Raw genomic sequence first — 72,089 nt, forward strand, 5'->3', positions numbered from 1 at the left:
TTCACAGTTATTCTAATTTACGATTCTTTAATAAATCTGTGCTAAATAGAGAATAGTGTACTCAAACGCCTCAAGCAAACTCTCTAGCTTGGTCAATAAAGATTTCGCAGTTATTCTAATTTACGATTCTTTAATAAAACTGTGCTAAATAGAGAATAGTGTACTCAAACGCCTCAAGCAAACTCTCTAGCTTGGTCAATAAAGATTTCGCAGTTATTCTAATTTACGATTCTTTAATAAAACTGTGCTAAATAGAGAATAGTGTACTCAAACGCCTCAAGCAAACTCTCTAGCTTGGTCAATAAAGATTTCACAGATATTCTAATTTACGATTCTCTAATAAAACTCTGCTAAATAGAGAATAGTGTATTCAAACGCCTTAAGCAAACTCTCTAGCTTGGTCAATAAAGATTTCACAGTTATTCTAATTTACGATTCTTTAATAAAACTGTTCTAAATAGAGAATAGTGTACTCAAACGCCTCAAGCAAACTCTCTAGCTTGGTCAATAAAAATTTCACAGTTATTCTAATTTATGATTCTTCAATCAATCTGTGCTAAATAGAGAATAGTGTTCTCAAACGCCTTAAGCAATCTCTCTAGCTTGTTAAATAAAGATTTCGCAGTTATTCTAATTTACGATTCTTTAATAAAACTGTGCTAAATAGAGAATAGTGTACTCAAACTCTCAAGCAAACTCTCTAGCTTGGTCAATAAAGATTTCACAGTTATTCTAATTTGATTCTTCAATCAAACTGTGCTAAATAGAGAATAGTGTAATCTAACGCCTCAAGCAAACTCTCTAGCTTGGTCAATAAAGATTTCGCAGTTATTCTAATTTACGATTCTTTAATAAAACTGTGCTAAATAGAGAATAGTGTTCTCAAACGCCTTAAGCAATCTCTCTAGCTTGTTAAATAAAGATTTCGCAGTTATTCTAATTTACGATTCTTTAATAAAACTGTGCTAAATAGAGAATAGTGTACTCAAACTCTCAAGCAAACTCTCTAGCTTGGTCAATAAAGATTTCACAGTTATTCTAATTTGATTCTTCAATCAAACTGTGCTAAATAGAGAATAGTGTAATCTAACGCCTCAAGCAAACTCTCTAGCTTGGTCAATAAAGATTTCGCAGTTATTCTAATTTACGATTCTTTAATAAAACTGTGCTAAATAGAGAATAGTGTACTCAAACGCCTCAAGCAAACTCTCTAGCTTGGTCAATAAAGATTTCGCAGTTATTCTAATTTACGATTCTCTAATAAAACTGTGCTAAATAGAGAATAGTGTACTCAAACGCCTCAAGCAAACTCTCTAGCTTGGTCAATAAAGATTTCGCAGTTATTCTAATTTACGATTCTTTAATAAAACTGTGCTAAATAGAGAATAGTGTACTCAAACGCCTCAAGCAAACTCTCTAGCTTGGTCAATAAAGATTTCACAGTTATTCTAATTTACGATTCTTTAATAAAACTGTGCTAAATAGAGAATAGTGTACTCAAACGCCTCAAGCAAACTCTCTAGCTTGGTCAATAAAGATTTCACAGTTATTCTAATTTACGATTCTTTAATAAAACTGTGCTAAATAGAGAATAGTGTAATCTAACGCCTTAAGCAAACTCTCTAGCTTGTTAAAGATTTCACAGTTATTCTAATTTACGATTCTTTTATAAAACTGTGCTAAATAGAGAATAGTGTACTCAAACGCCTCAAGCAAACTCTCTAGCTTGGTCAATAAAGATTTCACAGTTATTCTAATTTACGATTCTTTAATAAATCTGTGCTAAATAGAGAATAGTGTACTCAAACGCCTCAAGCAAACTCTCTAGCTTGGTCAATAAAGATTTCGCAGTTATTCTAATTTACGATTCTTTAATAAAACTGTGCTAAATAGAGAATAGTGTACTCAAACGCCTCAAGCAAACTCTCTAGCTTGGTCAATAAAGATTTCGCAGTTATTCTAATTTACGATTCTTTAATAAAACTGTGCTAAATAGAGAATAGTGTACTCAAACGCCTCAAGCAAACTCTCTAGCTTGGTCAATAAAGATTTCACAGATATTCTAATTTACGATTCTCTAATAAAACTCTGCTAAATAGAGAATAGTGTATTCAAACGCCTTAAGCAAACTCTCTAGCTTGGTCAATAAAGATTTCACAGTTACTCTAATTTACGATTCTTTAATAAAACTGTTCTAAATAGAGAATAGTGTACTCAAACGCCTCAAGCAAACTCTCTAGCTTGGTCAATAAAAATTTCACAGTTATTCTAATTTATGATTCTTCAATCAATCTGTGCTAAATAGAGAATAGTGTTCTCAAACGCCTTAAGCAATCTCTCTAGCTTGTTAAATAAAGATTTCGCAGTTATTCTAATTTACGATTCTTTAATAAAACTGTGCTAAATAGAGAATAGTGTACTCAAACTCTCAAGCAAACTCTCTAGCTTGGTCAATAAAGATTTCACAGTTATTCTAATTTGATTCTTCAATCAAACTGTGCTAAATAGAGAATAGTGTAATCTAACGCCTCAAGCAAACTCTCTAGCTTGGTCAATAAAGATTTCGCAGTTATTCTAATTTACGATTCTTTAATAAAACTGTGCTAAATAGAGAATAGTGTACTCAAACGCCTCAAGCAAACTCTCTAGCTTGGTCAATAAAGATTTCGCAGTTATTCTAATTTACGATTCTTTAATAAAACTGTGCTAAATAGAGAATAGTGTACTCAAACGCCTCAAGCAAACTCTCTAGCTTGGTCAATAAAGATTTCGCAGTTATTCTAATTTACGATTCTTTATTAAACTGTGCTAAATAGAGAATAGTGTACTCAAACGCCTCAAGCAAACTCTCTAGCTTGGTCAATAAAGATTTCGCAGTTATTCTAATTTACGACTCTTTAATAAAACTGTGCTAAATAGAGAATAGTGTACTCAAACGCCTCAAGCAAACTCTCTAGCTTGTTAAAGATTTCACAGTTATTCTAATTTACGATTCTTTAATAAAACTCTGCTAAATAGAGAATAGTGTATTCAACCGCCTTAAGCAAACTCTCTAGCTTGTTAAAGATTTCACAGTTATTCTAATTTATGATTCTTTAATAAAACTGTGCTAAATAGAGAATAGTGTACTCAAACGCCTCAAGCAAACTCTCTAGCTTGGTCAATAAAGATTTCACAGTTATTCTAATTTACGATTCTTTAATAAAACTGTGCTAAATAGAGAATAGTGTAATCTAACGCCTTAAGCAAACTCTCTAGCTTGTTAAAGATTTCACAGTTATTCTAATTTACGATTCTTTTATAAAACTGTGCTAAATAGAGAATAGTGTACTCAAACGCCTCAAGCAAACTCTCTAGCTTGGTCAATAAAGATTTCACAGTTATTCTAATTTACGATTCTTTAATAAATCTGTGCTAAATAGAGAATAGTGTACTCAAACGCCTCAAGCAAACTCTCTAGCTTGGTCAATAAAGATTTCGCAGTTATTCTAATTTACGATTCTTTAATAAAACTGTGCTAAATAGAGAATAGTGTACTCAAACGCCTCAAGCAAACTCTCTAGCTTGGTCAATAAAGATTTCGCAGTTATTCTAATTTACGATTCTTTAATAAAACTGTGCTAAATAGAGAATAGTGTACTCAAACGCCTCAAGCAAACTCTCTAGCTTGGTCAATAAAGATTTCGCAGTTATTCTAATTTACGATTCTTTAATAAAACTGTGCTAAATAGAGAATAGTGTACTCAAACGCCTCAAGCAAACTCTCTAGCTTGGTCAATAAAGATTTCACAGTTATTCTAATTTACGATTCTTTAATAAAACTGTGCTAAATAGAGAATAGTGTACTCAAACGCCTCAAGCAAACTCTCTAGCTTGGTCAATAAAGATTTCACAGTTATTCTAATTTACGATTCTTTAATAAAACTGTGCTAAATAGAGAATAGTGTACTCAAACGCCTCAAGCAAACTCTCTAGCTTGGTCAATAAAGATTTCGCAGTTATTCTAATTTACGATTCTTTAATAAAACTGTGCTAAATAGAGAATAGTGTACTCAAACGCCTCAAGCAAACTCTCTAGCTTGGTCAATAAAGATTTCGCAGTTATTCTAATTTACGATTCTTTAATAAAACTGTGCTAAATAGAGAATAGTGTACTCAAACGCCTCAAGCAAACTCTCTAGCTTGGTCAATAAAGATTTCGCAGTTATTCTAATTTACGATTCTCTAATAAAACTGTGCTAAATAGAGAATAGTGTACTCAAACGCCTCAAGCAAACTCTCTAGCTTGGTCAATAAAGATTTCGCAGTTATTCTAATTTACGATTCTTTAATAAAACTGTGCTAAATAGAGAATAGTGTACTCAAACGCCTCAAGCAAACTCTCTAGCTTGGTCAATAATGATTTCACAGTTATTCTAATTTACGATTCTTTAATAAAACTGTGCTAAATAGAGAATAGTGTACTCAAACGCCTCAAGCAAACTCTCTAGCTTGGTCAATAAAGATTTCACAGTTATTCTAATTTACGATTCTTTAATAAAACTGTGCTAAATAGAGAATAGTGTAATCTAACGCCTTAAGCAAACTCTCTAGCTTGTTAAAGATTTCACAGTTATTCTAATTTACGATTCTTTTATAAAACTGTGCTAAATAGAGAATAGTGTACTCAAACGCCTCAAGCAAACTCTCTAGCTTGGTCAATAAAGATTTCGCATTTATTCTAATTTACGATTCTTTAATAAATCTGTGCTAAATAGAGAATAGTGTACTCAAACGCCTCAAGCAAACTCTCTAGCTTGGTCAATAAAGATTTCGCAGTTATTCTAATTTACGATTCTTTAATAAAACTGTGCTAAATAGAGAATAGTGTACTCAAACGCCTCAAGCAAACTCTCTAGCTTGGTCAATAAAGATTTCGCAGTTATTCTAATTTACGATTCTTTAATAAAACTGTGCTAAATAGAGAATAGTGTACTCAAACGCCTCAAGCAAACTCTCTAGCTTGGTCAATAAAGATTTCACAGTTATTCTAATTTACGATTCTCTAATAAAACTCTGCTAAATAGAGAATAGTGTATTCAAACGCCTTAAGCAAACTCTCTAGCTTGGTCAATAAAGATTTCACAGTTATTCTAATTTACGATTCTTTAATAAAACTGTGCTAAATAGAGAATAGTGTACTCAAACGCCTCAAGCAAACTCTCTAGCTTGGTCAATAAAGATTTCACAGTTATTCTAATTTACGATTCTCTAATAAAACTGTGCTAAATAGAGAATAGTGTACTCAAACGCCTCAAGCAAACTCTCTAGCTTGGTCAATAAAGATTTCGCAGTTATTCTAATTTACGATTCTTTAATAAAACTGTGCTAAATAGAGAATAGTGTACTCAAACGCCTCAAGCAAACTCTCTAGCTTGGTCAATAAAGATATCACAGTTATTCTAATTTACGATTCTTTAATAAAACTCTGCTAAATAGAGAATAGTGTATTCAACCGCCTTAAGCAAACTCTCTAGCTTGTTAAAGATTTCACAGTTATTCTAATTTATGATTCTTTAATAAAACTGTGCTAAATAGAGAATAGTGTACTCAAACGCCTCAAGCAAACTCTCTAGCTTGGTCAATAAAGATTTCACAGTTATTCTAATTTACGATTCTTTAATAAAACTGTGCTAAATAGAGAATAGTGTAATCTAACGCCTTAAGCAAACTCTCTAGCTTGTTAAAGATTTCACAGTTATTCTAATTTACGATTCTTTTATAAAACTGTGCTAAATAGAGAATAGTGTACTCAAACGCCTCAAGCAAACTCTCTAGCTTGGTCAATAAAGATTTCACAGTTATTCTAATTTACGATTCTTTAATAAATCTGTGCTAAATAGAGAATAGTGTACTCAAACGCCTCAAGCAAACTCTCTAGCTTGGTCAATAAAGATTTCGCAGTTATTCTAATTTACGATTCTTTAATAAAACTGTGCTAAATAGAGAATAGTGTACTCAAACGCCTCAAGCAAACTCTCTAGCTTGGTCAATAAAGATTTCGCAGTTATTCTAATTTACGATTCTTTAATAAAACTGTGCTAAATAGAGAATAGTGTACTCAAACGCCTCAAGCAAACTCTCTAGCTTGGTCAATAAAGATTTCGCAGTTATTCTAATTTACGATTCTTTAATAAAACTGTGCTAAATAGAGAATAGTGTACTCAAACGCCTCAAGCAAACTCTCTAGCTTGGTCAATAAAGATTTCACAGTTATTCTAATTTACGATTCTTTAATAAAACTGTGCTAAATAGAGAATAGTGTACTCAAACGCCTCAAGCAAACTCTCTAGCTTGGTCAATAAAGATTTCACAGTTATTCTAATTTACGATTCTTTAATAAAACTGTGCTAAATAGAGAATAGTGTACTCAAACGCCTCAAGCAAACTCTCTAGCTTGGTCAATAAAGATTTCGCAGTTATTCTAATTTACGATTCTTTAATAAAACTGTGCTAAATAGAGAATAGTGTACTCAAACGCCTCAAGCAAACTCTCTAGCTTGGTCAATAAAGATTTCGCAGTTATTCTAATTTACGATTCTTTAATAAAACTGTGCTAAATAGAGAATAGTGTACTCAAACGCCTCAAGCAAACTCTCTAGCTTGGTCAATAAAGATTTCGCAGTTATTCTAATTTACGATTCTCTAATAAAACTGTGCTAAATAGAGAATAGTGTACTCAAACGCCTCAAGCAAACTCTCTAGCTTGGTCAATAAAGATTTCGCAGTTATTCTAATTTACGATTCTTTAATAAAACTGTGCTAAATAGAGAATAGTGTACTCAAACGCCTCAAGCAAACTCTCTAGCTTGGTCAATAATGATTTCACAGTTATTCTAATTTACGATTCTTTAATAAAACTGTGCTAAATAGAGAATAGTGTACTCAAACGCCTCAAGCAAACTCTCTAGCTTGGTCAATAAAGATTTCACAGTTATTCTAATTTACGATTCTTTAATAAAACTGTGCTAAATAGAGAATAGTGTAATCTAACGCCTTAAGCAAACTCTCTAGCTTGTTAAAGATTTCACAGTTATTCTAATTTACGATTCTTTTATAAAACTGTGCTAAATAGAGAATAGTGTACTCAAACGCCTCAAGCAAACTCTCTAGCTTGGTCAATAAAGATTTCGCAGTTATTCTAATTTACGATTCTTTAATAAATCTGTGCTAAATAGAGAATAGTGTACTCAAACGCCTCAAGCAAACTCTCTAGCTTGGTCAATAAAGATTTCGCAGTTATTCTAATTTACGATTCTTTAATAAAACTGTGCTAAATAGAGAATAGTGTACTCAAACGCCTCAAGCAAACTCTCTAGCTTGGTCAATAAAGATTTCGCAGTTATTCTAATTTACGATTCTTTAATAAAACTGTGCTAAATAGAGAATAGTGTACTCAAACGCCTCAAGCAAACTCTCTAGCTTGGTCAATAAAGATTTCACAGTTATTCTAATTTACGATTCTCTAATAAAACTCTGCTAAATAGAGAATAGTGTATTGAAACGCCTTAAGCAAACTCTCTAGCTTGGTCAATAAAGATTTCACAGTTATTCTAATTTACGATTCTTTAATAAAACTGTGCTAAATAGAGAATAGTGTACTCAAACGCCTCAAGCAAACTCTCTAGCTTGGTCAATAAAGATTTCACAGTTATTCTAATTTACGATTCTCTAATAAAACTGTGCTAAATAGAGAATAGTGTACTCAAACGCCTCAAGCAAACTCTCTAGCTTGGTCAATAAAGATTTCGCAGTTATTCTAATTTACGATTCTTTAATAAAACTGTGCTAAATAGAGAATAGTGTACTCAAACGCCTCAAGCAAACTCTCTAGCTTGGTCAATAAAGATTTCACAGTTATTCTAATTTACGATTCTTTAATAAAACTGTGCTAAATAGAGAATAGTGTACTCAAACGCCTCAAGCGAACTCTCTAGCTTGGTCAATAAAGATTTCACAGTTATTCTAATTTACGATTCTTTAATAAAACTGTGCTAAATAGAGAATAGTGTAATCTAACGCCTTAAGCAAACTCTCTAGCTTGTTAAAGATTTCACAGTTATTCTAATTTACGATTCTTTTATAAAACTGTGCTAAATAGAGAATAGTGTACTCAAACGCCTCAAGCAAACTCTCTAGCTTGGTCAATAAAGATTTCACAGTTATTCTAATTTACGATAATTTAATAAATCTGTGCTAAATAGAGAATAGTGTACTCAAACGCCTCAAGCAAACTCTCTAGCTTGGTCAATAAAGATTTCGCAGTTATTCTAATTTACGATTCTTTAATAAAACTGTGCTAAATAGAGAATAGTGTACTCAAACGCCTCAAGCAAACTCTCTAGCTTGGTCAATAAAGATTTCGCAGTTATTCTAATTTACGATTCTTTAATAAAACTGTGCTAAATAGAGAATAGTGTACTCAAACGCCTCAAGCAAACTCTCTAGCTTGGTCAATAAAGATTTCACAGATATTCTAATTTACGATTCTCTAATAAAACTCTGCTAAATAGAGAATAGTGTATTCAAACGCCTTAAGCAAACTCTCTAGCTTGGTCAATAAAGATTTCACAGTTATTCTAATTTACGATTCTTTAATAAAACTGTTCTAAATAGAGAATAGTGTACTCAAACGCCTCAAGCAAACTCTCTAGCTTGGTCAATAAAAATTTCACAGTTATTCTAATTTATGATTCTTCAATCAATCTGTGCTAAATAGAGAATAGTGTTCTCAAACGCCTTAAGCAATCTCTCTAGCTTGTTAAATAAAGATTTCGCAGTTATTCTAATTTACGATTCTTTAATAAAACTGTGCTAAATAGAGAATAGTGTACTCAAACTCTCAAGCAAACTCTCTAGCTTGGTCAATAAAGATTTCACAGTTATTCTAATTTGATTCTTCAATCAAACTGTGCTAAATAGAGAATAGTGTAATCTAACGCCTCAAGCAAACTCTCTAGCTTGGTCAATAAAGATTTCGCAGTTATTCTAATTTACGATTCTTTAATAAAACTGTGCTAAATAGAGAATAGTGTACTCAAACGCCTCAAGCAAACTCTCTAGCTTGGTCAATAAAGATTTCGCAGTTATTCTAATTTACGATTCTTTAATAAAACTGTGCTAAATAGAGAATAGTGTACTCAAACGCCTCAAGCAAACTCTCTAGCTTGGTCAATAAAGATTTCGCAGTTATTCTAATTTACGATTCTTTAATAAAACTGTGCTAAATAGAGAATAGTGTACTCAAACGCCTCAAGCAAACTCTCTAGCTTGGTCAATAAAGATTTCGCAGTTATTCTAATTTACGATTCTTTAATAAAACTGTGCTAAATAGAGAATAGTGTACTCAAACGCCTCAAGCAAACTCTCTAGCTTGTTAAAGATTTCACAGTTATTCTAATTTACGATTCTTTAATAAAACTCTGCTAAATAGAGAATAGTGTATTCAACCGCCTTAAGCAAACTCTCTAGCTTGTTAAAGATTTCACAGTTATTCTAATTTATGATTCTTTAATAAAACTGTGCTAAATAGAGAATAGTGTACTCAAACGCCTCAAGCAAACTCTCTAGCTTGGTCAATAAAGATTTCACAGTTATTCTAATTTACGATTCTTTAATAAAACTGTGCTAAATAGAGAATAGTGTAATCTAACGCCTTAAGCAAACTCTCTAGCTTGTTAAAGATTTCACAGTTATTCTAATTTACGATTCTTTTATAAAACTGTGCTAAATAGAGAATAGTGTACTCAAACGCCTCAAGCAAACTCTCTAGCTTGGTCAATAAAGATTTCACAGTTATTCTAATTTACGATTCTTTAATAAATCTGTGCTAAATAGAGAATAGTGTACTCAAACGCCTCAAGCAAACTCTCTAGCTTGGTCAATAAAGATTTCGCAGTTATTCTAATTTACGATTCTTTAATAAAACTGTGCTAAATAGAGAATAGTGTACTCAAACGCCTCAAGCAAACTCTCTAGCTTGGTCAATAAAGATTTCGCAGTTATTCTAATTTACGATTCTTTAATAAAACTGTGCTAAATAGAGAATAGTGTACTCAAACGCCTCAAGCAAACTCTCTAGCTTGGTCAATAAAGATTTCGCAGTTATTCTAATTTACGATTCTTTAATAAAACTGTGCTAAATAGAGAATAGTGTACTCAAACGCCTCAAGCAAACTCTCTAGCTTGGTCAATAAAGATTTCACAGTTATTCTAATTTACGATTCTTTAATAAAACTGTGCTAAATAGAGAATAGTGTACTCAAACGCCTCAAGCAAACTCTCTAGCTTGGTCAATAAAGATTTCACAGTTATTCTAATTTACGATTCTTTAATAAAACTGTGCTAAATAGAGAATAGTGTACTCAAACGCCTCAAGCAAACTCTCTAGCTTGGTCAATAAAGATTTCGCAGTTATTCTAATTTACGATTCTTTAATAAAACTGTGCTAAATAGAGAATAGTGTACTCAAACGCCTCAAGCAAACTCTCTAGCTTGGTCAATAAAGATTTCGCAGTTATTCTAATTTACGATTCTTTAATAAAACTGTGCTAAATAGAGAATAGTGTACTCAAACGCCTCAAGCAAACTCTCTAGCTTGGTCAATAAAGATTTCGCAGTTATTCTAATTTACGATTCTCTAATAAAACTGTGCTAAATAGAGAATAGTGTACTCAAACGCCTCAAGCAAACTCTCTAGCTTGGTCAATAAAGATTTCGCAGTTATTCTAATTTACGATTCTTTAATAAAACTGTGCTAAATAGAGAATAGTGTACTCAAACGCCTCAAGCAAACTCTCTAGCTTGGTCAATAATGATTTCACAGTTATTCTAATTTACGATTCTTTAATAAAACTGTGCTAAATAGAGAATAGTGTACTCAAACGCCTCAAGCAAACTCTCTAGCTTGGTCAATAAAGATTTCACAGTTATTCTAATTTACGATTCTTTAATAAAACTGTGCTAAATAGAGAATAGTGTACTCAAACGCCTCAAGCAAACTCTCTAGCTTGGTCAATAAAGATTTCGCAGTTATTCTAATTTACGATTCTTTAATAAAACTGTGCTAAATAGAGAATAGTGTACTCAAACGCCTCAAGCAAACTCTCTAGCTTGGTCAATAAAGATTTCGCAGTTATTCTAATTTACGATTCTTTAATAAAACTGTGCTAAATAGAGAATAGTGTACTCAAACGCCTCAAGCAAACTCTCTAGCTTGGTCAATAAAGATTTCACAGTTATTCTAATTTACGATTCTTTAATAAAACTGTGCTAAATAGAGAATAGTGTACTCAAACGCCTCAAGCAAACTCTCTAGCTTGGTCAATAAAGATTTCACAGTTATTCTAATTTACGATTCTTTAATAAAACTGTGCTAAATAGAGAATAGTGTACTCAAACGCCTCAAGCAAACTCTCTAGCTTGGTCAATAAAGATTTCGCAGTTATTCTAATTTACGATTCTTTAATAAAACTGTGCTAAATAGAGAATAGTGTACTCAAACGCCTCAAGCAAACTCTCTAGCTTGGTCAATAAAGATTTCGCAGTTATTCTAATTTACGATTCTTTAATAAAACTGTGCTAAATAGAGAATAGTGTACTCAAACGCCTCAAGCAAACTCTCTAGCTTGGTCAATAAAGATTTCGCAGTTATTCTAATTTACGATTCTCTAATAAAACTCTGCTAAATAGAGAATAGTGTATTCAAACGCCTTAAGCAAACTCTCTAGCTTGGTCAATAAAGATTTCACAGTTATTCTAATTTACGATTCTTTAATAAAACTGTTCTAAATAGAGAATAGTGTACTCAAACGCCTTAAGCAAACTCTCTAGCTTGGTCAATAAAAATTTCACAGTTATTCTAATTTATGATTCTTCAATCAAACTGTGCTAAATAGAGAATAGTGTTCTCAAACGCCTTAAGCAATCTCTCTAGCTTGTTAAATAAAGATTTCGCAGTTATTCTAATTTACGATTCTTTAATAAAACTGTGCTAAATAGAGAATAGTGTACTCAAACGCCTCAAGCAAACTCTCTAGCTTGGTCAATAAAGATTTCGCAGTTATTCTAATTTACGATTCTTTAATAAAACTGTGCTAAATAGAGAATAGTGTACTCAAACGCCTCAAGCAAACTCTCTGGCTTGGTCAATAAAGATTTCGCAGTTATTCTAATTTACGATTCTCTAATAAAACTGTGCTAAATAGAGAATAGTGTACTCAAACGCCTCAAGCAAACTCTCTAGCTTGGTCAATAAAGATTTCGCAGTTATTCTAATTTACGATTCTTTAATAAAACTGTGCTAAATAGAGAATAGTGTACTCAAACGCCTCAAGCAAACTCTCTAGCTTGGTCAATAAAGATTTCACAGTTATTCTAATTTACGATTCTTTAATAAAACTGTGCTAAATAGAGAATAGTGTACTCAAACGCCTCAAGCAAACTCTCTAGCTTGGTCAATAAAGATTTCACAGTTATTCTAATTTACGATTCTTTAATAAAACTGTGCTAAATAGAGAATAGTGTAATCTAACGCCTTAAGCAAACTCTCTAGCTTGTTAAAGATTTCACAGTTATTCTAATTTACGATTCTTTTATAAAACTGTGCTAAATAGAGAATAGTGTACTCAAACGCCTCAAGCAAACTCTCTAGCTTGGTCAATAAAGATTTCGCAGTTATTCTAATTTACGATTCTTTAATAAAACTGTGCTAAATAGAGAATAGTGTACTCAAACGCCTCAAGCAAACTCTCTAGCTTGGTCAATAAAGATTTCGCAGTTATTCTAATTTACGATTCTTTAATAAAACTGTGCTAAATAGAGAATAGTGTACTCAAACGCCTCAAGCAAACTCTCTAGCTTGGTCAATAAAGATTTCGCAGTTATTCTAATTTACGATTCTCTAATAAAACTGTGCTAAATAGAGAATAGTGTACTCAAACGCCTCAAGCAAACTCTCTAGCTTGGTCAATAAAGATTTCGCAGTTATTCTAATTTACGATTCTTTTATAAAACTGTGCTAAATAGAGAATAGTGTACTCAAACGCCTCAAGCAAACTCTCTAGCTTGGTCAATAAAGATTTCGCAGTTATTCTAATTTACGATTCTTTAATAAAACTGTGCTAAATAGAGAATAGTGTACTCAAACGCCTCAAGCAAACTCTCTAGCTTGGTCAATAAAGATTTCACAGTTATTCTAATTTACGATTCTCTAATAAAACTCTGCTAAATAGAGAATAGTGTATTCAAACGCCTTAAGCAAACTCTCTAGCTTGGTCAATAAAGATTTCACAGTTATTCTAATTTACGATTCTTTAATAAAACTGTTCTAAATAGAGAATAGTGTACTCAAACGCCTTAAGCAAACTCTCTAGCTTGGTCAATAAAAATTTCACAGTTATTCTAATTTATGATTCTTCAATCAAACTGTGCTAAATAGAGAATAGTGTTCTCAAACGCCTTAAGCAATCTCTCTAGCTTGTTAAATAAAGATTTCGCAGTTATTCTAATTTACGATTCTTTAATAAAACTGTGCTAAATAGAGAATAGTGTACTCAAACGCCTCAAGCAAACTCTCTAGCTTGGTCAATAAAGATTTCGCAGTTATTCTAATTTACGATTCTTTAATAAAACTGTGCTAAATAGAGAATAGTGTACTCAAACGCCTCAAGCAAACTCTCTGGCTTGGTCAATAAAGATTTCGCAGTTATTCTAATTTACGATTCTCTAATAAAACTGTGCTAAATAGAGAATAGTGTACTCAAACGCCTCAAGCAAACTCTCTAGCTTGGTCAATAAAGATTTCGCAGTTATTCTAATTTACGATTCTTTAATAAAACTGTGCTAAATAGAGAATAGTGTACTCAAACGCCTCAAGCAAACTCTCTAGCTTGGTCAATAAAGATTTCACAGTTATTCTAATTTACGATTCTTTAATAAAACTGTGCTAAATAGAGAATAGTGTACTCAAACGCCTCAAGCAAACTCTCTAGCTTGGTCAATAAAGATTTCACAGTTATTCTAATTTACGATTCTTTAATAAAACTGTGCTAAATAGAGAATAGTGTAATCTAACGCCTTAAGCAAACTCTCTAGCTTGTTAAAGATTTCACAGTTATTCTAATTTACGATTCTTTTATAAAACTGTGCTAAATAGAGAATAGTGTACTCAAACGCCTCAAGCAAACTCTCTAGCTTGGTCAATAAAGATTTCACAGTTATTCTAATTTACGATTCTTTAATAAATCTGTGCTAAATAGAGAATAGTGTACTCAAACGCCTCAAGCAAACTCTCTAGCTTGGTCAATAAAGATTTCGCAGTTATTCTAATTTACGATTCTTTAATAAAACTGTGCTAAATAGAGAATAGTGTACTCAAACGCCTCAAGCAAACTCTCTAGCTTGGTCAATAAAGATTTCGCAGTTATTCTAATTTACGATTCTTTAATAAAACTGTGCTAAATAGAGAATAGTGTACTCAAACGCCTCAAGCAAACTCTCTAGCTTGATCAATAAAGATTTCACAGTTATTCTAATTTACGATTCTCTAATAAAACTCTGCTAAATAGAGAATAGTGTATTCAAACGCCTTAAGCAAACTCTCTAGCTTGGTCAATAAAGATTTCACAGTTATTCTAATTTACGATTCTTTAATAAAACTGTTCTAAATAGAGAATAGTGTACTCAAACGCCTCAAGCAAACTCTCTAGCTTGGTCAATAAAAATTTCACAGTTATTCTAATTTATGATTCTTCAATCAAACTGTGCTAAATAGAGAATAGTGTTCTCAAACGCCTTAAGCAATCTCTCTAGCTTGTTAAATAAAGATTTCGCAGTTATTCTAATTTACGATTCTTTAATAAAACTGTGCTAAATAGAGAATAGTGTACTCAAACTCTCAAGCAAACTCTCTAGCTTGGTCAATAAAGATTTCACAGTTATTCTAATTTGATTCTTCAATCAAACTGTGCTAAATAGAGAATAGTGTAATCTAACGCCTGAAGCAAACTCTCTAGCTTGTTAAAGATTTCACAGTTATTCTAATTTACGATTCTTTAAAAAAACTCTGCTAAATAGAGAATAGTGTATTCAACCGCCTTAAGCAAACTCTCTAGCTTGTTAAAGATTTCACAGTTATTCTAATTTATGATTCTTTAATAAAACTGTGCTAAATAGAGAATAGTGTACTCAAACGCCTCAAGCAAACTCTCTAGCTTGGTCAATAAAGATTTCACAGTTATTCTAATTTATGATTCTTTAATAAAACTGTGCTAAATAGAGAATAGTGTACTCAAACGCCTCAAGCAAACTCTCTAGCTTGGTCAATATAGATTTCACAGTTATTCTAATTTATGATTCTTTAATCAAACTGTGCTAAATAGAGAATAGTGTAATCTAACGCCTTAAGCAAACTCTCTAGCTTGTTAAAGATTTCACAGTTATTCTAATTTATGATTCTTTAATCAAACTGTGCTAAATAGAGAATAGTGTACTCAAACGCCTCAAGCAAACTCTCTAGCTTGGTCAATAAAGATTTCACAGTTATTCTAATTTACGATTCTTCAATCAAACTGTGCTAAATAGAGAATAGTGTTCTCAAACGCCTCAAGCAATCTCTCTAGCTTGTTAAATAAAGATTTCGCAGTTATTCTAATTTACGATTCTTTAATAAAACTGTGCTAAATAGAGAATAGTGTACTCAAACGCCTCAAGCAAACTCTCTAGCTTGGCCAATAAAGATTTCACAGTTATTCTAATTTGATTCTTCAATCAAACTGTGCTAAATAGAGAATAGTGTAATCTAACGCCTTAAGCAAACTCTCTAGCTTGTTAAAGATTTCACAGTTATTCTAATTTACGATTCTTTAATAAAACTCTGCTAAATAGAGAATAGTGTATTCAACCGCCTTAAGCAAACTCTCTAGCTTGTTAAAGATTTCACAGTTATTCTAATTTACGATTCTTTAATAAAACTGTGCTAAATTGAGAATAGTGTACTCAAACGCCTCAAGCAAACTCTCTAGCTTGGTCAATAAAGATTTCACAGTTATTCTAATTTACGATTCTTTAATAAAACTGTGCTAAATAGAGAATAGTGTACTCAAACGCCTCAAGCAAACTCTCTAGCTTGGTCAATAAAGATTTCACAGTTATTCTAATTTACGATTCTTTAATAAAACTGTGCTAAATAGAGAATAGTGTACTCAAACGCCTCAAGCAAACTCTCTAGCTTGGTCAATAAAGATTTCGCAGTTATTCTAATTTACGATTCTTTAATAAAACTGTGCTAAATAGAGAATAGTGTACTCAAACGCCTCAAGCAAACTCTCTAGCTTGGTCAATAAAGATTTCACAGTTATTCTAATTTACGATTCTTTAATAAAACTGTGCTAAATAGAGAATAGTGTACTCAAACGCCTCAAGCAAACTCTCTAGCTTGGTCAATAAAGATTTCGCAGTTATTCTAATTTACGATTCTTTAATAAAACTGTGCTAAATAGAGAATAGTGTACTCAAACGCCTCAAGCAAACTCTCTAGCTTGGTCAATAAAGATTTCACAGTTATTCTAATTTACGATTCTTTAATAAAACTGTGCTAAATAGAGAATAGTGTACTCAAACGCCTCAAGCAAACTCTCTAGCTTGGTCAATAAAGATTTCGCAGTTATTCTAATTTACGATTCTTTAATAAATCTGTGCTAAATAGAGAATAGTGTACTCAAACGCCTCAAGCAAACTCTCTAGCTTGGTCAATAAAGATTTCGCAGTTATTCTAATTTACGATTCTTTAATAAAACTGTGCTAAATAGAGAATAGTGTACTCAAACGCCTCAAGCAAACTCTCTAGCTTGGTCAATAAAGATTTCGCAGTTATTCTAATTTACGATTCTTTAATAAAACTGTGCTAAATAGAGAATAGTGTACTCAAACGCCTCAAGCAAACTCTCTAGCTTGGTCAATAAAGATTTCACAGTTATTCTAATTTACGATTCTCTAATAAAACTCTGCTAAATAGAGAATAGTGTATTCAAACGCCTTAAGCAAACTCTCTAGCTTGGTCAATAAAGATTTCACAGTTATTCTAATTTACGATTCTTTAATAAAACTGTGCTAAATAGAGAATAGTGTACTCAAACGCCTCAAGCAAACTCTCTAGCTTGGTCAATAAAGATTTCACAGTTATTCTAATTTACGATTCTTTAATAAAACTGTGCTAAATAGAGAATAGTGTACTCAAACGCCTCAAGCAAACTCTCTAGCTTGGTCAATAAAGATTTCGCAGTTATTCTAATTTACGATTCTTTAATAAAACTGTGCTAAATAGAGAATAGTGTACTCAAACGCCTCAAGCAAACTCTCTAGCTTGGTCAATAAAGATTTCGCAGTTATTCTAATTTACGATTCTTTAATAAAACTGTGCTAAATAGAGAATAGTGTACTCAAACGCCTCAAGCAAACTCTCTAGCTTGGTCAATAAAGATTTCGCAGTTATTCTAATTTACGATTCTCTAATAAAACTGTGCTAAATAGAGAATAGTGTACTCAAACGCCTCAAGCAAACTCTCTAGCTTGGTCAATAAAGATTTCGCAGTTATTCTAATTTACGATTCTTTAATAAAACTGTGCTAAATAGAGAATAGTGTACTCAAACGCCTCAAGCAAACTCTCTAGCTTGGTCAATAAAGATTTCACAGTTATTCTAATTTACGATTCTTTAATAAAACTGTGCTAAATAGAGAATAGTGTACTCAAACGCCTCAAGCAAACTCTCTAGCTTGGTCAATAAAGATTTCACAGTTATTCTAATTTACGATTCTTTAATAAATCTGTGCTAAATAGAGAATAGTGTACTCAAACGCCTCAAGCAAACTCTCTAGCTTGGTCAATAAAGATTTCGCAGTTATTCTAATTTACGATTCTTTAATAAAACTGTGCTAAATAGAGAATAGTGTACTCAAACGCCTCAAGCAAACTCTCTAGCTTGGTCAATAAAGATTTCGCAGTTATTCTAATTTACGATTCTTTAATAAAACTGTGCTAAATAGAGAATAGTGTACTCAAACGCCTCAAGCAAACTCTCTAGCTTGGTCAATAAAGATTTCACAGTTATTCTAATTTACGATTCTCTAATAAAACTCTGCTAAATAGAGAATAGTGTATTCAAACGCCTTAAGCAAACTCTCTAGCTTGGTCAATAAAGATTTCACAGTTATTCTAATTTACGATTCTTTAATAAAACTGTTCTAAATAGAGAATAGTGTACTCAAACGCCTTAAGCAAACTCTCTAGCTTGGTCAATAAAAATTTCACAGTTATTCTAATTTATGATTCTTCAATCAAACTGTGCTAAATAGAGAATAGTGTTCTCAAACGCCTTAAGCAATCTCTCTAGCTTGTTAAATAAAGATTTCGCAGTTATTCTAATTTACGATTCTTTAATAAAACTGTGCTAAATAGAGAATAGTGTACTCAAACGCCTCAAGCAAACTCTCTAGCTTGGTCAATAAAGATTTCGCAGTTATTCTAATTTACGATTCTTTAATAAAACTGTGCTAAATAGAGAATAGTGTACTCAAACGCCTCAAGCAAACTCTCTAGCTTGGTCAATAAAGATTTCGCAGTTATTCTAATTTACGATTCTCTAATAAAACTGTGCTAAATAGAGAATAGTGTACTCAAACGCCTCAAGCAAACTCTCTAGCTTGGTCAATAAAGATTTCGCAGTTATTCTAATTTACGATTCTTTAATAAAACTGTGCTAAATAGAGAATAGTGTACTCAAACGCCTCAAGCAAACTCTCTAGCTTGGTCAATAAAGATTTCACAGTTATTCTAATTTACGATTCTTTAATAAAACTGTGCTAAATAGAGAATAGTGTACTCAAACGCCTCAAGCAAACTCTCTAGCTTGGTCAATAAAGATTTCACAGTGATTCTAATTTACGATTCTTTAATAAAACTGTGCTAAATAGAGAATAGTGTAATCTAACGCCTTAAGCAAACTCTCTAGCTTGTTAAAGATTTCACAGTTATTCTAATTTACGATTCTTTTATAAAACTGTGCTAAATAGAGAATAGTGTACTCAAACGCCTCAAGCAAACTCTCTAGCTTGGTCAATAAAGATTTCACAGTTATTCTAATTTACGATTCTTTAATAAATCTGTGCTAAATAGAGAATAGTGTACTCAAACGCCTCAAGCAAACTCTCTAGCTTGGTCAATAAAGATTTCGCAGTTATTCTAATTTACGATTCTTTAATAAAACTGTGCTAAATAGAGAATAGTGTACTCAAACGCCTCAAGCAAACTCTCTAGCTTGGTCAATAATGATTTCGCAGTTATTCTAATTTACGATTCTTTAATAAAACTGTGCTAAATAGAGAATAGTGTACTCAAACGCCTCAAGCAAACTCTCTAGCTTGGTCAATAAAGATTTCACAGTTATTCTAATTTACGATTCTCTAATAAAACTCTGCTAAATAGAGAATAGTGTATTCAAACGCCTTAAGCAAACTCTCTAGCTTGGTCAATAAAGATTTCACAGTTATTCTAATTTACGATTCTTTAATAAAACTGTTCTAAATAGAGAATAGTGTACTCAAACGCCTCAAGCAAACTCTCTAGCTTGGTCAATAAAAATTTCACAGTTATTCTAATTTATGATTCTTCAATCAAACTGTGCTAAATAGAGAATAGTGTTCTCAAACGCCTTAAGCAATCTCTCTAGCTTGTTAAATAAAGATTTCGCAGTTATTCTAATTTACGATTCTTTAATAAAACTGTGCTAAATAGAGAATAGTGTACTCAAACTCTCAAGCAAACTCTCTAGCTTGGTCAATAAAGATTTCACAGTTATTCTAATTTGATTCTTCAATCAAACTGTGCTAAATAGAGAATAGTGTAAACTAACGCCTGAAGCAAACTCTCTAGCTTGTTAAAGATTTCACAGTTATTCTAATTTACGATTCTTTAAAAAAACTCTGCTAAATAGAGAATAGTGTATTCAACCGCCTTAAGCAAACTCTCTAGCTTGTTAAAGATTTCACAGTTATTCTAATTTATGATTCTTTAATAAAACTGTGCTAAATAGAGAATAGTGTACTCAAACGCCTCAAGCAAACTCTCTAGCTTGGTCAATAAAGATTTCACAGTTATTCTAATTTATGATTCTTTAATAAAACTGTGCTAAATAGAGAATAGTGTACTCAAACGCCTCAAGCAAACTCTCTAGCTTGGTCAATATAGATTTCACAGTTATTCTAATTTATGATTCTTTAATCAAACTGTGCTAAATAGAGAATAGTGTAATCTAACGCCTTAAGCAAACTCTCTAGCTTGTTAAAGATTTCACAGTTATTCTAATTTATGATTCTTTAATCAAACTGTGCTAAATAGAGAATAGTGTACTCAAACGCCTCAAGCAAACTCTCTAGCTTGGTCAATAAAGATTTCACAGTTATTCTAATTTACGATTCTTCAATCAAACTGTGCTAAATAGAGAATAGTGTTCTCAAACGCCTCAAGCAATCTCTCTAGCTTGTTAAATAAAGATTTCGCAGTTATTCTAATTTACGATTCTTTAATAAAACTGTGCTAAATAGAGAATAGTGTACTCAAACGCCTCAAGCAAACTCTCTAGCTTGGCCAATAAAGATTTCACAGTTATTCTAATTTGATTCTTCAATCAAACTGTGCTAAATAGAGAATAGTGTAATCTAACGCCTTAAGCAAACTCTCTAGCTTGTTAAAGATTTCACAGTTATTCTAATTTACGATTCTTTAATAAAACTCTGCTAAATAGAGAATAGTGTATTCAACCGCCTTAAGCAAACTCTCTAGCTTGTTAAAGATTTCACAGTTATTCTAATTTACGATTCTTTAATAAAACTCTGCTAAATTGAGAATAGTGTACTCAAACGCCTCAAGCAAACTCTCTAGCTTGGTCAATAAAGATTTCACAGTTATTCTAATTTACGATTCTTTAATAAAACTGTGCTAAATAGAGAATAGTGTACTCAAACGCCTCAAGCAAACTCTCTAGCTTGGTCAATAAAGATTTCACAGTTATTCTAATTTACGATTCTTTAATAAAACTGTGCTAAATAGAGAATAGTGTACTCAAACGCCTCAAGCAAACTATCTAGCTTGGTCAATAAAGATTTCGCAGTTATTCTAATTTACGATTCTTTAATAAAACTGTGCTAAATAGAGAATAGTGTACTCAAACGCCTCAAGCAAACTCTCTAGCTTGGTCAATAAAGATTTCGCAGTTATTCTAATTTACGATTCTTTAATAAAACTGTCCTAAATAGAGAATAGTGTACTCAAACGCCTCAAGCAAACTCTCTAGCTTGGTCAATAAAGATTTCACAGTTATTCTAATTTACGATTCTTTAATAAAACTGTGCTAAATAGAGAATAGTGTAATCTAACGCCTTAAGCAAACTCTCTAGCTTGTTAAAGATTTCACCGTTATTCTAATTTACGATTCTTTAATAAAACTGTGCTAAATAGAGAATAGTGTACTCAAACGCCTCAAGCAAACTCTCTAGCTTGGTCAATAAAGATTTCACAGTTATTCTAATTTACGATTCTTTAATAAAACTGTGCTAAATAGAGAATAGTGTACTCAAACGCCTCAAGCAAACTCTCTAGCTTGGTCAATAAAGATATCGCAGTTATTCTAATTAACGATTCTTTAATAAAACTGTGCTAAATAGAGAATAGTGTACTCAAACGCCTCAAGCAAACTCTCTAGCTTGGCCAATAAAGATTTCACAGTTATTCTAATTTACGATTCTTTAATAAAACTGTGCTAAATAGAGAATAGTGTACTCAAACACCTCAAGCAAACTCTCTAGCTTGGTCAATAAAGATTTCGCAGTTATTCTAATTTACGATTCTTTAATAAAACTGTGCTAAATAGAGAATAGTGTACTCAAACGCCTCAAGCAAACTCTCTAGCTTGGTCAATAAAGATTTCACAGTTATTCTAATTTACGATTCTTTAATAAAACTGTGCTAAATAGAGAATAGTGTACTCAAACGCCTCAAGCAAACTCTCTAGCTTGGTCAATAAAGATTTCGCAGTTATTCTAATTTACGATTCTTTAATAAAACTGTGCTAAATAGAGAATAGTGTACTCAAACGCCTCAAGCAAACTCTCTAGCTTGGTCAATAAAGATTTCGCAGTTATTCTAATTTACGATTCTTTAATAAAACTGTGCTAAATAGAGAATAGTGTACTCAAACGCCTCAAGCAAACTCTCTAGCTTGGTCAATAAAGATTTCGCAGTTATTCTAATTTACGATTCTTTAATAAAACTGTGCTAAATAGAGAATAGTGTACTCAAACGCCTCAAGCAAACTCTCTAGCTTGGTCAATAAAGATTTCGCAGTTATTCTAATTTACGATTCTTTAATAAAACTGTCCTAAATAGAGAATAGTGTACTCAAACGCCTCAAGCAAACTCTCTAGCTTGGTCAATAAAGATTTCACAGTTATTCTAATTTACGATTCTTTAATAATACTGTGCTAAATAGAGAATAGTGTAATCTAACGCCTTAAGCAAACTCTCTAGCTTGTTAAAGATTTCACCGTTATTCTAATTTACGATTCTTTAATAAAACTGTGCTAAATAGAGAATAGTGTACTCAAACGCCTCAAGCAAACTCTCTAGCTTGGTCAATAAAGATTTCACAGTTATTCTAATTTACGATTCTTTAATAAAACTGTGCTAAATAGAGAATAGTGTACTCAAACGCCTCAAGCAAACTCTCTAGCTTGGTCAATAAAGATTTCGCAGTTATTCTAATTTACGATTCTTTAATAAAACTGTGCTAAATAGAGAATAGTGTACTCAAACGCCTCAAGCAAACTCTCTAGCTTGGTCAATAAAAATTTCGCAGTTATTCTAATTTACGATTCTTTAATAAAACTGTGCTAAATAGAGAATAGTGTACTCAAACGCCTCAAGCAAACTCTCTAGCTTGGTCAATAAAGATTTCGCAGTTATTCTAATTTACGATTCTTTAATAAAACTGTGCTAAATAGAGAATAGTGTACTCAAACGCCTCAAGCAAACTCTCTAGCTTGGTCAATAAAGATTTCGCAGTTATTCTAATTTACGATTCTTTAATAAAACTGTGCTAAATAGAGAATAGTGTACTCAAACGCCTCAAGCAAACTCTCTAGCTTGGTCAATAAAGATTTCGCAGTTATTCTAATTTACGATTCTTTAATAAAACTGTGCTAAATAGAGAATAGTGTACTCAAACGCATCAAGCAAACTCTCTAGCTTGGTCAATAAAGATTTCGCAGTTATTCTAATTTACGATTCTTTAATAAAACTGTGCTAAATAGAGAATAGTGTACTCAAACGCCTCAAGCAAACTCTCTAGCTTGGTCAATAAAGATTTCGCAGTTATTCTAATTTACGATTCTTTAATAAAACTGTGCTAAATAGAGAATAGTGTACTCAAACGCCTCAAGCAAACTCTCTAGCTTGGTCAATAAAGATTTCGCAGTTATTCTAATTTACGATTCTTTAATAAAACTGTGCTAAATAGAGAATAGTGTACTCAAACGCCTCAAGCAAACTCTCTAGCTTGTTAAAGATTTCACAGTTATTCTAATTTACGATTCTTTAATAAAACTCTGCTAAATAGAGAATAGTGTATTCAACCGCCTTAAGCAAACTCTCTAGCTTGTTAAAGATTTCGCAGTTATTCTAATTTATGATTCTTTAATAAAACTGTGCTAAATAGAGAATAGTGTACTCAAACGCCTCAAGCAAACTCTCTAGCTTGGTCAATAAAGATTTCACAGTTATTCTAATTTACGATTCTTTAATAAAACTGTGCTAAATAGAGAATAGTGTAATCTAACGCCTTAAGCAAACTCTCTAGCTTGTTAAAGATTTCACAGTTATTCTAATTTACGATTCTTTTATAAAACTGTGCTAAATAGAGAATAGTGTACTCAAACGCCTCAAGCAAACTCTCTAGCTTGGTCAATAAAGATTTCACAGTTATTCTAATTTACGATTCTTTAATAAATCTGTGCTAAATAGAGAATAGTGTACTCAAACGCCTCAAGCAAACTCTCTAGCTTGGTCAATAAAGATTTCGCAGTTTTTCTAATTTACGATTCTTTAATAAAACTGTGCTAAATAGAGAATAGTGTACTCAAACGCCTCAAGCAAACTCTCTAGCTTGGTCAATAAAGATTTCGCAGTTATTCTAATTTAAGATTCTTTAATAAAACTGTGCTAAATAGAGAATAGTGTACTCAAACGCCTCAAGCAAACTCTCTAGCTTGGTCAATAAAGATTTCACAGTTATTCTAATTTACGATTCTCTAATAAAACTCTGCTAAATAGAGAATAGTGTATTCAAACGCCTTAAGCAAACTCTCTAGCTTGGTCAATAAAGATTTCACAGTTATTCTAATTTACGATTCTTTAATAAAACTGTGCTAAATAGAGAATAGTGTACTCAAACGCCTCAAGCAAACTCTCTAGCTTGGTCAATAAAGATTTCACAGTTATTCTAATTTACGATTCTTTAATAAAACTGTGCTAAATAGAGAATAGTGTACTCAAACGCCTCAAGCAAACTCTCTAGCTTGGTCAGTAAAGATTTCGCAGTTATTCTAATTTACGATTCTTTAATAAAACTGTGCTAAATAGAGAATAGTGTACTCAAACGCCTCAAGCAAACTCTCTAGCTTGGTCAATAAAGGTTTCGCAGTTATTCTAATTTACGATTCTTTAATAAAACTGTGCTAAATAGAGAATAGTGTACTCAAACGCCTCAAGCAAACTCTCTAGCTTGGTCAATAAAGATTTCGCAGTTATTCTAATTTACGATTCTCTAATAAAACTGTGCTAAATAGAGAATAGTGTACTCAAACGCCTCAAGCAAACTCTCTAGCTTGGTCAATAAAGATTTCGCAGTTATTCTAATTTACGATTCTTTAATAAAACTGTGCTAAATAGAGAATAGTGTACTCAAACGCCTCAAGCAAACTCTCTAGCTTGGTCAATAAAGATTTCACAGTTATTCTAATTTACGATTCTTTAATAAAACTGTGCTAAATAGAGAATAGTGTACTCAAACGCCTCAAGCAAATTCTCTAGCTTGGTCAATAAAGATTTCACAGTTATTCTAATTTACGATTCTTTAATAAAACTGTGCTAAATAGAGAATAGTGTAATCTAACGCCTTAAGCAAACTCTCTAGCTTGTTAAAGATTTCACAGTTATTCTAATTTACGATTCTTTTATAAAACTGTGCTAAATAGAGAATAGTGTACTCAAACGCCTCAAGCAAACTCTCTAGCTTGGTCAATAAAGATTTCACAGTTATTCTAATTTACGATTCTTTAATAAATCTGTGCTAAATAGAGAATAGTGTACTCAAACGCCTCAAGCAAACTCTCTAGCTTGGTCAATAAAGATTTCGCAGTTATTCTAATTTACGATTCTTTAATAAAACTGTGCTAAATAGAGAATAGTGTACTCAAACGCCTCAAGCAAACTCTCTAGCTTGGTCAATAAAGATTTCGCAGTTATTCTAATTTACGATTCTTTAATAAAACTGTGCTAAATAGAGAATAGTGTACTCAAACGCCTCAAGCAAACTCTCTAGCTTGGTCAATAAATATTTCGCAGTTATTCTAATTTACGATTCTCTAATAAAACTGTGCTAAATAGAGAATAGTGTACTCAAACGCCTCAAGCAAACTCTCTAGCTTGGTCAATAAAGATTTCACAGTTATTCTAATTTACGATTCTTTAATAAAACTGTGCTAAATAGAGAATAGTGTAATCTAACGCCTTAAGCAAACTCTCTAGCTTGTTAAAGATTTCACAGTTATTCTAATTTACGATTCTTTTATAAAACTGTGCTAAATAGAGAATAGTGTACTCAAACGCCTCAAGCAAACTCTCTAGCTTGGTCAATAAATATTTCGCAGTTATTCTAATTTACGATTCTTTAATAAAACTGTGCTAAATAGAGAATAGTGTACTCAAACGCCTCAAGCAAACTCTCTAGCTTGGTCAATAAAGATTTCGCAGTTATTCTAATTTACGATTCTTTAATAAAACTGTGCTAAATAGAGAATAGTGTACTCAAACGCCTCAAGCAAACTCTCTAGCTTGGTCAATAAAGATTTCACAGTTATTCTAATTTACGATTCTCTAATAAAACTCTGCTAAATAGAGAATAGTGTATTCAAACGCCTTAAGCAAACTCTCTAGCTTGGTCAATAAAGATTTCACAGTTATTCTAATTTACGATTCTTTAATAAAACTGTTCTAAATAGAGAATAGTGTACTCAAACGCCTCAAGCAAACTCTCTAGCTTGGTCAATAAAAATTTCACAGTTATTCTAATTTATGATTCTTCAATCAAACTGTGCTAAATAGAGAATAGTGTTCTCAAACGCCTTAAGCAATCTCTCTAGCTTGTTAAATAAAGATTTCGCAGTTATTCTAATTTACGATTCTTTAATAAAACTGTGCTAAATAGAGAATAGTGTACTCAAACGCCTCAAGCAAACTCTCTAGCTTGGTCAATAAAGATTTCGCAGTTATTCTAATTTACGATTCTTTAATAAAACTGTGCTAAATAGAGAATAGTGTACTCAAACGCCTCAAGCAAACTCTCTAGCTTGGTCAATAAATATTTCGCAGTTATTCTAATTTACGATTCTCTAATAAAACTGTGCTAAATAGAGAATAGTGTACTCAAACGCCTCAAGCAAACTCTCTAGCTTGGTCAATAAAGATTTCGCAGTTATTCTAATTTACGATTCTTTAATAAAACTGTGCTAAATAGAGAATAGTGTACTCAAACGCCTCAAGCAAACTCTCTAGCTTGGTCAATAAAGATTTCACAGTTATTCTAATTTACGATTCTTTAATAAAACTGTGCTAAATAGAGAATAGTGTACTCAAACGCCTCAAGCAAACTCTCTAGCTTGGTCAATAAAGATTTCACAGTTATTCTAATTTACGATTCTTTAATAAAACTGTGCTAAATAGAGAATAGTGTAATCTAACGCCTTAAGCAAACTCTCTAGCTTGTTAAAGATTTCACAGTTATTCTAATTTACGATTCTTTTATAAAACTGTGCTAAATAGAGAATAGTGTACTCAAACGCCTCAAGCAAACTCTCTAGCTTGGTCAATAAAGATTTCACAGTTATTCTAATTTACGATTCTTTAATAAATCTGTGCTAAATAGAGAATAGTGTACTCAAACGCCTCAAGCAAACTCTCTAGCTTGGTCAATAAAGATTTCGCAGTTATTCTAATTTACGATTCTTTAATAAAACTGTGCTAAATAGAGAATAGTGTACTCAAACGCCTCAAGCAAACTCTCTAGCTTGGTCAATAAAGATTTCACAGTTATTCTAATTTACGATTCTTTAATAAAACTGTTCTAAATAGAGAATAGTGTACTCAAACGCCTCAAGCAAACTCTCTAGCTTGGTCAATAAAAATTTCACAGTTATTCTAATTTATGATTCTTCAATCAAACTGTGCTAAATAGAGAATAGTGTTCTCAAACGCCTTAAGCAATCTCTCTAGCTTGTTAAATAAAGATTTCGCAGTTATTCTAATTTACGATTCTTTAATAAAACTGTGCTAAATAGAGAATAGTGTACTCAAACTCTCAAGCAAACTCTCTAGCTTGGTCAATAAAGATTTCACAGTTATTCTAATTTGATTCTTCAATCAAACTGTGCTAAATAGAGAATAGTGTAATCTAACGCCTGAAGCAAACTCTCTAGCTTGTTAAAGATTTCACAGTTATTCTAATTTACGATTCTTTAAAAAAACTCTGCTAAATAGAGAATAGTGTATTCAACCGCCTTAAGCAAACTCTCTAGCTTGTTAAAGATTTCACAGTTATTCTAATTTATGATTCTTTAATAAAACTGTGCTAAATAGAGAATAGTGTACTCAAACGCCTCAAGCAAACTCTCTAGCTTGGTCAATAAAGATTTCACAGTTATTCTAATTTATGATTCTTTAATAAAACTGTGCTAAATAGAGAATAGTGTACTCAAACGCATCAAGCAAACTCTCTAGCTTGGTCAATAAAGATTTCGCAGTTATTCTAATTTACGATTCTTTAATAAAACTGTGCTAAATAGAGAATAGTGTACTCAAACGCCTCAAGCAAACTCTCTAGCTTGGTCAATAAAGATTTCGCAGTTATTCTAATTTACGATTCTTTAATAAAACTGTGCTAAATAGAGAATAGTGTACTCAAACGCCTCAAGCAAACTCTCTAGCTTGGTCAATAAAGATTTCGCAGTTATTCTAATTTACGATTCTTTAATAAAACTGTGCTAAATAGAGAATAGTGTACTCAAACGCCTCAAGCAAACTCTCTAGCTTGTTAAAGATTTCACAGTTATTCTAATTTACGATTCTTTAATAAAACTCTGCTAAATAGAGAATAGTGTATTCAACCGCCTTAAGCAAACTCTCTAGCTTGTTAAAGATTTCGCAGTTATTCTAATTTATGATTCTTTAATAAAACTGTGCTAAATAGAGAATAGTGTACTCAAACGCCTCAAGCAAACTCTCTAGCTTGGTCAATAAAGATTTCACAGTTATTCTAATTTACGATTCTTTAATAAAACTGTGCTAAATAGAGAATAGTGTAATCTAACGCCTTAAGCAAACTCTCTAGCTTGTTAAAGATTTCACAGTTATTCTAATTTACGATTCTTTTATAAAACTGTGCTAAATAGAGAATAGTGTACTCAAACGCCTCAAGCAAACTCTCTAGCTTGGTCAATAAAGATTTCACAGTTATTCTAATTTACGATTCTTTAATAAATCTGTGCTAAATAGAGAATAGTGTACTCAAACGCCTCAAGCAAACTCTCTAGCTTGGTCAATAAAGATTTCGCAGTTTTTCTAATTTACGATTCTTTAATAAAACTGTGCTAAATAGAGAATAGTGTACTCAAACGCCTCAAGCAAACTCTCTAGCTTGGTCAATAAAGATTTCGCAGTTATTCTAATTTAAGATTCTTTAATAAAACTGTGCTAAATAGAGAATAGTGTACTCAAACGCCTCAAGCAAACTCTCTAGCTTGGTCAATAAAGATTTCACAGTTATTCTAATTTACGATTCTCTAATAAAACTCTGCTAAATAGAGAATAGTGTATTCAAACGCCTTAAGCAAACTCTCTAGCTTGGTCAATAAAGATTTCACAGTTATTCTAATTTACGATTCTTTAATAAAACTGTGCTAAATAGAGAATAGTGTACTCAAACGCCTCAAGCAAACTCTCTAGCTTGGTCAATAAAGATTTCACAGTTATTCTAATTTACGATTCTTTAATAAAACTGTGCTAAATAGAGAATAGTGTACTCAAACGCCTCAAGCAAACTCTCTAGCTTGGTCAGTAAAGATTTCGCAGTTATTCTAATTTACGATTCTTTAATAAAACTGTGCTAAATAGAGAATAGTGTACTCAAACGCCTCAAGCAAACTCTCTAGCTTGGTCAATAAAGGTTTCGCAGTTATTCTAATTTACGATTCTTTAATAAAACTGTGCTAAATAGAGAATAGTGTACTCAAACGCCTCAAGCAAACTCTCTAGCTTGGTCAATAAAGATTTCGCAGTTATTCTAATTTACGATTCTCTAATAAAACTGTGCTAAATAGAGAATAGTGTACTCAAACGCCTCAAGCAAACTCTCTAGCTTGGTCAATAAAGATTTCGCAGTTATTCTAATTTACGATTCTTTAATAAAACTGTGCTAAATAGAGAATAGTGTACTCAAACGCCTCAAGCAAACTCTCTAGCTTGGTCAATAAAGATTTCACAGTTATTCTAATTTACGATTCTTTAATAAAACTGTGCTAAATAGAGAATAGTGTACTCAAACGCCTCAAGCAAACTCTCTAGCTTGGTCAATAAAGATTTCACAGTTATTCTAATTTACGATTCTTTAATAAAACTGTGCTAAATAGAGAATAGTGTAATCTAACGCCTTAAGCAAACTCTCTAGCTTGTTAAAGATTTCACAGTTATTCTAATTTACGATTCTTTTATAAAACTGTGCTAAATAGAGAATAGTGTACTCAAACGCCTCAAGCAAACTCTCTAGCTTGGTCAATAAAGATTTCACAGTTATTCTAATTTACGATTCTTTAATAAATCTGTGCTAAATAGAGAATAGTGTACTCAAACGCCTCAAGCAAACTCTCTAGCTTGGTCAATAAAGATTTCGCAGTTATTCTAATTTACGATTCTTTAATAAAACTGTGCTAAATAGAGAATAGTGTACTCAAACGCCTCAAGCAAACTCTCTAGCTTGGTCAATAAAGATTTCGCAGTTATTCTAATTTACGATTCTTTAATAAAACTGTGCTAAATAGAGAATAGTGTACTCAAACGCCTCAAGCAAACTCTCTAGCTTGGTCAATAAAGATTTCACAGTTATTCTAATTTACGATTCTCTAATAAAACTCTGCTAAATAGAGAATAGTGTATTCAAACGCCTTAAGCAAACTCTCTAGCTTGGTCAATAAAGATTTCACAGTTATTCTAATTTACGATTCTTTAATAAAACTGTTCTAAATAGAGAATAGTGTACTCAAACGCCTCAAGCAAACTCTCTAGCTTGGTCAATAAAAATTTCACAGTTATTCTAATTTATGATTCTTCAATCAAACTGTGCTAAATAGAGAATAGTGTTCTCAAACGCCTTAAGCAATCTCTCTAGCTTGTTAAATAAAGATTTCGCAGTTATTCTAATTTACGATTCTTTAATAAAACTGTGCTAAATAGAGAATAGTGTACTCAAACGCCTCAAGCAAACTCTCTAGCTTGGTCAATAAAGATTTCGCAGTTATTCTAATTTACGATTCTTTAATAAAACTGTGCTAAATAGAGAATAGTGTACTCAAACGCCTCAAGCAAACTCTCTAGCTTGGTCAATAAATATTTCGCAGTTATTCTAATTTACGATTCTCTAATAAAACTGTGCTAAATAGAGAATAGTGTACTCAAACGCCTCAAGCAAACTCTCTAGCTTGGTCAATAAAGATTTCGCAGTTATTCTAATTTACGATTCTTTAATAAAACTGTGCTAAATAGAGAATAGTGTACTCAAACGCCTCAAGCAAACTCTCTAGCTTGGTCAATAAAGATTTCACAGTTATTCTAATTTACGATTCTTTAATAAAACTGTGCTAAATAGAGAATAGTGTACTCAAACGCCTCAAGCAAACTCTCTAGCTTGGTCAATAAAGATTTCACAGTTATTCTAATTTACGATTCTTTAATAAAACTGTGCTAAATAGAGAATAGTGTAATCTAACGCCTTAAGCAAACTCTCTAGCTTGTTAAAGATTTCACAGTTATTCTAATTTACGATTCTTTTAGAAAACTGTGCTAAATAGAGAATAGTGTACTCAAACGCCTCAAGCAAACTCTCTAGCTTGGTCAATAAAGATTTCACAGTTATTCTAATTTACGATTCTTTAATAAATCTGTGCTAAATAGAGAATAGTGTACTCAAACGCCTCAAGCAAACTCTCTAGCTTGGTCAATAAAGATTTCGCAGTTATTCTAATTTACGATTCTTTAATAAAACTGTGCTAAATAGAGAATAGTGTACTCAAACGCCTCAAGCAAACTCTCTAGCTTGGTCAATAAAGATTTCGCAGTTATTCTAATTTACGATTCTTTAATAAAACTGTGCTAAATAGAGAATAGTGTACTCAAACGCCTCAAGCAAACTCTCTAGCTTGGTCAATAAAGATTTCACAGTTATTCTAATTTACGATTCTCTAATAAAACTCTGCTAAATAGAGAATAGTGTATTCAAACGCCTTAAGCAAACTCTCTAGCTTGGTCAATAAAGATTTCACAGTTATTCTAATTTACGATTCTTTAATAAAACTGTTCTAAATAGAGAATAGTGTACTCAAACGCCTCAAGCAAACTCTCTAGCTTGGTCAATAAAAATTTCACAGTTATTCTAATTTATGATTCTTCAATCAAACTGTGCTAAATAGAGAATAGTGTTCTCAAACGCCTTAAGCAATCTCTCTAGCTTGTTAAATAAAGATTTCGCAGTTATTCTAATTTACGATTCTTTAATAAAACTGTGCTAAATAGAGAATAGTGTACTCAAACTCTCAAGCAAACTCTCTAGCTTGGTCAATAAAGATTTCACAGTTATTCTAATTTGATTCTTCAATCAAACTGTGCTAAATAGAGAATAGTGTAATCTAACGCCTGAAGCAAACTCTCTAGCTTGTTAAAGATTTCACAGTTATTCTAATTTACGATTCTTTAAAAAAACTCTGCTAAATAGAGAATAGTGTATTCAACCGCCTTAAGCAAACTCTCTAGCTTGTTAAAGATTTCACAGTTATTCTAATTTATGATTCTTTAATAAAACTGTGCTAAATAGAGAATAGTGTACTCAAACGCCTCAAGCAAACTCTCTAGCTTGGTCAATAAAGATTTCACAGTTATTCTAATTTATGATTCTTTAATAAAACTGTGCTAAATAGAGAATAGTGTACTCAAACGCCTCAAGCAAACTCTCTAGCTTGGTCAATATAGATTTCACAGTTATTCTAATTTATGATTCTTTAATCAAACTGTGCTAAATAGAGAATAGTGTAATCTAACGCCTTAAGCAAACTCTCTAGCTTGTTAAAGATTTCACAGTTATTCTAATTTATGATTCTTTAATCAAACTGTGCTAAATAGAGAATAGTGTACTCAAACGCCTCAAGCAAACTCTCTAGCTTGGTCAATAAAGATTTCACAGTTATTCTAATTTACGATTCTTCAATCAAACTGTGCTAAATAGAGAATAGTGTTCTCAAACGCCTCAAGCAATCTCTCTAGCTTGTTAAATAAAGATTTCGCAGTTATTCTAATTTACGATTCTTTAATAAAACTGTGCTAAATAGAGAATAGTGTACTCAAACGCCTCAAGCAAACTCTCTAGCTTGGCCAATAAAGATTTCACAGTTATTCTAATTTGATTCTTCAATCAAACTGTGCTAAATAGAGAATAGTGTAATCTAACGCCTTAAGCAAACTCTCTAGCTTGTTAAAGATTTCACAGTTATTCTAATTTACAATTCTTTAATAAAACTCTGCTAAATAGAGAATAGTGTATTCAACCGCCTTAAGCAAACTCTCTAGCTTGTTAAAGATTTCACAGTTATTCTAATTTACGATTCTTTAATAAAACTGTGCTAAATTGAGAATAGTGTACTCAAACGCCTCAAGCAAACTCTCTAGCTTGGTCAATAAAGATTTCACAGTTATTCTAATTTACGATTCTTTAATAAAACTGTGCTAAATAGAGAATAGTGTACTCAAACGCCTCAAGCAAACTCTCTAGCTTGGTCAATAAAGATTTCACAGTTATTCTAATTTACGATTCTTTAATAAAACTGTGCTAAATAGAGAATAGTGTACTCAAACGCCTCAAGCAAACTCTCTAGCTTGGTCAATAAAGATTTCGCAGTTATTCTAATTTACGATTCTTTAATAAAACTGTGCTAAATAGAGAATAGTGTACTCAAACGCCTCAAGCAAACTCTCTAGCTTGGTCAATAAAGATTTCGCAGTTATTCTAATTTACGATTCTTTAATAAAACTGTGCTAAATAGAGAATAGTGTACTCAAACGCCTCAAGCAAACTCTCTAGCTTGGTCAATAAAGATTTCACAGTTATTCTAATTTACGATTCTCTAATAAAACTCTGCTAAATAGAGAATAGTGTATTCAAACGCCTTAAGCAAACTCTCTAGCTTGGTCAATAAAGATTTCACAGTTATTCTAATTTACGATTCTTTAATAAAACTGTGCTAAATAGAGAATAGTGTACTCAAACGCCTCAATCAAACTCTCTAGCTTGGTCAATAAAGATTTCACAGTTATTCTAATTTACGATTCTTTAATAAAACTGTGCTAAATAGAGAATAGTGTACTCAAACGCCTCAAGCAAACTCTCTAGCTTGGTCAGTAAAGATTTCGCAGTTATTCTAATTTACGATTCTTTAATAAAACTGTGCTAAATAGAGAATAGTGTACTCAAACGCCTCAAGCAAACTCTCTAGCTTGGTCAATAAAGGTTTCGCAGTTATTCTAATTTACGATTCTTTAATAAAACTGTGCTAAATAGAGAATAGTGTACTCAAACGCCTCAAGCAAACTCTCTAGCTTGGTCAATAAAGATTTCGCAGTTATTCTAATTTACGATTCTCTAATAAAACTGTGCTAAATAGAGAATAGTGTACTCAAACGCCTCAAGCAAACTCTCTAGCTTGGTCAATAAATATTTCGCAGTTATTCTAATTTACGATTCTTTAATAAAACTGTGCTAAATAGAGAATAGTGTACTCAAACGCCTCAAGCAAACTCTCTAGCTTGGTCAATAAAGATTTCACAGTTATTCTAATTTACGATTCTTTAATAAAACTGTGCTAAATAGAGAATAGTGTACTCAAACGCCTCAAGCAAACTCTCTAGCTTGGTCAATAAAGATTTCACAGTTATTCTAATTTACGATTCTTTAATAAAACTGTGCTAAATAGAGAATAGTGTAATCTAACGCCTTAAGCAAACTCTCTAGCTTGTTAAAGATTTCACAGTTATTCTAATTTACGATTCTTTTATAAAACTGTGCTAAATAGAGAATAGTGTACTCAAACTCCTCAAGCAAACTCTCTAGCTTGGTCAATAAAGATTTCACAGTTATTCTAATTTACGATTCTTTAATAAATCTGTGCTAAATAGAGAATAGTGTACTCAAACGCCTCAAGCAAACTCTCTAGCTTGGTCAATAAAGATTTCGCAGTTATTCTAATTTACGATTCTTTAATAAAACTGTGCTAAATAGAGAATAGTGTACTCAAACGCCTCAAGCAAACTCTCTAGCTTGGTCAATAAAGATTTCGCAGTTATTCTAATTTACGATTCTTTAATAAAACTGTGCTAAATAGAGAATAGTGTACTCAAACGCCTCAAGCAAACTCTCTAGCTTGGTCAATAAAGATTTCACAGTTATTCTAATTTACGATTCTCTAATAAAACTCTGCTAAATAGAGAATAGTGTATTCAAACGCCTTAAGCAAACTCTCTAGCTTGGTCAATAAAGATTTCACAGTTATTCTAATTTACGATTCTTTAATAAAACTGTTCTAAATAGAGAATAGTGTACTCAAACGCCTCAAGCAAACTCTCTAGCTTGGTCAATAAAAATTTCACAGTTATTCTAATTTATGATTCTTCAATCAAACTGTGCTAAATAGAGAATAGTGTTCTCAAACGCCTTAAGCAATCTCTCTAGCTTGTTAAATAAAGATTTCGCAGTTATTCTAATTTACGATTCTTTAATAAAACTGTGCTAAATAGAGAATAGTGTACTCAAACGCCTCAAGCAAACTCTCTAGCTTGGTCAATAAAGATTTCGCAGTTATTCTAATTTACGATTCTTTAATAAAACTGTGCTAAATAGAGAATAGTGTACTCAAACGCCTCAAGCAAACTCTCTAGCTTGGTCAATAAATATTTCGCAGTTATTCTAATTTACGATTCTCTAATAAAACTGTGCTAAATAGAGAATAGTGTACTCAAACGCCTCAAGCAAACTCTCTAGCTTGGTCAATAAAGATTTCGCAGTTATTCTAATTTACGATTCTTTAATAAAACTGTGCTAAATAGAGAATAGTGTACTCAAACGCCTCAAGCAAACTCTCTAGCTTGGTCAATAAAGATTTCACAGTTATTCTAATTTACGATTCTTTAATAAAACTGTGCTAAATTGAGAATAGTGTACTCAAACGCCTCAAGCAAACTCTCTAGCTTGGTCAATAAAGATTTCACAGTTATTCTAATTTACGATTCTTTAATAAAACTGTGCTAAATAGAGAATAGTGTACTCAAACGCCTCAAGCAAACTCTCTAGCTTGGTCAATAAAGATTTCACAGTTATTCTAATTTACGATTCTTTAATAAAACTGTGCTAAATAGAGAATAGTGTACTCAAACGCCTCAAGCAAACTCTCTAGCTTGGTCAATAAAGATTTCGCAGTTATTCTAATTTACGATTCTTTAATAAAACTGTGCTAAATAGAGAATAGTGTACTCAAACGCCTCAAGCAAACTCTCTAGCTTGGTCAATAAAGATTTCGCAGTTATTCTAATTTACGATTCTTTAATAAAACTGTGCTAAATAGAGAATAGTGTACTCAAACGCCTCAAGCAAACTCTCTAGCTTGGTCAATAAAGATTTCACAGTTATTCTAATTTACGATTCTCTAATAAAACTCTGCTAAATAGAGAATAGTGTATTCAAACGCCTTAAGCAAACTCTCTAGCTTGGTCAATAAAGATTTCACAGTTATTCTAATTTACGATTCTTTAATAAAACTGTGCTAAATAGAGAATAGTGTACTCAAACGCCTCAATCAAACTCTCTAGCTTGGTCAATAAAGATTTCACAGTTATTCTAATTTACGATTCTTTAATAAAACTGTGCTAAATAGAGAATAGTGTACTCAAACGCCTCAAGCAAACTCTCTAGCTTGGTCAGTAAAGATTTCGCAGTTATTCTAATTTACGATTCTTTAATAAAACTGTGCTAAATAGAGAATAGTGTACTCAAACGCCTCAAGCAAACTCTCTAGCTTGGTCAATAAAGGTTTCGCAGTTATTCTAATTTACGATTCTTTAATAAAACTGTGCTAAATAGAGAATAGTGTACTCAAACGCCTCAAGCAAACTCTCTAGCTTGGTCAATAAAGATTTCGCAGTTATTCTAATTTACGATTCTCTAATAAAACTGTGCTAAATAGAGAATAGTGTACTCAAACGCCTCAAGCAAACTCTCTAGCTTGGTCAATAAATATTTCGCAGTTATTCTAATTTACGATTCTTTAATAAAACTGTGCTAAATAGAGAATAGTGTACTCAAACGCCTCAAGCAAACTCTCTAGCTTGGTCAATAAAGATTTCACAGTTATTCTAATTTACGATTCTTTAATAAAACTGTGCTAAATAGAGAATAGTGTACTCAAACGCCTCAAGCAAACTCTCTAGCTTGGTCAATAAAGATTTCACAGTTATTCTAATTTACGATTCTTTAATAAAACTGTGCTAAATAGAGAATAGTGTAATCTAACGCCTTAAGCAAACTCTCTAGCTTGTTAAAGATTTCACAGTTATTCTAATTTACGATTCTTTTATAAAACTGTGCTAAATAGAGAATAGTGTACTCAAACTCCTCAAGCAAACTCTCTAGCTTGGTCAATAAAGATTTCACAGTTATTCTAATTTACGATTCTTTAATAAATCTGTGCTAAATAGAGAATAGTGTACTCAAACGCCTCAAGCAAACTCTCTAGCTTGGTCAATAAAGATTTCGCAGTTATTCTAATTTACGATTCTTTAATAAAACTGTGCTAAATAGAGAATAGTGTACTCAAACGCCTCAAGCAAACTCTCTAGCTTGGTCAATAAAGATTTCGCAGTTATTCTAATTTACGATTCTTTAATAAAACTGTGCTAAATAGAGAATAGTGTACTCAAACGCCTCAAGCAAACTCTCTAGCTTGGTCAATAAAGATTTCACAGTTATTCTAATTTACGATTCTCTAATAAAACTCTGCTAAATAGAGAATAGTGTATTCAAACGCCTTAAGCAAACTCTCTAGCTTGGTCAATAAAGATTTCACAGTTATTCTAATTTACGATTCTTTAATAAAACTGTTCTAAATAGAGAATAGTGTACTCAAACGCCTCAAGCAAACTCTCTAGCTTGGTCAATAAAAATTTCACAGTTATTCTAATTTATGATTCTTCAATCAAACTGTGCTAAATAGAGAATAGTGTTCTCAAACGCCTTAAGCAATCTCTCTAGCTTGTTAAATAAAGATTTCGCAGTTATTCTAATTTACGATTCTTTAATAAAACTGTGCTAAATAGAGAATAGTGTACTCAAACGCCTCAAGCAAACTCTCTAGCTTGGTCAATAAAGATTTCGCAGTTATTCTAATTTACGATTCTTTAATAAAACTGTGCTAAATAGAGAATAGTGTACTCAAACGCCTCAAGCAAACTCTCTAGCTTGGTCAATAAATATTTCGCAGTTATTCTAATTTACGATTCTCTAATAAAACTGTGCTAAATAGAGAATAGTGTACTCAAACGCCTCAAGCAAACTCTCTAGCTTGGTCAATAAAGATTTCGCAGTTATTCTAATTTACGATTCTTTAATAAAACTGTGCTAAATAGAGAATAGTGTACTCAAACGCCTCAAGCAAACTCTCTAGCTTGGTCAATAAAGATTTCACAGTTATTCTAATTTACGATTCTTTAATAAAACTGTGCTAAATAGAGAATAGTGTACTCAAACGCCTCAAGCAAACTCTCTAGCTTGGTCAATAAAGATTTCACAGTTATTCTAATTTACGATTCTTTAATAAAACTGTGCTAAATAGAGAATAGTGTAATCTAACGCCTTAAGCAAACTCTCTAGCTTGTTAAAGATTTCACAGTTATTCTAATTTACGATTCTTTTATAAAACTGTGCTAAATAGAGAATAGTGTACTCAAACGCCTCAAGCAAACTCTCTAGCTTGGTCAATAAAGATTTCGCAGTTATTCTAATTTACGATTCTTTAATAAAACTGTGCTAAATAGAGAATAGTGTACTCAAACGCCTCAAGCAAACTCTCTAGCTTGGTCAATAAAGATTTCACAGTTATTCTAATTTACGATTCTCTAATAAAACTCTGCTAAATAGAGAATAGTGTATTCAAACGCCTTAAGCAAACTCTCTAGCTTGGTCAATAAAGATTTCACAGTTATTCTAATTTACGATTCTTTAATAAAACTGTTCTAAATAGAGAATAGTGTACTCAAACGCCTCAAGCAAACTCTCTAGCTTGGTCAATAAAAATTTCACAGCTATTCTAATTTATGATTCTTCAATCAAACTGTGCTAAATAGAGAATAGTGTTCTCAAACGCCTTAAGCAATCTCTCTAGCTTGTTAAATAAAGATTTCGCAGTTATTCTAATTTACGATTCTTTAATAAAACTGTGCTAAATAGAGAATAGTGTACTCAAACTCTCAAGCAAACTCTCTAGCTTGGTCAATAAAGATTTCACAGTTATTCTAATTTGATTCTTCAATCAAACTGTGCTAAATAGAGAATAGTGTAATCTAACGCCTGAAGCAAACTCTCTAGCTTGTTAAAGATTTCACAGTTATTCTAATTTACGATTCTTTAAAAAAACTCTGCTAAATAGAGAATAGTGTATTCAACCGCCTTAAGCAAACTCTCTAGCTTGTTAAAGATTTCACAGTTATTCTAATTTATGATTCTTTAATAAAACTGTGCTAAATAGAGAATAGTGTACTCAAACGCCTCAAGCAAACTCTCTAGCTTGGTCAATAAAGATTTCACAGTTATTCTAATTTATGATTCTTTAATAAAACTGTGCTAAATAGAGAATAGTGTACTCAAACGCCTCAAGCAAACTCTCTAGCTTGGTCAATATAGATTTCACAGTTATTCTAATTTATGATTCTTTAATCAAACTGTGCTAAATAGAGAATAGTGTAATCTAACGCCTTAAGCAAACTCTCTAGCTTGTTAAAGATTTCACAGTTATTCTAATTTATGATTCTTTAATCAAACTGTGCTAAATAGAGAATAGTGTACTCAAACGCCTCAAGCAAACTCTCTAGCTTGGTCAATAAAGATTTCACAGTTATTCTAATTTACGATTCTTTAATAAAAGTGTGCTAAATAGAGAATAGTGTACTCAAACGCCTCAAGCAAACTCTCTAGCTTGGTCAGTAAAGATTTCGCAGTTATTCTAATTTACGATTCTTTAATAAAACTGTGCTAAATAGAGAATAGTGTACTCAAACGCCTCAAGCAAACTCTCTAGCTTGGTCAATAAAGGTTTCGCAGTTATTCTAATTTACGATTCTTTAATAAAACTGTGCTAAATAGAGAATAGTGTACTCAAACGCCTCAAGCAAACTCTCTAGCTTGGTCAATAAAGATTTCGCAGTTATTCTAATTTACGATTCTCTAATAAAACTGTGCTAAATAGAGAATAGTGTACTCAAACGCCTCAAGCAAACTCTCTAGCTTGGTCAATAAAGATTTCGCAGTTATTCTAATTTACGATTCTTTAATAAAACTGTGCTAAATAGAGAATAGTGTACTCAAACGCCTCAAGCAAACTCTCTAGCTTGGTCAATAAAGATTTCACAGTTATTCTAATTTACGATTCTTTAATAAAACTGTGCTAAATAGAGAATAGTGTACTCAAACGCCTCAAGCAAACTCTCTAGCTTGGTCAATAAAGATTTCACAGTTATTCTAATTTACGATTCTTTAATAAAACTGTGCTAAATAGAGAATAGTGTAATCTAACGCCTTAAGCAAACTCTCTAGCTTGTTAAAGATTTCACAGTTATTCTAATTTACGATTCTTTTATAAAACTGTGCTAAATAGAGAATAGTGTACTCAAACGCCTCAAGCAAACTCTCTAGCTTGGTCAATAAAGATTTCACAGTTATTCTAATTTACGATTCTTTAATAAATCTGTGCTAAATAGAGAATAGTGTACTCAAACGCCTCAAGCAAACTCTCTAGCTTGGTCAATAAAGATTTCGCAGTTATTCTAATTTACGATTCTTTAATAAAACTGTGCTAAATAGAGAATAGTGTACTCAAACGCCTCAAGCAAACTCTCTAGCTTGGTCAATAAAGATTTCGCAGTTATTCTAATTTACGATTCTTTAATAAAACTGTGCTAAATAGAGAATAGTGTACTCAAACGCCTCAAGCAAACTCTCTAGCTTGGTCAATAAAGATTTCACAGTTATTCTAATTTACGATTCTCTAATAAAACTCTGCTAAATAGAGAATAGTGTATTCAAACGCCTTAAGCAAACTCTCTAGCTTGGTCAATAAAGATTTCACAGTTATTCTAATTTACGATTCTTTAATAAAACTGTTCTAAATAGAGAATAGTGTACTCAAACGCCTCAAGCAAACTCTCTAGCTTGGTCAATAAAAATTTCACAGTTATTCTAATTTATGATTCTTCAATCAAACTGTGCTAAATAGAGAATAGTGTTCTCAAACGCCTTAAGCAATCTCTCTAGCTTGTTAAATAAAGATTTCGCAGTTATTCTAATTTACGATTCTTTAATAAAACTGTGCTAAATAGAGAATAGTGTACTCAAACGCCTCAAGCAAACTCTCTAGCTTGGTCAATAAAGATTTCGCAGTTATTCTATTTTACGATTCTTTAATAAAACTGTGCTAAATAGAGAATAGTGTACTCAAACGCCTCAAGCAAACTCTCTAGCTTGGTCAATAAATATTTCGCAGTTATTCTAATTTACGATTCTCTAATAAAACTGTGCTAAATAGAGAATAGTGTACTCAAACGCCTCAAGCAAACTCTCTAGCTTGGTCAATAAAGATTTCGCAGTTATTCTAATTTACGATTCTTTAATAAAACTGTGCTAAATAGAGAATAGTGTACTCAAACGCCTCAAGCAAACTCTCTAGCTTGGTCAATAAAGATTTCACAGTTATTCTAATTTACGATTCTTTAATAAAACTGTGCTAAATAGAGAATAGTGTACTCAAACGCCTCAAGCAAACTCTCTAGCTTGGTCAATAAAGATTTCACAGTTATTCTAATTTACGATTCTTTAATAAAACTGTGCTAAATAGAGAATAGTGTAATCTAACGCCTTAAGCAAACTCTCTAGCTTGTTAAAGATTTCACAGTTATTCTAATTTATGATTCTTTTATAAAACTGTGCTAAATAGAGAATAGTGTACTCAAACGCCTCAAGCAAACTCTCTAGCTTGGTCAATAAAGATTTCACAGTTATTCTAATTTACGATTCTTTAATAAATCTGTGCTAAATAGAGAATAGTGTACTCAAACGCCTCAAGCAAACTCTCTAGCTTGGTCAATAAAGATTTCGCAGTTATTCTAATTTACGATTCTTTAATAAAACTGTGCTAAATAGAGAATAGTGTACTCAAAGGCCTCAAGCAAACTCTCTAGCTTGGTCAATAAAGATTTCGCAGTTATTCTAATTTACGATTCTTTAATAAAACTGTGCTAAATAGAGAATAGTGTACTCAAACGCCTCAAGCAAACTCTCTAGCTTGGTCAATAAAGATTTCACAGTTATTCTAATTTACGATTCTCTAATAAAACTCTGCTAAATAGAGAATAGTGTATTCAAACGCCTTAAGCAAACTCTCTAGCTTGGTCAATAAAGATTTCACAGTTATTCTAATTTACGATTCTTTAATAAAACTGTTCTAAATAGAGAATAGTGTACTCAAACGCCTCAAGCAAACTCTCTAGCTTGGTCAATAAAAATTTCACAGTTATTCTAATTTATGATTCTTCAATCAAACTGTGCTAAATAGAGAATAGTGTTCTCAAACGCCTTAAGCAATCTCTCTAGCTTGTTAAATAAAGATTTCGCAGTTATTCTAATTTACGATTCTTTAATAAAACTGTGCTAAATAGAGAATAGTGTACTCAAACTCTCAAGCAAACTCTCTAGCTTGGTCAATAAAGATTTCACAGTTATTCTAATTTGATTCTTCAATCAAACTGTGCTAAATAGAGAATAGTGTAATCTAACGCCTGAAGCAAACTCTCTAGCTTGTTAAAGATTTCACAGTTATTCTAATTTACGATTCTTTAAAAAAACTCTGCTAAATAGAGAATAGTGTATTCAACCGCCTTAAGCAAACTCTCTAGCTTGTTAAAGATTTCACAGTTATTCTAATTTATGATTCTTTAATAAAACTGTGCTAAATAGAGAATAGTGTACTCAAACGCCTCAAGCAAACTCTCTAGCTTGGTCAATAAAGATTTCACAGTTATTCTAATTTATGATTCTTTAATAAAACTGTGCTAAATAGAGAATAGTGTACTCAAACGCCTCAAGCAAACTCTCTAGCTTGGTCAATATAGATTTCACAGTTATTCTAATTTATGATTCTTTAATCAAACTGTGCTAAATAGAGAATAGTGTAATCTAACGCCTTAAGCAAACTCTCTAGCTTGTTAAAGATTTCACAGTTATTCTAATTTATGATTCTTTAATCAAACTGTGCTAAATAGAGAATAGTGTACTCAAACGCCTCAAGCAAACTCTCTAGCTTGGTCAATAAAGATTTCACAGTTATTCTAATTTACGATTCTTCAATCAAACTGTGCTAAATAGAGAATAGTGTTCTCAAACGCCTCAAGCAATCTCTCTAGCTTGTTAAATAAAGATTTCGCAGTTATTCTAATTTACGATTCTTTAATAAAACTGTGCTAAATAGAGAATAGTGTACTCAAACGCCTCAAGCAAACTCTCTAGCTTGGCCAATAAAGATTTCACAGTTATTCTAATTTGATTCTTCAATCAAACTGTGCTAAATAGAGAATAGTGTAATCTAACGCCTTAAGCAAACTCTCTAGCTTGTTAAAGATTTCACAGTTATTCTAATTTACAATTCTTTAATAAAACTCTGCTAAATAGAGAATAGTGTATTCAACCGCCTTAAGCAAACTCTCTAGCTTGTTAAAGATTTCACAGTTATTCTAATTTACGATTCTTTAATAAAACTGTGCTAAATTGAGAATAGTGTACTCAAACGCCTCAAGCAAACTCTCTAGCTTGGTCAATAAAGATTTCACAGTTATTCTAATTTACGATTCTTTAATAAAACTGTGCTAAATAGAGAATAGTGTACTCAAACGCCTCAAGCAAACTCTCTAGCTTGGTCAATAAAGATTTCACAGTTATTCTAATTTACGATTCTTTAATAAAACTGTGCTAAATAGAGAATAGTGTACTCAAACGCCTCAAGCAAACTCTCTAGCTTGGTCAATAAAGATTTCGCAGTTATTCTAATTTACGATTCTTTAATAAAACTGTGCTAAATAGAGAATAGTGTACTCAAACGCCTCAAGCAAACTCTCTAGCTTGGTCAATAAAGATTTCGCAGTTATTCTAATTTACGATTCTTTAATAAAACTGTGCTAAATAGAGAATAGTGTACTCAAACGCCTCAAGCAAACTCTCTAGCTTGGTCAATAAAGATTTCACAGTTATTCTAATTTACGATTCTCTAATAAAACTCTGCTAAATAGAGAATAGTGTATTCAAACGCCTTAAGCAAACTCTCTAGCTTGGTCAATAAAGATTTCACAGTTATTCTAATTTACGATTCTTTAATAAAACTGTGCTAAATAGAGAATAGTGTACTCAAACGCCTCAAGCAAACTCTCTAGCTTGGTCAATAAAGATTTCACAGTTATTCTAATTTACGATTCTTTAATAAAACTGTGCTAAATAGAGAATAGTGTACTCAAACGCCTCAAGCAAACTCTCTAGCTTGGTCAGTAAAGATTTCGCAGTTATTCTAATTTACGATTCTTTAATAAAACTGTGCTAAATAGAGAATAGTGTACTCAAACGCCTCAAGCAAACTCTCTAGCTTGGTCAATAAAGGTTTCGCAGTTATTCTAATTTACGATTCTTTAATAAAACTGTGCTAAATAGAGAATAGTGTACTCAAACGCCTCAAGCAAACTCTCTAGCTTGGTCAATAAAGATTTCGCAGTTATTCTAATTTACGATTCTCTAATAAAACTGTGCTAAATAGAGAATAGTGTACTCAAACGCCTCAAGCAAACTCTCTAGCTTGGTCAATAAAGATTTCGCAGTTATTCTAATTTACGATTCTTTAATAAAACTGTGCTAAATAGAGAATAGTGTACTCAAACGCCTCAAGCAAACTCTCTAGCTTGGTCAATAAAGATTTCACAGTTATTCTAATTTACGATTCTTTAATAAAACTGTGCTAAATAGAGAATAGTGTACTCAAACGCCTCAAGCAAACTCTCTAGCTTGGTCAATAAAGATTTCACAGTTATTCTAATTTACGATTCTTTAATAAAACTGTGCTAAATAGAGAATAGTGTAATCTAACGCCTTAAGCAAACTCTCTAGCTTGTTAAAGATTTCACAGTTATTCTAATTTACGATTCTTTTATAAAACTGTGCTAAATATAGAATAGTGTACTCAAACTCCTCAAGCAAACTCTCTAGCTTGGTCAATAAAGATTTCACAGTTATTCTAATTTACGATTCTTTAATAAATCTGTGCTAAATAGAGAATAGTGTACTCAAACGCCTCAAGCAAACTCTCTAGCTTGGTCAATAAAGATTTCGCAGTTATTCTAATTTACGATTCTTTAATAAAACTGTGCTAAATAGAGAATAGTGTACTCAAACGCCTCAAGCAAACTCTCTAGCTTGGTCAATAAAGATTTCGCAGTTATTCTAATTTACGATTCTTTAATAAAACTGTGCTAAATAGAGAATAGTGTACTCAAACGCCTCAAGCAAACTCTCTAGCTTGGTCAATAAAGATTTCACAGTTATTCTAATTTACGATTCTCTAATAAAACTCTGCTAAATAGAGAATAGTGTATTCAAACGCCTTAAGCAAACTCTCTAGCTTGGTCAATAAAGATTTCACAGTTATTCTAATTTACGATTCTTTAATAAAACTGTTCTAAATAGAGAATAGTGTACTCAAACGCCTCAAGCAAACTCTCTAGCTTGGTCAATAAAAATTTCACAGTTATTCTAATTTATGATTCTTCAATCAAACTGTGCTAAATAGAGAATAGTGTTCTCAAACGCCTTAAGCAATCTCTCTAGCTTGTTAAATAAAGATTTCGCAGTTATTCTAATTTACGATTCTTTAATAAAACTGTGCTAAATAGAGAATAGTGTACTCAAACGCCTCAAGCAAACTCTCTAGCTTGGTCAATAAAGATCTCGCAGTTATTCTAATTTACGATTCTTTAATAAAACTGTGCTAAATAGAGAATAGTGTACTCAAACGCCTCAAGCAAACTCTCTAGCTTGGTCAATAAATATTTCGCAGTTATTCTAATTTACGATTCTCTAATAAAACTGTGCTAAATAGAGAATAGTGTACTCAAACGCCTCAAGCAAACTCTCTAGCTTGGTCAATAAAGATTTCGCAGTTATTCTAATTTACGATTCTTTAATAAAACTGTGCTAAATAGAGAATAGTGTACTCAAACGCCTCAAGCAAACTCTCTAGCTTGGTCAATAAAGATTTCACAGTTATTCTAATTTACGATTCTTTAATAAAACTGTGCTAAATAGAGAATAGTGTACTCAAACGCCTCAAGCAAACTCTCTAGCTTGGTCAATAAAGATTTCACAGTTATTCTAATTTACGATTCTTTAATAAAACTGTGCTAAATAGAGAATAGTGTAATCTAACGCCTTAAGCAAACTCTCTAGCTTGTTAAAGATTTCACAGTTATTCTAATTTACGATTCTTTTATAAAACTGTGCTAAATAGAGAATAGTGTACTCAAACGCCTCAAGCAAACTCTCTAGCTTGGTCAATAAAGATTTCACAGTTATTCTAATTTACGATTCTTTAATAAATCTGTGCTAAATAGAGAATAGTGTACTCAAACGCCTCAAGCAAACTCTCTAGCTTGGTCAATAAAGATTTCGCAGTTATTCTAATTTACGATTCTTTAATAAAACTGTGCTAAATAGAGAATAGTGTACTCAAACGCCTCAAGCAAACTCTCTAGCTTGGTCAATAAAGATTTCGCAGTTATTCTAATTTACGATTCTTTAATAAAACTGTGCTAAATAGAGAATAGTGTACTCAAACGCCTCAAGCAAACTCTCTAGCTTGGTCAATAAAGATTTCACAGTTATTCTAATTTACGATTCTCTAATAAAACTCTGCTAAATAGAGAATAGTGTATTCAAACGCCTTAAGCAAACTCTCTAGCTTGGTCAATAAAGATTTCACAGTTATTCTAATTTACGATTCTTTAATAAAACTGTTCTAAATAGAGAATAGTGTACTCAAACGCCTCAAGCAAACTCTCTAGCTTGGTCAATAAAAATTTCACAGTTATTCTAATTTATGATTCTTCAATCAAACTGTGCTAAATAGAGAATAGTGTTCTCAAACGCCTTAAGCAATCTCTCTAGCTTGTTAAATAAAGATTTCGCAGTTATTCTAATTTACGATTCTTTAATAAAACTGTGCTAAATAGAGAATAGTGTACTCAAACTCTCAAGCAAACTCTCTAGCTTGGTCAATAAAGATTTCACAGTTATTCTAATTTGATTCTTCAATCAAACTGTGCTAAATAGAGAATAGTGTAATCTAACGCCTGAAGCAAACTCTCTAGCTTGTTAAAGATTTCACAGTTATTCTAATTTACGATTCTTTAAAAAAACTCTGCTAAATAGAGAATAGTGTATTCAACCGCCTTAAGCAAACTCTCTAGCTTGTTAAAGATTTCACAGTTATTCTAATTTATGATTCTTTAATAAAACTGTGCTAAATAGAGAATAGTGTACTCAAACGCCTCAAGCAAACTCTCTAGCTTGGTCAATAAAGATTTCACAGTTATTCTAATTTATGATTCTTTAATAAAACTGTGCTAAATAGAGAATAGTGTACTCAAACGCCTCAAGCAAACTCTCTAGCTTGGTCAATATAGATTTCACAGTTATTCTAATTTATGATTCTTTAATCAAACTGTGCTAAATAGAGAATAGTGTAATCTAACGCCTTAAGCAAACTCTCTAGCTTGGTTAAGATTTCACAGTTATTCTAATTTATGATTCTTTAATCAAACTGTGCTAAATAGAGAATAGTGTACTCAAACGCCACAAGCAAACTCTCTAGCTTGGTCAATAAAGATTTCACAGTTATTCTAATTTACGATTCTTCAATCAAACTGTGCTAAATAGAGAATAGTGTTCTCAAACGCCTCAAGCAATCTCTCTAGCTTGTTAAATAAAGATTTCGCAGTTATTCTAATTTACGATTCTTTAATAAAACTGTGCTAAATAGAGAATAGTGTACTCAAACGCCTCAAGCAAACTCTCTAGCTTGGCCAATAAAGATTTCACAGTTATTCTAATTTGATTCTTCAATCAAACTGTGCTAAATAGAGAATAGTGTAATCTAACGCCTTAAGCAAACTCTCTAGCTTGTTAAAGATTTCACAGTTATTCTAATTTACGATTCTTTAATAAAACTCTGCTAAATAGAGAATAGTGTATTCAACCGCCTTAAGCAAACTCTCTAGCTTGTTAAAGATTTCACAGTTATTCTAATTTACGATTCTTTAATAAAACTGTGCTAAATTGAGAATAGTGTACTCAAACGCCTCAAGCAAACTCTCTAGCTTGGTCAATAAAGATTTCACAGTTATTCTAATTTACGATTCTTTAATAAAACTGTGCTAAATAGAGAATAGTGTACTCAAACGCCTCAAGCAAACTCTCTAGCTTGGTCAATAAAGATTTCACAGTTATTCTAATTTACGATTCTTTAATAAAACTGTGCTAAATAGAGAATAGTGTACTCAAACGCCTCAAGCAAACTCTCTAGCTTGGTCAATAAAGATTTCGCAGTTATTCTAATTTACGATTCTTTAATAAAACTGTGCTAAATAGAGAATAGTGTACTCAAACGCCTCAAGCAAACTCTCTAGCTTGGTCAATAAAGATTTCGCAGTTATTCTAATTTACGATTCTTTAATAAAACTGTGCTAAATAGAGAATAGTGTACTCAAACGCCTCAAGCAAACTCTCTAGCTTGGTCAATAAAGATTTCACAGTTATTCTAATTTACGATTCTCTAATAAAACTCTGCTAAATAGAGAATAGTGTATTCAAACGCCTTAAGCAAACTCTCTAGCTTGGTCAATAAAGATTTCACAGTTATTCTAATTTACGATTCTTTAATAAAACTGTGCTAAATAGAGAATAGTGTACTCAAACGCCTCAAGCAAACTCTCTAGCTTGGTCAATAAAGATTTCACAGTTATTCTAATTTACGATTCTTTAATAAAACTGTGCTAAATAGAGAATAGTGTACTCAAACGCCTCAAGCAAACTCTCTAGCTTGGTCAATAAAGGTTTCGCAGTTATTCTAATTTACGATTCTTTAATAAAACTGTGCTAAATAGAGAATAGTGTACTCAAACGCCTCAAGCAAACTCTCTAGCTTGGTCAATAAAGATTTCGCAGTTATTCTAATTTACGATTCTCTAATAAAACTGTGCTAAATAGAGAATAGTGTACTCAAACGCCTCAAGCAAACTCTCTAGCTTGGTCAATAAAGATTTCGCAGTTATTCTAATTTACGATTCTTTAATAAAACTGTGCTAAATAGAGAATAGTGTACTCAAACGCCTCAAGCAAACTCTCTAGCTTGGTCAATAAAGATTTCACAGTTATTCTAATTTACGATTCTTTAATAAAACTGTGCTAAATAGAGAATAGTGTACTCAAACGCCTCAAGCAAACTCTCTAGCTTGGTCAATAAAGATTTCACAGTTATTCTAATTTACGATTCTTTAATAAAACTGTGCTAAATAGAGAATAGTGTAATCTAACGCCTTAAGCAAACTCTCTAGCTTGTTAAAGATTTCACAGTTATTCTAATTTACGATTCTTTTATAAAACTGTGCTAAATAGAGAATAGTGTACTCAAACGCCTCAAGCAAACTCTCTAGCTTGGTCAATAAAGATTTCACAGTTATTCTAATTTACGATTCTTTAATAAATCTGTGCTAAATAGAGAATAGTGTACTCAAACGCCTCAAGCAAACTCTCTAGCTTGGTCAATAAAGATTTCGCAGTTATTCTAATTTACGATTCTTTAATAAAACTGTGCTAAATAGAGAATAGTGTACTCAAACGCCTCAAGCAAACTCTCTAGCTTGGTCAATAAAGATTTCGCAGTTATTCTAATTTACGATTCTTTAATAAAACTGTGCTAAATAGAGAATAGTGTAGTCAAACGCCTCAAGCAAACTCTCTAGCTTGGTCAATAAAGATTTCACAGTTATTCTAATTTACGATTCTCTAATAAAACTCTGCTAAATAGAGAATAGCGTATTCAAACGCCTTAAGCAAACTCTCTAGCTTGGTCAATAAAGATTTCACAGTTATTCTAATTTACGATTCTTTAATAAAACTGTTCTAAATAGAGAATAGTGTACTCAAACGCCTCAAGCAAACTCTCTAGCTTGGTCAATAAAAATTTCACAGTTATTCTAATTTATGATTCTTCAATCAAACTGTGCTAAATAGAGAATAGTGTTCTCAAACGCCTTAAGCAATCTCTCTAGCTTGTTAAATAAAGATTTCGCAGTTATTCTAATTTACGATTCTTTAATAAAACTGTGCTAAATAGAGAATAGTGTACTCAAACGCCTCAAGCAAACTCTCTAGCTTGGTCAATAAAGATTTCGCAGTTATTCTAATTTACGATTCTTTAATAAAACTGTGCTAAATAGAGAATAGTGTACTCAAACGCCTCAAGCAAACTCTCTAGCTTGGTCAATAAATATTTCGCAGTTATTCTAATTTACGATTCTCTAATAAAACTGTGCTAAATAGAGAATAGTGTACTCAAACGCCTCAAGCAAACTCTCTAGCTTGGTCAATAAAGATTTCGCAGTTATTCTAATTTACGATTCTTTAATAAAACTGTGCTAAATAGAGAATAGTGTACTCAAACGCCTCAAGCAAACTCTCTAGCTTGGTCAATAAAGATTTCACAGTTATTCTAATTTACGATTCTTTAATAAAACTGTGCTAAATAGAGAATAGTGTACTCAAACGCCTCAAGCAAACTCTCTAGCTTGGTCAATAAAGATTTCACAGTTATTCTAATTTACGATTCTTTAATAAAACTGTGCTAAATAGAGAATAGTGTAATCTAACGCCTTAAGCAAACTCTCTAGCTTGTTAAAGATTTCACAGTTATTCTAATTTACGATTCTTTTATAAAACTGTGCTAAATAGAGAATAGTGTACTCAAACGCCTCAAGCAAACTCTCTAGCTTGGTCAATGAAGATTTCACAGTTATTCTAATTTACGATTCTTTAATAAATCTGTGCTAAATAGAGAATAGTGTACTCAAACGCCTCAAGCAAACTCTCTAGCTTGGTCAATAAAGATTTCGCAGTTATTCTAATTTACGATTCTTTAATAAAACTGTGCTAAATAGAGAATAGTGTACTCAAACGCCTCAAGCAAACTCTCTAGCTTGGTCAATAAAGATTTCGCAGTTATTCTAATTTACGATTCTTTAATAAAACTGTGCTAAATAGAGAATAGTGTACTCAAACGCCTCAAGCAAACTCTCTAGCTTGGTCAATAAAGATTTCACAGTTATTCTAATTTACGATTCTCTAATAAAACTCTGCTAAATAGAGAATAGTGTATTCAAACGCCTTAAGCAAACTCTCTAGCTTGGTCAATAAAGATTTCACAGTTATTCTAATTTACGATTCTTTAATAAAACTGTTCTAAATAGAGAATAGTGTACTCAAACGCCTCAAGCAAACTCTCTAGCTTGGTCAATAAAAATTTCACAGTTATTCTAATTTATGATTCTTCAATCAAACTGTGCTAAATAGAGAATAGTGTTCTCAAACGCCTTAAGCAATCTCTCTAGCTTGTTAAATAAAGATTTCGCAGTTATTCTAATTTACGATTCTTTAATAAAACTGTGCTAAATAGAGAATAGTGTACTCAAACTCTCAAGCAAACTCTCTAGCTTGGTCAATAAAGATTTCACAGTTATTCTAATTTACGATTCTTCAATCAAACTGTGCTAAATAGAGAATAGTGTTCTCAAACGCCTCAAGCAATCTCTCTAGCTTGTTAAATAAAGATTTCGCAGTTATTCTAATTTACGATTCTTTAATAAAACTGTGCTAAATAGAGAATAGTGTACTCAAACGCCTCAAGCAAACTCTCTAGCTTGGTCAATAAAGATTTCGCAGTTATTCTAATTTACGATTCTTTAATAAAACTGTGCTAAATAGAGAATAGTGTACTCAAACGCCTCAAGCAAACTCTCTAGCTTGTTAAAGATTTCACAGTTATTCTAATTTACGATTCTTTAATAAAACTCTGCTAAATAGAGAATGGTGTATTCAACCGCCTTAAGCAAACTCTCTAGCTTGTTAAAGATTTCACAGTTATTCTAATTTACGATTCTTTAATAAAACTGTGCTAAATAGAGAATAGTGTACTCAAACGCCTCAAGCAAACTCTCTAGCTTGGTCAATAAAGATTTCGCAGTTATTCTAATTTACGATTCTTTAATAAAACTGTGCTAAATAGAGAATAGTGTACTCAAACGCCTCAAGCAAACTCTCTAGCTTGGTCAATAAAGATTTCGCAGTTATTCTAATTTACGATTCTTTAATAAAACTGTGCTAAATAGAGAATAGTGTACTCAAACGCCTCAAGCAAACTCTCTAGCTTGGTCAATAAAGATTTCGCAGTTATTCTAATTTACGATTCTTTAATAAAACTGTGCTAAATAGAGAATAGTGTACTCAAACGCCTCAAGCAAACTCTCTAGCTTGGTCAATAAAGATTTCGCAGTTATTCTAATTTACGATTCTTTAATAAAACTGTGCTAAATAGAGAATAGTGTACTCAAACGCCTCAAGCAAACTCTCTAGCTTGTTAAAGATTTCACAGTTATTCTAATTTACGATTCTTTAATAAAACTCTGCTAAATAGAGAATGGTGTATTCAACCGCCTTAAGCAAACTCTCTAGCTTGTTAAAGATTTCACAGTTATTCTAATTTACGATTCTTTAATAAAACTGTGCTAAATAGAGAATAGTGTACTCAAACGCCTCAAGCAAACTCTCTAGCTTGGTCAATAAAGATTTCGCAGTTATTCTAATTTACGATTCTCTAATAAAACTCTGCTAAATAGAGAATAGTGTATTCAAACGCCTTAAGCAAACTCTCTAGCTTGGTCAATAAAGATTTCACAGTTATTCTAATTTGATTCTTCAATCAAACTGTGCTAAATAGAGAATAGTGTAATCTAACGCCTGAAGCAAACTCTCTAGCTTGTTAAAGATTTCACAGTTATTCTAATTTACGATTCTTTAAAAAAACTCTGCTAAATAGAGAATAGTGTATTCAACCGCCTTAAGCAAACTCTCTAGCTTGTTAAAGATTTCACAGTTATTCTAATTTATGATTCTTTAATAAAACTGTGCTAAATAGAGAATAGTGTACTCAAACGCCTCAAGCAAACTCTCTAGCTTGGTCAATAAAGATTTCACAGTTATTCTAATTTATGATTCTTTAATAAAACTGTGCTAAATAGAGAATAGTGTACTCAAACGCCTCAAGCAAACTCTCTAGCTTGCTCAATATAGATTTCACAGTTATTCTAATTTATGATTCTTTAATCAAACTGTGCTAAATAGAGAATAGTGTAATCTAACGCCTTAAGCAAACTCTCTAGCTTGTTAAAGATTTCACAGTTATTCTAATTTATGATTCTTTAATCAAACTGTGCTAAATAGAGAATAGTGTACTCAAACGCCTCAAGCAAACTCTCTAGCTTGGTCAATAAAGATTTCACAGTTATTCTAATTTACGATTCTTCAATCAAACTGTGCTAAATAGAGAATAGTGTTCTCAAACGCCTCAAGCAATCTCTCTAGCTTGTTAAATAAAGATTTCGCAGTTATTCTAATTTACGATTCTTTAATAAAACTGTGCTAAATAGAGAATAGTGTACTCAAACGCCTCAAGCAAACTCTCTAGCTTGGCCAATAAAGATTTCACAGTTATTCTAATTTGATTCTTCAATCAAACTGTGCTAAATAGAGAATAGTGTAATCTAACGCCTTAAGCAAACTCTCTAGCTTGTTAAAGATTTCACAGTTATTGTAATTTACGATTATTTAATAAAACTCTGCTAAATAGATAATAGTGTATTCAACCGCCTTAAGCAAACTCTCTAGCTTGTTAAAGATTTCACAGTTATTCTAATTTACGATTCTTTAATAAAACTGTGCTAAATTGAGAATAGTGTACTCAAACGCCTCAAGCAAACTCTCTAGCTTGGTCAATAAAGATTTCACAGTTATTCTAATTTACGATTCTTTAATAAAACTGTGCTAAATAGAGAATAGTGTACTCAAACGCCTCAAGCAAACTCTCTAGCTTGGTCAATAAAGATTTCACAGTTATTCTAATTTACGATTCTTTAATAAAACTGTGCTAAATAGAGAATAGTGTACTCAAACGCCTCAAGCAAACTCTCTAGCTTGGTGAATAAAGATTTCGCAGTTATTCTAATTTACGATTCTTTAATAAAACTGTCCTAAATAGAGAATAGTGTACTCAAACGCCTCAAGCAAACTCTCTAGCTTGGTCAATAAAGATTTCACAGTTATTCTAATTTACGATTCTTTAATAAAACTGTGCTAAATAGAGAATAGTGTAATCTAACGCCTTAAGCAAACTCTCTAGCTTGTTAAAGATTTCACCGTTATTCTAATTTACGATTCTTTAATAAAACTGTGCTAAATAGAGAATAGTGTACTCAAACGCCTCAAGCAAACTCTCTAGCTTGGTCAATAAAGATTTCACAGTTATTCTAATTTACGATTCTTTAATAAAACTCTGCTAAATAGAGAATAGTGTATTCAACCGCCTTAAGCAAACTCTCTAGCTTGTTAAAGATTTCGCAGTTATTCTAATTTATGATTCTTTAATAAAACTGTGCTAAATAGAGAATAGTGTACTCAAACGCCTCAAGCAAACTCTCTAGCTTGTTCAATAAAGATTTCACAGTTATTCTAATTTACGATTCTTTAATAAAACTGTGCTAAATAGAGAATAGTGTAATCTAACGCCTTAAGCAAACTCTCTAGCTTGTTAAAGATTTCACAGTTATTCTAATTTACGATTCTTTTATAAAACTGTGCTAAATAGAGAATAGTGTACTCAAACGCCTCAAGCAAACTCTCTAGCTTGGTCAATAAAGATTTCACAGTTATTCTAATTTACGATTCTTTAATAAATCTGTGCTAAATAGAGAATAGTGTACTCAAACGCCTCAAGCAAACTCTCTAGCTTGGTCAATAAAGATTTCGCAGTTATTCTAATTTACGATTCTTTAATAAAACTGTGCTAAATAGAGAATAGTGTACTCAAACGCCTCAAGCAAACTCTCTAGCTTGGTCAATAAAGATTTCGCAGTTATTCTAATTTACGATTCTTTAATAAAACTGTGCTAAATAGAGAATAGTGTACTCAAACGCCTCAAGCAAACTCTCTAGCTTGGTCAATAAAGGTTTCACTGTTATTCTAATTTACGATTCTTTAATAAAACTGTGCTAAATAGAGAATAGTGTACTCAAACGCCTCAAGCAAACTCTCTAGCTTGGTCAATAAAGATTTCACAGTTATTCTAATTTACGATTCTTTAATAAAACTGTGCTAAATAGAGAATAGTGTACTCAAACGCCTCAAGCAAACTCTCTAGCTTGGTCAATAAAGATTTCGCAGTTATTCTAATTTACGATTCTTTAATAAAACTGTGCTAAATAGAGAATAGTGTACTCAAACGCCTCAAGCAAACTCTCTAGCTTGGTCAATAAAGATTTCGCAGTTATTCTAATTTACGATTCTTTAATAAAACTGTGCTAAATAGAGAATAGTGTACTCAAACGCATCAAGCAAACTCTCTAGCTTGGTCAATAAAGATTTCGCAGTTATTCTAATTTACGATTCTTTAATAAAACTGTGCTAAATAGAGAATAGTGTACTCAAACGCCTCAAGCAAACTCTCTAGCTTGGTCAATAAAGATTTCGCAGTTATTCTAATTTACGATTCTTTAATAAAACTGTGCTAAATAGAGAATAGTGTACTCAAACGCCTCAAGCAAACTCTCTAGCTTGGTCAATAAAGATTTCGCAGTTATTCTAATTTACGATTCTTTAATAAAACTGTGCTAAATAGAGAATAGTGTACTCAAACGCCTCAAGCAAACTCTCTAGCTTGTTAAAGATTTCACAGTTATTCTAATTTACGATTCTTTAATAAAACTCTGCTAAATAGAGAATAGTGTATTCAACCGCCTTAAGCAAACTCTCTAGCTTGTTAAAGATTTCGCAGTTATTCTAATTTATGATTCTTTAATAAAACTGTGCTAAATAGAGAATAGTGTACTCAAACGCCTCAAGCAAACTCTCTAGCTTGGTCAATAAAGATTTCACAGTTATTCTAATTTACGATTCTTTAATAAAACTGTGCTAAATAGAGAATAGTGTAATCTAACGCCTTAAGCAAACTCTCTAGCTTGTTAAAGATTTCACAGTTATTCTAATTTACGATTCTTTTATAAAACTGTGCTAAATAGAGAATAGTGTACTCAAACGCCTCAAGCAAACTCTCTAGCTTGGTCAATAAAGATTTCACAGTTATTCTAATTTACGATTCTTTAATAAAACTCTGCTAAATAGAGAATAGTGTATTCAACCGCCTTAAGCAAACTCTCTAGCTTGTTAAAGATTTCACAGTTATTCTAATTTACGATTCTTTAATAAAACTGTGCTAAATTGAGAATAGTGTACTCAAACGCCTCAAGCAAACTCTCTAGCTTGGTCAATAAAGATTTCACAGTTATTCTAATTTACGATTCTTTAATAAAACTGTGCTAAATAGAGAATAGTGTACTCAAACGCCTCAAGCAAACTCTCTAGCTTGGTCAATAAAGATTTCACAGTTATTCTAATTTACGATTCTTTAATAAAACTGTGCTAAATAGAGAATAGTGTACTCAAACGCCTCAAGCAAACTCTCTAGCTTGGTGAATAAAGATTTCGCAGTTATTCTAATTTACGATTCTTTAATAAAACTGTGCTAAATAGAGAATAGTGTACTCAAACGCCTCAAGCAAACTCTCTAGCTTGGTCAATAAAGATTTCGCAGTTATTCTAATTTACGATTCTTTAATAAAACTGTCCTAAATAGAGAATAGTGTACTCAAACGCCTCAAGCAAACTCTCTAGCTTGGTCAATAAAGATTTCACAGTTATTCTAATTTACGATTCTTTAATAAAACTGTGCTAAATAGAGAATAGTGTAATCTAACGCCTTAAGCAAACTCTCTAGCTTGTTAAAGATTTCACCGTTATTCTAATTTACGATTCTTTAATAAAACTGTGCTAAATAGAGAATAGTGTACTCAAACGCCTCAAGCAAACTCTCTAGCTTGGTCAATAAAGATTTCACAGTTATTCTAATTTACGATTCTTTAATAAAACTGTGCTAAATAGAGAATAGTGTACTCAAACGCCTCAAGCAAACTCTCTAGCTTGGTCAATAAATATATCGCAGTTATTCTAATTTACGATTCTTTAATAAAACTGTGCTAAATAGAGAATAGTGTACTCAAACGCCTCAAGCAAACTCTCTAGCTTGGCCAATAAAGATTTCACAGTTATTCTAATTTACGATTCTTTAATAAAACTGTGCTAAATAGAGAATAGTGTACTCAAACGCCTCAAGCAAACTCTCTAGCTTGGTCAATAAAGATTTCGCAGTTATTCTAATTTACGATTCTTTAATAAAACTGTGCTAAATAGAGAATAGTGTACTCAAACGCCTCAAGCAAACTCTCTAGCTTGGTCAATAAAGATTTCACACTTATTCTAATTTACGATTCTTTAATAAAACTGTGCTAAATAGAGAATAGTGTACTCAAACGCCTCAAGCAAACTCTCTAGCTTGGTCAATAAAGATTTCGCAGTTATTCTAATTTACGATTCTTTAATAAAACTGTGCTAAATAGAGAATAGTGTACTCAAACGCATCAAGCAAACTCTCTAGCTTGGTCAATAAAGATTTCACAGTTATTCTAATTTACGATTCTTTAATAAATCTGTGCTAAATAGAGAATAGTGTACTCAAACGCCTCAAGCAAACTCTCTAGCTTGGTCAATAAAGATTTCGCAGTTATTCTAATTTACGATTCTTTAATAAAACTGTGCTAAATAGAGAATAGTGTACTCAAACGCCTCAAGCAAACTCTCTAGCTTGGTCAATAAAGATTTCGCAGTTATTCTAATTTACGATTCTTTAATAAAACTGTGCTAAATAGAGAATAGTGTACTCAAACGCCTCAAGCAAACTCTCTAGCTTGGTCAATAAAGATTTCGCAGTTATTCAAATTTACGATTCTTTAATAAAACTGTGCTAAATAGAGAATAGTGTACTCAAACGCCTCAAGCAAACTCTCTAGCTTGGTCAATAAAGATTTCACAGTTATTCTAATTTACGATTCTTTAATAAAACTGTGCTAAATAGAGAATAGTGTACTCAAACGCCTCAAGCAAACTCTCTAGCTTGGTCAATTAACATTTCGCAGTTATTCTAATTTACGATTCTTTAATAAAACTGTGCTAAATAGAGAATAGTGTACTCAAACGCCTCAAGCAAACTCTCTAGCTTGGTCAATAAAGATTTCGCAGTTATTCTAATTTACGACTCTTTAATAAAACTGTGCTAAATAGAGAATAGTGTACTCAAACGCCTCAAGCAAACTCTCTAGCTTGTTAAAGATTTCACAGTTATTCTAATTTACGATTCTTTAATAAAACTCTGCTAAATAGAGAATAGTGTATTCAACCGCCTTAAGCAAACTCTCTAGCTTGTTAAAGATTTCGCAGTTATTCTAATTTATGATTCTTTAATAAAACTGTGCTAAATAGAGAATAGTGTACTCAAACGCCTCAAGCAAACTCTCTAGCTTGTTCAATAAAGATTTCACAGTTATTCTAATTTACGATTCTTTAATAAAACTGTGCTAAATAGAGAATAGTGTAATCTAACGCCTTAAGCAAACTCTCTAGCTTGTTAAAGATTTCACAGTTATTCTAATTTACGATTCTTTTATAAAACTGTGCTAAATAGAGAATAGTGTACTCAAACGCCTCAAGCAAACTCTCTAGCTTGGTCAATAAAGATTTCACAGTTATTCTAATTTACGATTCTTTAATAAAACTGTGCTAAATAGAGAATAGTGTACTCAAACGCCTCAAGCAAACTCTCTAGCTTGGTCAATAAATATATCGCAGTTATTCTAATTTACGATTCTTTAATAAAACTGTGCTAAATAGAGAATAGTGTACTCAAACGCCTCAAGCAAACTCTCTAGCTTGGCCAATAAAGATTTCACAGTTATTCTAATTTACGATTCTTTAATAAAACTGTGCTAAATAGAGAATAGTGTACTCAAACGCCTCAAGCAAACTCTCTAGCTTGGTCAATAAAGATTTCGCAGTTATTCTAATTTACGATTCTTTAATAAAACTGTGCTAAATAGAGAATAGTGTACTCAAACGCCTCAAGCAAACTCTCTAGCTTGGTCAATAAAGATTTCACACTTATTCTAATTTACGATTCTTTAATAAAACTGTGCTAAATAGAGAATAGTGTACTCAAACGCCTCAAGCAAACTCTCTAGCTTGGTCAATAAAGATTTCGCAGTTATTCTAATTTACGATTCTTTAATAAAACTGTGCTAAATAGAGAATAGTGTACTCAAACGCATCAAGCAAACTCTCTAGCTTGGTCAATAAAGATTTCACAGTTATTCTAATTTACGATTCTTTAATAAATCTGTGCTAAATAGAGAATAGTGTACTCAAACGCCTCAAGCAAACTCTCTAGCTTGGTCAATAAAGATTTCGCAGTTATTCTAATTTACGATTCTTTAATAAAACTGTGCTAAATAGAGAATAGTGTACTCAAACGCCTCAAGCAAACTCTCTAGCTTGGTCAATAAAGATTTCGCAGTTATTCTAATTTACGATTCTTTAATAAAACTGTGCTAAATAGAGAATAGTGTACTCAAACGCCTCAAGCAAACTCTCTAGCTTGGTCAATAAAGATTTCGCAGTTATTCAAATTTACGATTCTTTAATAAAACTGTGCTAAATAGAGAATAGTGTACTCAAACGCCTCAAGCAAACTCTCTAGCTTGGTCAATAAAGATTTCACAGTTATTCTAATTTACGATTCTTTAATAAAACTGTGCTAAATAGAGAATAGTGTACTCAAACGCCTCAAGCAAACTCTCTAGCTTGGTCAATTAACATTTCGCAGTTATTCTAATTTACGATTCTTTAATAAAACTGTGCTAAATAGAGAATAGTGTACTCAAACGCCTCAAGCAAACTCTCTAGCTTGGTCAATAAAGATTTCGCAGTTATTCTAATTTACGACTCTTTAATAAAACTGTGCTAAATAGAGAATAGTGTACTCAAACGCCTCAAGCAAACTCTCTAGCTTGTTAAAGATTTCACAGTTATTCTAATTTACGATTCTTTAATAAAACTCTGCTAAATAGAGAATAGTGTATTCAACCGCCTTAAGCAAACTCTCTAGCTTGTTAAAGATTTCGCAGTTATTCTAATTTATGATTCTTTAATAAAACTGTGCTAAATAGAGAATAGTGTACTCAAACGCCTCAAGCAAACTCTCTAGCTTGTTCAATAAAGATTTCACAGTTATTCTAATTTACGATTCTTTAATAAAACTGTGCTAAATAGAGAATAGTGTAATCTAACGCCTTAAGCAAACTCTCTAGCTTGTTAAAGATTTCACAGTTATTCTAATTTACGATTCTTTTATAAAACTGTGCTAAATAGAGAATAGTGTACTCAAACGCCTCAAGCAAACTCTCTAGCTTGGTCAATAAAGATTTCACAGTTATTCTAATTTACGATTCTTTAATAAATCTGTGCTAAATAGAGAATAGTGTACTCAAACGCCTCAAGCAAACTCTCTAGCTTGGTCAATAAAGATTTCGCAGTTATTCTAATTTACGATTCTTTAATAAAACTGTGCTAAATAGAGAATAGTGTACTCAAACGCCTCAAGCAAACTCTCTAGCTTGGTCAATAAAGATTTCGCAGTTATTCTAATTTACGATTCTTTAATAAAACTGTGCTAAATAGAGAATAGTGTACTCAAACGCCTCAAGCAAACTCTCTAGCTTGGTCAATAAAGGTTTCACTGTTATTCTAATTTACGATTCTTTAATAAAACTGTGCTAAATAGAGAATAGTGTACTCAAACGCCTCAAGCAAACTCTCTAGCTTGGTCAATAAAGATTTCACAGTTATTCTAATTTACGATTCTTTAATAAAACTGTGCTAAATAGAGAATAGTGTACTCAAACGCCTCAAGCAAACTCTCTAGCTTGGTCAATAAAGATTTCGCAGTTATTCTAATTTACGATTCTTTAATAAAACTGTGCTAAATAGAGAATAGTGTACTCAAACGCCTCAAGCAAACTCTCTAGCTTGGTCAATAAAGATTTCGCAGTTATTCTAATTTACGATTCTTTAATAAAACTGTGCTAAATAGAGAATAGTGTACTCAAACGCCTCAAGCAAACTCTCTAGCTTGTTAAAGATTTCACAGTTATTCTAATTTACGATTCTTTAATAAAACTCTGCTAAATAGAGAATAGTGTATTCAATCGCCTTAAGCAAACTCTCTAGCTTGTTAAAGATTTCGCAGTTATTCTAATTTATGATTCTTTAATAAAACTGTGCTAAATAGAGAATAGTGTACTCAAACGCCTCAAGCAAACTCTCTAGCTTGGTCAATAAAGATTTCACAGTTATTCTAATTTACGATTCTTTAATAAAACTGTGCTAAATAGAGAATAGTGTAATCTAACGCCTTAAGCAAACTCTCTAGCTTGTTAAAGATTTCACAGTTATTCTAATTTACGATTCTTTTATAAAACTGTGCTAAATAGAGAATAGTGTACTCAAACGCCTCAAGCAAACTCTCTAGCTTGGTCAATAAAGATTTCACAGTTATTCTAATTTACGATTCTTTAATAAATCTGTGCTAAATAGAGAATAGTGTACTCAAACGCCTCAAGCAAACTCTCTAGCTTGGTCAATAAAGATTTCGCAGTTATTCTAATTTACGATTCTTTAATAAAACTGTGCTAAATAGAGAATAGTGTACTCAAACGCCTCAAGCAAACTCTCTAGCTTGGTCAATAAAGATTTCGCAGTTATTCTAATTTACGATTCTTTAATAAAACTGTGCTAAATAGAGAATAGTGTACTCAAACGCCTCAAGCAAACTCTCTAGCTTGGTCAATAAAGATTTCGCAGTTATTCTAATTTACGATTCTTTAATAAAACTGTGCTAAATAGAGAATAGTGTACTCAAACGCCTCAAGCAAACTCTCTAGCTTGGTCAATAAAGATTTCACAGTTATTCTAATTTACGATTCTTTAATAAAACTGTGCTAAATAGAGAATAGTGTACTCAAACGCCTCAAGCAAACTCTCTAGCTTGGTCAATAAAGATTTCGCAGTTATTCTAATTTACGATTCTTTAATAAAACTGTGCTAAATAGAGAATAGTGTACTCAAACGCCTCAAGCAAACTCTCTAGCTTGGTCAATAAAGATTTCGCAGTTAATCTAATTTACGATTCTTTAATAAAACTGTGCTAAATAGAGAATAGTGTACTCAAACGCCTCAAGCAAACTCTCTAGCTTGTTAAAGATTTCACAGTTATTCTAATTTACGATTTATTAATAAAACTCTGCTAAATAGAGAATAGTGTATTCAACCGCCTCAAGCAAACTCTCTAGCTTGGTCAATAAAGATTTCACTGTTATTCTAATTTACGATTCTTTAATAAAACTGTGCTAAATAGAGAATAGTGTACTCAAACGCCTCAAGCAAACTCTCTAGCTTGGTCAATAAAGATTTCGCAGTTATTCTAATTTACGATTCTTTAATAAAACTGTGCTAAATAGAGAATAGTGTACTCAAACGCCTCAAGCAAACTCTCTAGCTTGGTCAATAAAGATTTCGCAGTTATTCTAATTTACGATTCTTTAATAAAACTGTGCTAAATAGAGAATAGTGTACTCAAACGCCTCAAGCAAACTCTCTAGCTTGGTCAATAAAGATTTCGCAGTTATTCTAATTTACGATTCTTTAATAAAACTGTGCTAAATAGAGAATAGTGTACTCAAACGCCTCAAGCAAACTCTCTAGCTTGGTCAATAAAGATTTCACAGTTATTCTAATTTACGATTCTTTAATAAAACTGTGCTAAATAGAGAATAGTGTACTCAAACGCCTCAAGCAAACTCTCTAGCTTGGTCAATTAACATTTCGCAGTTATTCTAATTTACGATTCTTTAATAAAACTGTGCTAAATAGAGAATAGTGTACTCAAACGCCTCAAGCAAACTCTCTAGCTTGGTCAATAAAGATTTCGCAGTTATTCTAATTTACGATTCTTTAATAAAACTGTGCTAAATAGAGAATAGTGTACTCAAACGCCTCAAGCAAACTCTCTAGCTTGTTAAAGATTTCACAGTTATTCTAATTTACGATTCTTTAATAAAACTCTGCTAAATAGAGAATAGTGTATTCAACCGCCTTAAGCAAACTCTCTAGCTTGTTAAAGATTTCGCAGTTATTCTAATTTATGATTCTTTAATAAAACTGTGCTAAATAGAGAATAGTGTACTCAAACGCCTCAAGCAAACTCTCTAGCTTGTTCAATAAAGATTTCACAGTTATTCTAATTTACGATTCTTTAATAAAACTGTGCTAAATAGAGAATAGTGTAATCTAACGCCTTAAGCAAACTCTCTAGCTTGTTAAAGATTTCACAGTTATTCTAATTTACGATTCTTTTATAAAACTGTGCTAAATAGAGAATAGTGTACTCAAACGCCTCAAGCAAACTCTCTAGCTTGGTCAATAAAGATTTCACAGTTATTCTAATTTACGATTCTTTAATAAATCTGTGCTAAATAGAGAATAGTGTACTCAAACGCCTCAAGCAAACTCTCTAGCTTGGTCAATAAAGATTTCGCAGTTATTCTAATTTACGATTCTTTAATAAAACTGTGCTAAATAGAGAATAGTGTACTCAAACGCCTCAAGCAAACTCTCTAGCTTGGTCAATAAAGATTTCGCAGTTATTCTAATTTACGATTCTTTAATAAAACTGTGCTAAATAGAGAATAGTGTACTCAAACGCCTCAAGCAAACTCTCTAGCTTGGTCAATAAAGATTTCACTGTTATTCTAATTTACGATTCTTTAATAAAACTGTGCTAAATAGAGAATAGTGTACTCAAACGCCTCAAGCAAACTCTCTAGCTTGGTCAATAAAGATTTCACAGTTATTCTAATTTACGATTCTTTATTAAAACGGTGCTAAATAGAGAATAGTGTACTCAAACGCCTCAAGCAAACTCTCTAGCTTGGTCAATAAAGATTTCGCAGTTATTCTAATTTACGATTCTTTAATAAAACTGTGCTAAATAGAGAATAGTGTACTCAAACGCCTCAAGCAAACTCTCTAGCTTGGTCAATAAAGATTTCGCAGTTATTCTAATTTACGATTCTTTAATAAAACTGTGCTAAATAGAGAATAGTGTACTCAAACGCCTCAAGCAAACTCTCTAGCTTGTTAAAGATTTCACAGTTATTCTAATTTACGATTCTTTAATAAAACTCTGCTAAATAGAGAATAGTGTATTCAACCGCCTTAAGCAAACTCTCTAGCTTGTTAAAGATTTCGCAGTTATTCTAATTTATGATTCTTTAATAAAACTGTGCTAAATAGAGAATAGTGTACTCAAACGCCTCAAGCAAACTCTCTAGCTTGGTCAATAAAGATTTCACAGTTATTCTAATTTACGATTCTTTAATAAAACTGTGCTAAATAGAGAATAGTGTAATCTAACGCCTTAAGCAAACTCTCTAGCTTGTTAAAGATTTCACAGTTATTCTAATTTACGATTCTTTTATAAAACTGTGCTAAATAGAGAATAGTGTACTCAAACGCCTCAAGCAAACTCTCTAGCTTGGTCAATAAAGATTTCACAGTTATTCTAATTTACGATTCTTTAATAAATCTGTGCTAAATAGAGAATAGTGTACTCAAACGCCTCAAGCAAACTCTCTAGCTTGGTCAATAAAGATTTCGCAGTTATTCTAATTTACGATTCTTTAATAAAACTGTGCTAAATAGAGAATAGTGTACTCAAACGCCTCAAGCAAACTCTCTAGCTTGGTCAATAAAGATTTCGCAGTTATTCTAATTTACGATTCTTTAATAAAACTGTGCTAAATAGAGAATAGTGTACTCAAACGCCTCAAGCAAACTCTCTAGCTTGGTCAATAAAGATTTCGCAGTTATTCTAATTTACGATTCTTTAATAAAACTGTGCTAAATAGAGAATAGTGTACTCAAACGCCTCAAGCAAACTCTCTAGCTTGGTCAATAAAGATTTCACAGTTATTCTAATTTACGATTCTTTAATAAAACTGTGCTAAATAGAGAATAGTGTACTCAAACGCCTCAAGCAAACTCTCTAGCTTGGTCAATAAAGATTTCGCAGTTATTCTAATTTACGATTCTTTAATAAAACTGTGCTAAATAGAGAATAGTGTACTCAAACGCCTCAAGCAAACTCTCTAGCTTGGTCAATAAAGATTTCGCAGTTATTCTAATTTACGATTCTTTAATAAAACTGTGCTAAATAGAGAATAGTGTACTCAAACGCCTCAAGCAAACTCTCTAGCTTGTTAAAGATTTCACAGTTATTCTAATTTACGATTTATTAATAAAACACTGCTAAATAGAGAATAGTGTATTCAACCGCCTCAAGCAAACTCTCTAGCTTGTTAAAGATTTCACAGTTATTCTAATTTACGATTCTTTAATAAAACTCTGCTAAATAGAGAATAGTGTATTCAACCGCCTTAAGCAAACTCTCTAGCTTGTTAAAGATTTCGCAGTTATTCTAATTTATGATTCTTTAATAAAACTGTGCTAAATAGAGAATAGTGTACTCAAACGCCTCAAGCAAACTCTCTAGCTTGGTCAATAAAGATTTCACAGTTATTCTAATTTACGATTCTTTAATAAAACTGTGCTAAATAGAGAATAGTGTAATCTAACGCCTTAAGCAAACTCTCTAGCTTGTTAAAGATTTCACAGTTATTCTAATTTACGATTCTTTTATAAAACTGTGCTAAATAGAGAATAGTGTACTCAAACGCCTCAAGCAAACTCTCTAGCTTGGTCAATAAAGATTTCACAGTTATTCTAATTTACGATTCTTTAATAAAACTGTGCTAAATAGAGAATAGTGTAATCTAACGCCTTAAGCAAACTCTCTAGCTTGTTAAAGATTTCACAGTTATTCTAATTTACGATTCTTTTATAAAACTGTGCTAAATAGAGAATAGTGTACTCAAACGCCTCAAGCAAACTCTCTAGCTTGGTCAATAAAGATTTCACAGTTATTCTAATTTACGATTCTTTAATAAATCTGTGCTAAATAGAGAATAGTGTACTCAAACGCCTCAAGCAAACTCTCTAGCTTGGTCAATAAAGATTTCGCAGTTATTCTAATTTACGATTCTTTAATAAAACTGTGCTAAATAGAGAATAGTGTACTCAAACGCCTCAAGCAAACTCTCTAGCTTGGTCAATAAAGATTTCGCAGTTATTCTAATTTACGATTCTTTAATAAACCTGTGCTAAATAGAGAATAGTGTACTCAAACGCCTCAAGCAAACTCTCTAGCTTGGTCAATAAAGATTTCGCAGTTATTCAAATTTACGATTCTTTAATAAAACTGTGCTAAATAGAGAATAGTGTACTCAAACGCCTCAAGCAAACTCTCTAGCTTGGTCAATAAAGATTTCACAGTTATTCTAATTTACGATTCTTTAATAAAACTGTGCTAAATAGAGAATAGTGTACTCAAACGCCTCAAGCAAACTCTCTAGCTTGGTCAATTAACATTTCGCAGTTATTCTAATTTACGATTCTTTAATAAAACTGTGCTAAATAGAGAATAGTGTACTCAAACGCCTCAAGCAAACTCTCTAGCTTGGTCAATAAAGATTTCGCAGTTATTCTAATTTACGATTCTTTAATAAAACTGTGCTAAATAGAGAATAGTGCACTCAAACGCCTCAAGCAAACTCTCTAGCTTGTTAAAGATTTCACAGTTATTCTAATTTACGATTCTTTAATAAAACTCTGCTAAATAGAGAATAGTGTATTCAACCGCCTTAAGCAAACTCTCTAGCTTGTTAAAGATTTCGCAGTTATTCTAATTTATGATTCTTTAATAAAACTGTGCTAAATAGAGAATAGTGTACTCAAACGCCTCAAGCAAACTCTCTAGCTTGGTCAATAAAGATTTCACAGTTATTCTAATTTACGATTCTTTAATAAAACTGTGCTAAATAGAGAATAGTGTAATCTAACGCCTTAAGCAAACTCTCTAGCTTGTTAAAGATTTCACAGTTATTCTAATTTACGATTCTTTTATAAAACTGTGCTAAATAGAGAATAGTGTACTCAAACGCCTCAAGCAAACTCTCTAGCTTGGTCAATAAAGATATCACAGTTATTCTAATTTACGATTCTTTAATAAATCTGTGCTAAATAGAGAATAGTGTACTCAAACGCCTCAAGCAAACTCTCTAGCTTGGTCAATAAAGATTTCGCAGTTATTCTAATTTACGATTCTTTAATAAAACTGTGCTAAATAGAGAATAGTGTACTCAAACGCCTCAAGCAAACTCTCTAGCTTGGTCAATAAAGATTTCGCAGTTATTCTAATTTACGATTCTTTAATAAAACTGTGCTAAATAGAGAATAGTGTACTCAAACGCCTCAAGCAAACTCTCTAGCTTGGTCAATAAAGATTTCGCAGTTATTCTAATTTACGATTCTTTAATAAAACTGTGCTAAATAGAGAATAGTGTACTCAAACGCCTCAAGCAAACTCTCTAGCTTGGTCAATAAAGATTTCACAGTTATTCTAATTTACGATTCTTTAATAAAACTGTGCTAAATAGAGAATAGTGTACTCAAACGCCTCAAGCAAACTCTCTAGCTTGGTCAATAAAGATTTCGCAGTTATTCTAATTTACGATTCTTTAATAAAACTGTGCTAAATAGAGAATAGTGTACTCAAACGCCTCAAGCAAACTCTCTAGCTTGGTCAATAAAGATTTCGCAGTTATTCTAATTTACGATTCTTTAATAAAACTGTGCTAAATAGAGAATAGTGTACTCAAACGCCTCAAGCAAACTCTCTAGCTTGTTAAAGATTTCACAGTTATTCTAATTTACGATTTATTAATAAAACACTGCTAAATAGAGAATAGTGTATTCAACCGCCTCAAGCAAACTCTCTAGCTTGTTAAAGATTTCACAGTTATTCTAATTTACGATTCTTTAATAAAACTCTGCTAAATAGAGAATAGTGTATTCAACCGCCTTAAGCAAACTCTCTAGCTTGTTAAAGATTTCGCAGTTATTCTAATTTATGATTCTTTAATAAAACTGTGCTAAATAGAGAATAGTGTACTCAAACGCCTCAAGCAAACTCTCTAGCTTGGTCAATAAAGATTTCACAGTTATTCTAATTTACGATTCTTTAATAAAACTGTGCTAAATAGAGAATAGTGTAATCTAACGCCTTAAGCAAACTCTCTAGCTTGTTAAAGATTTCACAGTTATTCTAATTTACGATTCTTTTATAAAACTGTGCTAAATAGAGAATAGTGTACTCAAACGCCTCAAGCAAACTCTCTAGCTTGGTCAATAAAGATTTCACAGTTATTCTAATTTACGATTCTTTAATAAAACTGTGCTAAATAGAGAATAGTGTAATCTAACGCCTTAAGCAAACTCTCTAGCTTGTTAAAGATTTCACAGTTATTCTAATTTACGATTCTTTTATAAAACTGTGCTAAATAGAGAATAGTGTACTCAAACGCCTCAAGCAAACTCTCTAGCTTGGTCAATAAAGATTTCACAGTTATTCTAATTTACGATTCTTTAATAAATCTGTGCTAAATAGAGAATAGTGTACTCAAACGCCTCAAGCAAACTCTCTAGCTTGGTCAATAAAGATTTCGCAGTTATTCTAATTTACGATTCTTTAATAAAACTGTGCTAAATAGAGAATAGTGTACTCAAACGCCTCAAGCAAACTCTCTAGCTTGGTCAATAAAGATTTCGCAGTTATTCTAATTTACGATTCTTTAATAAACCTGTGCTAAATAGAGAATAGTGTACTCAAACGCCTCAAGCAAACTCTCTAGCTTGGTCAATAAAGATTTCGCAGTTATTCAAATTTACGATTCTTTAATAAAACTGTGCTAAATAGAGAATAGTGTACTCAAACGCCTCAAGCAAACTCTCTAGCTTGGTCAATAAAGATTTCACAGTTATTCTAATTTACGATTCTTTAATAAAACTGTGCTAAATAGAGAATAGTGTACTCAAACGCCTCAAGCAAACTCTCTAGCTTGGTCAATTAACATTTCGCAGTTATTCTAATTTACGATTCTTTAATAAAACTGTGCTAAATAGAGAATAGTGTACTCAAACGCCTCAAGCAAACTCTCTAGCTTGGTCAATAAAGATTTCGCAGTTATTCTAATTTACGATTCTTTAATAAAACTGTGCTAAATAGAGAATAGTGCACTCAAACGCCTCAAGCAAACTCTCTAGCTTGTTAAAGATTTCACAGTTATTCTAATTTACGATTCTTTAATAAAACTCTGCTAAATAGAGAATAGTGTATTCAACCGCCTTAAGCAAACTCTCTAGCTTGTTAAAGATTTCGCAGTTATTCTAATTTATGATTCTTTAATAAAACTGTGCTAAATAGAGAATAGTGTACTCAAACGCCTCAAGCAAACTCTCTAGCTTGGTCAATAAAGATTTCACAGTTATTCTAATTTACGATTCTTTAATAAAACTGTGCTAAATAGAGAATAGTGTAATCTAACGCCTTAAGCAAACTCTCTAGCTTGTTAAAGATTTCACAGTTATTCTAATTTACGATTCTTTTATAAAACTGTGCTAAATAGAGAATAGTGTACTCAAACGCCTCAAGCAAACTCTCTAGCTTGGTCAATAAAGATATCACAGTTATTCTAATTTACGATTCTTTAATAAATCTGTGCTAAATAGAGAATAGTGTACTCAAACGCCTCAAGCAAACTCTCTAGCTTTGTCAATAAAGATTTCGCAGTTATTCTAATTTACGATTCTTTAATAAAGCTGTGCTAAATAGAGAATAGTGTACTCAAACGCCTCAAGCAAACTCTCTAGCTTGGTCAATAAAGATTTCGCAGTTATTCTAATTTACGATTCTTTAATAAAACTGTGCTAAATAGAGAATAGTGTACTCAAACGCCTCAAGCAAACTCTCTAGCTTGGTCAATAAAGATTTCACTGTTATTCTAATTTACGATTCTTTAATAAAACTGTGCTAAATAGAGAATAGTGTACTCAAACGCCTCAAGCAAACTCTCTAGCTTGGTCAATAAAGATTTCACAGTTATTCTAATTTACGATTCTTTAATAAAACTGTGCTAAATAGAGAATAGTGTACTCAAACGCCTCAAGCAAACTCTCTAGCTTGGTCAATAAAGATTTCGCAGTTATTCTAATTTACGATTCTTTAATAAAACTGTCCTAAATAGAGAATAGTGTACTCAAACGCCTCAAGCAAACTCTCTAGCTTGGTCAATAAAGATTTCGCAGTTATTCTAATGTACGATTCTTTAATAAAACTGTGCTAAATAGAGAATAGTGTACTCAAACGCCTCAAGCAAACTCTCTAGCTTGGTCAATAAAGATTTCACAGTTATTCTAATTTACGATTCTTTAATAAAACTGTGCTAAATAGAGAATAGTGTACTCAAACGCCTCAAGCAAACTCTCTAGCTTGGTCAATAAAGATTTCACAGTTATTCTAATTTACGATTCTTTAATAAAACTGTGCTAAATAGAGAATAGTGTAATCTAACGCCTTAAGCAAACTCTCTAGCTTGTTAAAGATTTCACAGTTATTCTAATTTACGATTCTTTTATAAAACTGTGCTAAATAGAGAATAGTGTACTCAAACGCCTCAAGCAAACTCTCTAGCTTGGTCAATAAAGATTTCACAGTTATTCTAATTTACGATTCTTTAATAAATCTGTGCTAAATAGAGAATAGTGTACTCAAACGCCTCAAGCAAACTCTCTAGCTTGGTCAATAAAGATTTCGCAGTTATTCTAATTTACGATTCTTTAATAAAACTGTGCTAAATAGAGAATAGTGTACTCAAACGCCTCAAGCAAACTCTCTAGCTTGGTCAATAAAGATTTCGCAGTTATTCTAATTTACGATTCTTTAATAAAACTGTGCTAAATAGAGAATAGTGTAATCTAACGCCTTAAGCAAACTCTCTAGCTTGTTAAAGATTTCACAGTTATTCTAATTTACGATTCTTTTATAAAACTGTGCTAAATAGAGAATAGTGTACTCAAACGCCTCAAGCAAACTCTCTAGCTTGGTCAATAAAGATTTCACAGTTATTCTAATTTACGATTCTTTAATAAATCTGTGCTAAATAGAGAATAGTGTACTCAAACGCCTCAAGCAAACTCTCTAGCTTGGTCAATAAAGATTTCGCAGTTATTCTAATTTACGATTCTTTAATAAAACTGTGCTAAATAGAGAATAGTGTACTCAAACGCCTCAAGCAAACTCTCTAGCTTGGTCAATAAAGATTTCGCAGTTATTCTAATTTACGATTCTTTAATAAAACTGTGCTAAATAGAGAATAGTGTACTCAAACGCCTCAAGCAAACACTCTAGCTTGGTCAATAAAGATTTCGCAGTTATTCTAATGTACGATTCTTTAATAAAACTGTGCTAAATAGAGAATAGTGTACTCAAACGCCTCAAGCAAACTCTCTAGCTTGGTCAATAAAGATTTCGCAGTTATTCTAATTTACGATTCTTTAATAAAACTGTGCTAAATAGAGAATAGTGTAATCTAACGCCTTAAGCAAACTCTCTAGCTTGTTAAAGATTTCACAGTTATTCTAATTTACGATTATTTTATAAAACTGTGCTAAATAGAGAATAGTGTACTCAAACGCCTCAAGCAAACTCTCTAGCTTGGTCAATAAAGA

This window comes from Stegodyphus dumicola, chromosome 11, assembly GCF_044657685.1.
Source record: "Stegodyphus dumicola isolate Sdum_Otavi_A_Nest chromosome 11, ASM4465768v1".
NCBI classification, from domain to species: Eukaryota; Metazoa; Arthropoda; class Arachnida; order Araneae; family Eresidae; genus Stegodyphus; species Stegodyphus dumicola.